The 72,089-nt window shown below is 42.7% G+C and overlaps 1 protein-coding gene across 1 annotated transcript; it reads right to left on the bottom strand.

Annotated features, from left to right (window-relative positions):
- Window positions 1–261: 261 nt before the first annotated feature.
- LOC130367289 (vomeronasal type-2 receptor 26-like) lies at window positions 262–42,293 on the bottom strand. Its single transcript, XM_056569695.1, has 3 exons — window positions 42,210–42,293; window positions 39,183–39,306; window positions 262–1,187 (listed from the first exon to the last, which is right to left on the bottom strand). Exons 1-3 carry the CDS (start codon window positions 42,291–42,293, stop codon window positions 262–264), a joined length of 1,134 nt encoding a protein of 377 aa, XP_056425670.1.
- Window positions 42,294–72,089: the final 29,796 nt, after the last annotated feature.

Genomic DNA, 72,089 nt, shown 5'->3' on the forward strand with positions numbered 1-72,089 from the left:
ATGTAACTGCATTATTACAGTGGTCGGGTATTTATTATGTGCGAAAGTCACACATGGGCAGACTCTTTTCCTACACACTATAAGAATGAGCTCAGTAATTGACCTAACTGCTTTTTAATGTACTTATAAACAGAAATGAACAAAAGAAAATTATGACACATTTTCCTTAAAGCATTGTAAAAACTTTTTGGATGATTTCAGAATTCTTAAGATTTATTTTCTACACTTAACAGAAATTATATTGTTAAAGGTTTATTCTGTCTAAAATCTGCTTGTCGTTTCTTTATTCTTATTCCTCATCATGAGATAGTCTTTGGAATTCATCTCAGGTCTGAACAGTAAAATGAAACATTTAGGAAAAAACATACAAATCAACAATGCCCAACTAGATGCCAGGATGGCGAATACCTCCATGGCGACTGTATATTTACCCTGGGTGCTGAGATAGGCTGGAATAAAAGATATCCAAACACACAGAAAGGCCAACATACTAAACGTTATAAACTGGGCTTCATTAAAACTGTCTGGAAGTTTTCTTGCCAAGAAGGCCACTATAAAACTAATAGTAGCCAGAAGAAATAGATAGCCGAGCATGGCCCAGAAGGCGATGGGTGACCCATTATTACAGTCAGCAATAATAAGTTCTGGTTTATCTTCAGCGTCGTATTGTGGGAATGGAGGAGCCATTGATATCCAAGTGATACACAATAATAATTGTAGAAGGACGCAGATAGAAATGATTGAGTAGGAGACTCTTAGGTTGGTCCATTTTCTTAGCCTGCTCCCAGGTCTTGTGGCCATGAAAGCAAAAACCACCATGACCGTCTTGGCCAATATACATGCAACACAGAGAGTGAATACCAGACCAAAAGACACCTGACGTAGAAGACATTTATCATGATCAGGGTAACCAATAAATCCTAAGGAGCAGAAGAAGCAGGGACTGAGAGATATCAGTAGAAGACAACTTAGGGAGTAATTGCTGGCTTTCACAAGTGGAGTGTTCCTGCGACTGAAGAAAAGCCCCAAGATAAGAGCTGGAAATATCGAAGACATTATACTGATTGCAGCTAAACTGGCTCCTAATATATCCTCATAAGACAGGTACTCTGTGGGTTTAAGGAGACACTTGCATTTTTCAGGATTTGGCCATTGGTCCCATGGACATCTGAAGCAGTTCAAGGAATCTAAAAAAAAAAAAACAAGCAACAAAATAACATATTGGGGTACATTTATAAAGGTATTTAGATCCCTTTTTTTGCATATAAAAGTTGCATAAAAAGTCCCACATGCGCCTAAATACTTATTTTTGCGACTTTTGTGAGTAAGCAAAAAGTTACAGACAGCCTTACCTGATCAAATTGTAGTTTTCCCTTTGCAGTGGTTGGGTATTTATGATGTGCGAAAGTCACACGTAGGCAAAAAAAAAAAGTCACAAATCCCTTACGCAAAGTCACAAGTCTACTCCTGTTCTGACCTGGAGTACAAAACTCCCGTACGTGAGCACATTTAAAAAGTTGCAAAAATTTCTCACAAAAGTCTCAGCTGCCACTTTTTGTTTTGCTTATGTGCTCCAAATTTATTAACCCCCTGCGATAGTATGATAAATATGTATCACATAAGCAAAACCAAAGTACCAAAAACAATGACTTCAGAACTTGCTCACCAAAGCAAACAATGATAAATGCCCCTCATTGTTTGTAGGGTATTATGTTTTTTTTTGTGTTACAATGTATGCCAGTGGTATTTTTTGACATGCTACCAATAGATTCGACCAACATTTGACACTATAAAAATGTTTAGTGGTAAATAGTGCCATTGGCAGTGTTTTACTGGAGTGTTTTATTAGATGCATCTGGATAGCATAGCACAGTTAAAGGGAATCTGTCACCTGCACTAACCTATTGGTACAAGATTGTAGTACAGGTGATACTGATGAAAATGAAACATACTGATCCCTGATCCATACCAGCCTATATTCTTTTTCTTCCTTCATATGCTAAGTAGGAGATTTGTGCATGGAGGCCATTCCCAAGCCCTGGGTGCATGGTGACTCCTGTCTTTAGAGGAAGCACTTCCTCCTATTTGCTGAGTCTCCTATGCTGCAGAATGGAGCTCTACTCTGCAGCAAAACAACTCTCCTCAAATTTCACTTCACTTCATACTTATATATTTCTTAATCCAATTGTGAATAGGAATTATTTAGTGAAATACTGGTCTATCTTTCACTTAAATACCCGCCTAGTTGTGGATGTAACTTATAGTTTTGTCACTGTAAAATGTCTTAATAGACAAATTCTGCAGATCTATTAAGGGATCCAGGATGACATTTGATGAAGTGTTATCATTTTGATTGTGGATGCACTATAGCAAAATTGGAAGGCTGGTAACTTGCTGTATAATTCCATATTGGGTTTATATTACCAAAGTATTGTTAGATTGGTCATGGTCTTCTCATTCAAGGCAGATATCCGGTAGCTATGGTATGCATGGTTAGATATATATATATATATATATATATATATATATATATATGTGTTGCTCTTGTGTTCATATATATCCCCGCCAATTAGATTGCCATTTAGTATTGTTTTTCGTTACTCGGTTGCCATAGTGAGATTATTGACTTTAATATTCTGTAGTCATCTGTATTATAAATGTCAGCCATAAGATAGTGTGCAACATCTTATAGGTTGTTTGCTTAGGCCAAGTAAAGAGTGTTTTGTTGTGTAGACACAGGACAGTGAAGTTAGAAGAAACTTAATTTATTGTATGAAATTAAAAATAAGTAAAGATCAGAAATCTTTTTCAGATGTTACCGACCATTGTTTATGCAGCATTGAAAGGTTGATACTTTTTCATAGAAAATTGCCCATATAGCAGAGTACCTGAAACCAGTTAATTTGTTTTATAGTGAAAAGTGCAAAACTGTATTTAAAGGGGGTAGTCCAGTGGTGAATAACTTATCCCCTATTCTAAGGAAAGGGGATAAATTTGAGATCGCGGGGGGTCCGACCGCTGGGGCCCCCTGTGAACTCTCTATACGGGGGCTAGCCTCTTCGGCCAGATAGCGGGTGTCGACCACCGCACGAAGCGGCGGCCGACGCGTCACCTCAATACATCTCTATGGCAGAGCCGGAGATTGCCGAAGGCAGCGCTCCGGCTCTGCCATACAGTTGAATTGAGGGGGCGTGTCGGCCGCCGCTTCGTGCGGAGGTCAACACGCCCCCTTTCCGCGGGCTTTCGGGGCTCCGCCCCAGCGGTCGGACCCCCAACGATCTGCAACTTATCCCCTATCCTTAGGATAGGGGATAAGTTGTTCACCACTGGATATCTCCTTTAAAGCTTTCTGTTACTTAACCATAAATGCCTTAAATGTCTCTTAAGATAAGGGTGGGGTGAGGAGTCAGACCACAGTTTGCTTCCAGGGGTCACAGAGCTGTGTCATGTAAGCAATCAAATTTTGCAAAGGCTGTATGTCCCAGAATTTTGCCCACCATCCTAGAGATGGGAGGAGGGAATGAGCACATTCCTAAATCCTAGGTACATGTCACTAAGAGGTCAGGGGTCGCAGTGCTGCACTGTGAGTTGATTTCTGAAGTCAATCTGGTTGAAGGGAAGAGTCAATTCCTTAGCAGATTTCTTAAATTCTTAAAGTGAATTAAAAGAAGAAAAGTTTTATAGCTGAGACAGGAGTGTCCAGTGAATTAATCAAATTGCTTAATTGAATTAATAATTATTGCAAGTCAATCATGCTAATAAAAATTCATGATTATTGATTACTGATCACATTTTTCCACAGGATCATATATATGATGTTTGTGTGAGTTTTGTTTATTTCAGACAGCAAAGAAAAGTAGCTGTACTTTATGCCATGAACAACCCAAAGGGATCCATAAGAGCCGGAACTGGAAACAGCACAATTCCAAATTTGAAGATGGAGACATCATAAATTCCCATGTGGTGGTGGTATCGTAAAACTGAAAATGAGCAGTTATACTAACCCATGTTGATTTTGTCTCTCATCTGTGACTAACTTGTTGTAACCGTGTTCCATTAAACATATGTAACTCTGTTTAGAGGTAGTCTCAAAATATTGATTGGATTATTATCCTAAATAGACATAAAACCTAGGGCAGTAATAGTCTAACAGAGGATGAATAGTTAAATCTATTCATGATCACCCTGTAGTTTGTTTTCTTTGGTAGAAACCGAAGTATCCTCAACTTAGCTGATATATGGCATAAGTTAAAAGGCCTAAAATAGGCAGGTATATGTCTGATAATGTCTATGTTGCGTTGTTTGCTCATACTGTCTTTTGTTTTCTTAAGCCTAGGTGATAGCCCAAGATGGGATCACGTGTTGATGGAAGGACAGATGGCGGAATCCTAACATCTTTTTATTCTGAACCAAGAGATCCTGGGAACAGAGCTAACCGAGACGCAAGAGACGTCCTGTCGGAGCCAACCCAGATGTATCCAAGATGTATACAGGAGGGACAAGAGATTCGTCGGCCGCATCCGAAGTACATCACACCAGGTTTAACATGACGTATTGAGGTCGCAGACATGAAGACATGATGCCAAAGCACCGCTTGCTAATTCAAGTTGCCAAGTGCCTGACAAGCAAGGAAGCCATTACTTTAAGATGGAGGGCCAAATAAACAATTTAACTAGAGACACGTTTCAAGAAAGTCTGACAGAACCGATTTCTCTCTTTACAGTGGTCATCAAAATGTTTTTTTCATAACAATATGCGTTCTATGAACTGGCATGTTTATTACTAATACAAGTAAAGTAACATACTTAAAGTGAAGTAAACTAACGATAGATAGCAGCAGCAGATACAGTGATTGGCACTCCCTTCACGGCTAGCAGCTAGGCATGTGTAACCAACTGATGTATGCACGAGAAATGACCTGATATAGCGGTGCACCGTATAGCCTCTATTCAGGCGCTAACACCCCCAAAGAAAAGCTTCACTAGCATAAGTACAAATGCAGCACAAGGAGACGTACAGGGGAGCACTCAAAGAGTCCACTCACGGTTACGGTGCCAGGATCATCTTTATTCAGGTGTAGTTAAAACATCAGCTGAACGCCAGGTTCCCACAGCAGGGTAAGCAGCTTTCACGCCCCGAAGTACCCCTTTAAGTGTTAATGTCATCCCGTCATAAAAATAACCTGTTGATATCTGAGGAAATAGTCACACTCAGATGTGAATTGTATTGATTGGCATTGTCTACAATTCACCAGGTCATAATTTTGATATTTTTGATAATTTTCATAATTTTTTATTTTTCATAATTAACATTTTTTATGACCATAATATATAATTCATAATTGAGTTAATAACGCACGACAACAACTTCCTCTGTCGTATACAGAAACTGAAAAGTACTGGAAGGATTACGATTTTTATAAAGAAGTAATTTACAAATCTGTTTAACTTTCTGGCACCAGTTGATTTAAAAAAAAAAATACTGAAGTACCCCTTTGTTATCATTTTTTTTATTGTTTGCATATTACTAGCATGTCTCTTTCAGAGTACACCTTTAATAGGAGGGCCACATGCAGAATAACAGGCACTTACAATCCTTGACATACTATTAATCAGGTTGATTATGGTTATCTGAGGAATGTTTTGCCACGATAAATGCACAAAAGGGCAAAAATCATCGAGAATGGCTGCTGACCGCTCTCTTTGCAATTGCTGACCAATAATGTTGCAGATATGCTGGATGGGAGACAAGTTCAAAGGTATGGCAATATGCTGCCTGGCATTGTCAAGTTGAAAAATGTCTTGTGAGACATGTGGGGGAAATGGCCTTAGCACTTGTTCCTCAACCAAATAAATATAACCTTAAGCTGTTAGTGCACCTGAAATAAGGACTAGAGTCCAGGTTAATGTATAGTAGGTGTTGATGTATACTATGGTTGGATGAAGGGGAAGGGATGTGTTTCTATATTTCTGCAGAATCATTTATGTTAAATTGTATTTGGAATGTATCTAACCCTTTTTTGAAGCCCTTAACTGTTCCTGTTGTGACCAGTTCCTGAGGTAGACTGTTCCATAAATTTATGGTTCCTCTGGTAAAGAAGGCGTGTCACCCCTTGAAACTAACTCTTTTCTTCTCCAGACGGAGGGAGTGCCCCCTTGTCTTTTCAGGGGATTTAACCTGGAACAGTTTTTTCCCTTATTTTTTGTATGGGCCATTTATCTACTTATATACATTGATCATATCCCCTTAAATGTCTTCTCAAGACTAAACAAATGTAATTCTTTTAATCTTTCTTCATAGCTAAGATGTTCCGGCCCCTTATTAGTTTAGTTGCACGTCTCTGTTCCCTTTCGAGTTCCAGAACATCCCTTTTATGAACTGGTGCCCAAAATTGAACAGCGTATTTCAGGTGAGGCCATACCAATGCTTTATAAAGGGGAAGTATTATGTCCCTATCCCTTGAGTCCATGCGTTTTTTTTATACATGACAATATCCTGCTGGCCTTAGAAGCAGCTGCCTGTTATTGCATGCTATTCTGTAGTCTATGATCTACAAGTCACCCAGATCCTTCTCAACCAGTGACTCTTCCAGTTTAACCCCCCAAGACATACAATGCATGCCAGGTATTAGTACCCAGATGCATAACTTTACATTTATCCCTATTGAACCTCATTTGCAAAGTGGATGCCCAAACACTTAGTCTATCCAGTCATCTTGTAACTTATTCACATCCTCTATAGACTGTAGAGTACTATAAAGCTTGGCATCATCTGCAAATATATAAATAGAGATGAGCGAACTTTTGAAAAATTTGATTTGCCGAATTTTCCGAAAAAGATTGTTTCGATCCAAATTTTTTTGCGGCAAATCTATATTAAAAAAGGCTATTTCTAGTCTACAGAAAGCCTCAATAGGGGTATAGAACACTTTGCTGTGTTCTAAAACTCATATTAAGTGTGCTGGGGTAGTGAAATACTGTTATTCAGAATAACATGCAGATTACCAGCATCGCTTTTAGAATCACTGCCGCACAGCAGCACAATGACAGAGCCTGATGGTGGCATCAGTGTGAGGAGACCATATAGTGACCGAATGACACAGCGTGGAGGTGTTGGCAGTATGAGGATACCATATAGTGGCTGAATGGCACAGCATAGAGGTGTTGGCAGCATGAGGACAGCATATAGTGGCTGAATGACACAGCTTGGATGAGGCTGAAGCATGAGGACACCATATAGTGGCTGAATGACACAGCGTGGAGGTGTTGGCAGTATGAGGAGACCATATAGTGGATGAATGGCACAGCCAGGAGTAGCCAGCAGCATGAGTAGGCACTAGGTCTTCACAATCCCTAAAATTAAAAGATTAATTTAGAAATTTAAACCGAAGATTTTGCATTGCGCGTGCTACCTATGATAAAAATAGAATTTCCCAGACCCAGACCCAGCAGCGGCATCAGTAAACCATATATTGCCTGAATGACACAGACTGGAGTTGGCTGATGCATGAGTACACACCAGGGCTTCACAATCCCCCCCAAAAAAACACAACAATTTGAGCAATTTTTGAAGAAGATTTTGGATAGCGGGTGCTATCTATGAGAAAATTTGAAATTCCTAGGTCCAGGCCCAGGAGCGGCATCAGTAAGCCATATATTGCCTGAATGACACAGCCTGGAGTTGGCTGATGCATGAGTACACAGCAGGGCTTCACAATCCTCCCCCCCCCCCCCCCCCCGCCCAAAAAAAACACAATCTTTGAAAAAGATTTTGGATAGCGGGTGCTACCTATGAGAAAATTTGAAATTCCCAGACCCAGGCCCATCAACGCCATTAGTAAACCATATATTGCCTGAATGACACAGCCTGGAGTTGGCTGATGCACGAGTACACACCAGTGCTTCACAATCGCCTCAAAAAACACAACAATTTTAGAAATTTTTGAAAAAGATTTTGGATAGCGGGTGCTACCTATAAGAAAATTTGAAATTCCCAGACCCAGGCCCAGCAGCGGCATCAGTAAACCATATATTGCCTGAATGACATAGCCTTGTGTTGGCTGATGCATGAATACACACCAGGGTTTCACAATCCCTCCCAAAAAACACAACAATTTTCGAAATTTTAGAAAAAGATTTTGGATAGCGGGTGCTACCTATGAGAACATTTGAAATTCCCAGACTCAGGCCCAGCAGTGGCATCAATAAACCATATATTGCCTGAATGACACAGCCTGGAGTTGGCTGATGCATGAGTACACACCAGGGCTTCACAATCTTGGATAGCGGGTGCTACCTTTGAGAAAATTTGAAATTCCCAGACCAAGGCCCAGCAGCGGCATCAGTAAATCATATATCGCCTGAATGACACCGCCTGGAGTTGGCTGATGCATGAGTACACACCAGGGTTTCACAATCCCCCCCAAAAAACACAACAATTTAAGAAATTTATGAAGAAGATTTTGGGTAGCGGGTGCTACCTATGAGAAAATTTGAAATTCCCAGACCCAGGCCCAGCAGCGCCATCAGTAAACAATATATTGCCTGAATGACACAGCCTAGAGTTGGCTGAGTCATGAGGAGACCATTGAAATGTCAGATTTTTTAATTTGAAATTGAAATCAAACTTTGAGTGTCCCGGACCCCAGTGTGTGGGTACGAGGGACCAAATCCAACAAGCCCCCACAGGGCTCATGTGGCCGTGAGATGTAGGTGCAACATCTCCATTGCCCTGACCGGCCATTGTTTCCAAGACTTTTCGCCAAGACAAACCATGTGAAGAACAGTGTGACACTGTAGTTCCCTGCACACATGGTATGCTGAAGCGCCACTGAGACTTGTCCGTTTAGTGGAGGCTTAGGACACAGTGGAGAATGTGGAGGCGGAGTCACACACTGTCATAGGACCAACGGGCAGACAGAGTGTAGCAGGAAGCAGCATGAGTACACAACAGGGCTTCACGATCCCTAAGAAAATACAACCATTTTTGAAATATTTGAAGAAGATTTTGGATAGCGGGTGCTACCTATGAGAACATTTTAAATTCCCAGACCCAGGCCCAGCAGAGGCATCATATATTGCCTGAATGACACAGCCTGGAGTTGGCGGATGCATGAGGAGACCAATGAAATGTCTGATTTTTTTATTTAAAATTTAAATCAAACTTTGAGTGTCCAGGATGCCAGTGTGTGTGTACGAAGGACCAAATCCAACAAGCCCCCACAGGGCTCATGTGGCCGTGAGATGTAGGCGCAACGTCTCCATTGCCCTGACCGGACCTTTTTTTTTTTGTACCAGGACTCTATAATACAGGACGGTGGACCACAAAAAGACATTCTTCTCTAAAGTAATTTTTTCTGAAATAAAGAAGCAGAGCTTATCCATCTCTGTATTATTTTAGAAAATTTTTATAAAAAAAATCACACACAACAAGCGTTCAATGGTGTAATGGTTGTTATTCTGGAAAATTCAATCATTTATTACTGAGAAAATTATCTGAAAATGTGAAAAAAACACTACCCAAGAGGGTTTAATAACCCCATATATTGCACCATAAATGTTGAAATTTTTATTAAGCATGTAGGTATCTATTTCAAAAATCCTAAAATGAAAGGCCCAAGCCCAGAAACATCATGAAGGCAAGTAGTTCCTGAAAGACACAAGAGCAGTCAGGAGTAGGCATCAGCAGTACCCAAGAGGCTTTCATAACCCCTTACAATTGCGAGATCGAGACATAACAGGTGTGTGATGCCCTCAGATGTCCGGGGCTGCACGCGCGCTACACTGAATGGACCAGCGTGTGTCTATCCATCACCGACAAGTGCGGGTAACCCGCTGAACCCTGTTCGTGATAGGGATCGAGGATTGCAATTATTTGCCATGAAATAAGAATTACAACTAAGTGCGGGTCATAAGCTCGGGTTCATTAAGTCCCTGCCCATTGTACACACCGCCTGTCTCTACTACCGATTGGATGGTTTAGTGAGGTCCTCGGATCGGCCCCGACGGGGTAGGCGATGGCCCTGGCAGAGCGCAGAGAATTTAAAGATCATTGTTGAAATTAGCATTTTGCATGTATTAGCTACTGCTAAACTTCCACAAATTAAAGGCCCAAGGCCTGAGGCATCAGGGAGGCAAGAAGTTCCTGAAAGACACAGGATGAGTCAGGAGCAAGCATTCGCAGTACCCAAGAGGGTTTCATAACCCCTTCACTAAAGTTCAATGTTGAAAATTGCATTAAGCATGTATTTAACTACTGCTAAACATCCAAAAATTAAAGGCCCAAGGCCAGAAGCGTCAGTGAGGCAAGTAGTTCCTGAAAGACACAGGATGAGTCAGGAGCAGTCATTCGCAGTACCAAAGACGGTTTCATAACCCTAATTGATAACCCAAAAGGTTTTCATAACCATTATTGGGAAGTGTTGGTGTAGCAGCATGGTCAATCTACTCTAAGGCATCTGGCATTGGTGGCTAGAAATCCTGGCTGATCCATCCCTGATTCATCTTGACAAAGGTCAGTCTCTCCACATTTTTCGTGGACAGACGAGTTCGCCTTGGGGTGACTATGGCCCCGGCCGCACTAAACACCCGCTTTGATTGCACACTACTGGCTTGGCAGGACAGCTTTTCCAGGGCAAACTCTGCTAGTTGGGGCCATAAATCAAGTTTTGCTGCCCAGAATTCCAGCGGATCTTCAATGTATGTTGGCATGGCCATGTCAAGGTATGCCACCACCTGGTGGTTCAGGTCCTGCTCCATGTCTACCTGCTGCTGATGAGTTGCTTCACTATGCAGGTGAAGAAAGCTACTCATCAGCGACTGTAGACTCAGGCTGCTGATTGAGCTGGTACTGCTCCTGCCACCCCTCCCCTCCCCAGCAGCCACGGCAGTGGAAGGTGACCGCAGAGGGCCCCCCGAGTCAGACCTGCGAGTGGATGGACCATGTCGCCGATAGGCATCAGCCAACTGACTACGTAGGATCTCTCTGTAGTAGGTCAGTTTGTCCTCCCTCTCAGTGGGTGTAAAAATGGCCCCATTCTGGGACGGTAGCGAGGGTCCAATAAGGTGGAGATCCAGAAGTCATCCCGCTGACGAATTTTGACACTTTGGGGGTCACGGAAGCAACTGAGCATGCACCGTGCCATTTGCGCCAGTGACTCGGAGGGACTACCTGCCTCCATCTCCACTGCATATTGCCACGGTGTGTCTGGGTCCTCTGTCTCGCCTTCCTCATAGCCCTCCAGCTCCTCTGGCTGCTCCTTCTCCTCCTCTCCTGTCCGATGACTAGAAACACCGGCCATCTCATCCAACCTAAACTGTGCTCCACTCTGCCCCTCATCCTCCTCCTCCAATTCAGCCCCCACAGGGCTCAAGTAGCCTTGAGATGTAGGCGCAAATTCTCCATTGCCGTGACCAGCCATCGTTTCAATCAATTGTTGTAGGAAATGTAGGAATAGAATTACGTCATTCATGTCGTAATCCAGGCGACTTACAAATAATGTGGTTTCCTCAAAAGGGCCTCAGCAAACGGCAGGTGTCACATATGAGCGGCCACTTGTTCACATTGAAGTTACACAGGGGAGTACTCCTATCTGCTTGGATCATCAAGAAATCGGTGATGGCTTTTCTTTGTTCGTATAGTCTGTCCAACATATGGAGGGTGGAATTCCAACGTGTGGCAACGTCACAAATAAGACTGTGTTGTGGGATACCGTTCTGACGCTGCAGCTCAAGGAAGGTGTGCTTGGCGGTGTGCGAGTGGCTGAAGTGCATGCACAGTTTCCTTGCCATTTTCAGGATGTTTTGCAAATGGGGTGAAGACTTGAGGAAGTGCTTGACAACTAGATTCAACACGTGTGCCATGCAGGGCGCATGTTTTACACTTCCTTGTCGCAGCGCGGACACGATGTTCTTCCTGTTGTCGGTCACCACAGTTCCCATTTCTAGATTTCGTGAAGTAAGCCATACTCGGATTTCTTTACGAATGAATTTTAGCAGTTCCTCCCCTGTGTGACTCTGTTCGCCAAGGCAAACCATGTGAAGTACAGCTTGACACCGCCATGCCCTACACACATGGTACGATGAAAGGCCACCAAGATTTCTACGTGCAGTGGAGGCCGAGGACACGGTGGAGGATGAGGAGGCAGAGTCGCACACTGACACAGGACCAACTGCCTGAGAGTGAGAGCGTGGAGGAGGAAGCGGTGTGACCTGTCCTAGTTGCTGTTGTGGCTGTGCAGGAACCACATTTACCCAGTGTACCGTAAAAGACAAGTATTGTCCCTGCCCGTAGTTACAGCTGTTCACGTTGGCGCTGCCATGCACTTTTGAACACACAGACAGGCTTAGGACTGGCCCACCTTCTCTTGTACAAACTTATGCACGGCTGGTACTGCCTTTTTCGCAAAGAAATGACGGCTTGGGACTCTTCACCTCGGCTCGGCACAAGCCATCAATTCTCTGAAAGGTGCAGAGCCCACCACTTGAAAAGGGAGGGACTACAGCATCAGCAACTTGGACAGGAGCACATTCAACTTCTGCGCCGTTGGATGAGTGGGCGCATACTGTTGTCTCTTGGACATGGCTTTGCTGATGGATTGTTGGTCGAATAGCTGACAAAAAGCGGGAGAAGCAGGAGCATCTGGAGCGACAGAAGGAGGGTTTGACACACAGCTCCCTTTGGCTGAGGTGCTGGAGCCTTGGCTGTATGAAGGAGGGAGCGGATGGCCACTGGGTGATGCAGCAGGCTGGACCACTACATCGGAGCCACGGTTCTCCCAGGCCACTTTATGCTGCCGAAGCATGTGTTGACGCAGGGCCGTTGTGCCGATATTGGGACCCTGGCCACGCTTCACCTGCCGACATATCTTGCATGTGGCTACTAGTGTTGAGCGGCATAGGCCATATTCGAATTTGCGAATATTCGCCAATGTATGGACGAATATTCGTCATATATTCGCGAATATTCGCATATTCGTAATATTCACGTTTTATTTTCGCATATGCGAAACTTCGCGTATGCGAAAATTTGCATATGTGCAAAGTAGCATAAACAAAAATTAACATAAGCAAAAATTCGCATATGCGAAAATTCGCACACCAGTCTCACACAGTAGTATTACAGCCTTCTTTACGCCACACAAGCTGGAAGCAGAGAGGGATGATCACTGTGATGTGTACTGTGGAAAAAAATAAAAATAAACGAATATTCGTAATTACGAATATATTGCGCTATATTCGCGAATATTCGCGAATATGCGATATTCGCGAATAAAATTCGCATTGCAAATATTCGCGAGCAACACTAGTGGCTACGTGAACCTCTTCCGGATGCCTGATGAAAAACTGCCACACCGCCGAGTAGCTGATTTTCCCACATACAGTTCGCATCAATTGACTGCTACTGGCGCTGTCTCCAGGAACCCCTGTTCCACTACCTCCCGGAAAGATAGGTTGCCGTGAAGCAGGTGGTCTCCCCTGGGCACGTTTGGCTCCAGAATTTCCACTCCTGTCACCATGCTAACTGCCAACCGTGCTACTGCCTTGCTGCCTCAACCTGCAACTCTCTTCTCCTGATGATGATGAAGTCCCTTCTGCTCCTGGCTCCCAATTGCGATCGGCTTCATCATCATCAACAGGTGTGTGCACGTCACTGATGTCCTCCTCAGGTTCCCCAACAGTGTCTGCTTCAGGACCCTGAACCCTTGCAACACCGCCTCCCATGTCACTCTCCGCATCACTACTTGGCCGCCTAACGGAGCAAGCGGCACATGTCTCCTCCCCTTCTTGGCTGGGCAGTAGCTGCTGACTGTCCTCTATTGGATCGTCCTCACTGAATAATGGAGCCGAACCCACAGCATAAGATACTTCTCTAGGAGAGGGAAAAGCATAAGACAAAGGCAATGGGAGGACAGGGACTGCTTCCAGGCCATGCCAACTAAGTGTTGTGTCTGAGGAACCACAGACTGTTGACTGGGGGTGTCAGATGTCACTTGTGATGATGTGGATGAGCGTGTTAACTAATCGACGATGGCAGATGGGTTGCTGGTCGAGACACGACCGCTGGCTGATAACGGGAGCTCAGGCCTCTCTCTGCGACTCCTGCTGCCACTCGCCCCTAGTCTGCTACCAACTCTTCCTGAAGTATTAAGGCCTCTGCCACTCCTCTGTGCACGTCCTGGCACATCTCTGCCTGACATACTTAGTGCGTTTATGAGGGTATTACAATACACTACACTACTCTTCAAACAGTATTTGTCTAGAACAGCAGCAGGTGATTACTTATGGCTGTCCTTGAACAGTATGTAGGCCCTTGACAGATTAACAGGTACAAAATGGTACAATACTTGGATGTACGTATGCGGTATGCACTGATGAGGGCAGTAATATGCGCAACTATACGCAGAAAAAGAAAACATTATTTTTTTAAAACACCAGCAGGTGATTACTTTTGCCAGGAGTCAGGACTTTCCCTCCATCTAGACTTGTTACAGATACAGAATAGTAGACTGCTTTGATGTAGGTATGTGTTATGCACGTATGAGGGCAGACAAATGCACTACAGTCCGCTGAAAAATAATTTATTTGTGAACAGCAGCAGGAGCCAACAGTGCAGCACCACAAAAAAAATAAAAAAAATAAAAAAAAAACAGGGATTAAAGGGGAACTCCTGTGAAAACCTTTTTTCTTTTAAATCAACTGGTGCCAGAAAGTTAAACAGATTTGTAAATGACTTCTTTTAAAAAATCTTAATCCTTCCTGTACTTATTAGCGGCTGAATACTACAGAGGAAATTCTTTTCTTTTTGGAATTCTCTCTGATGACATCACGAGCACAGTGCTCTTTGCTGACGTCATTATAATAATAATAATAATAACTCTTTATTTATTGTTGTCCTTAGTGGGATTTGAACCACTGAGGACAACAATGAACCACTAACCACTGAGCCACATTGCTGCCCTTAGCATACATCTGCTATGCACGGTTGCTAAAATGGACAGAGATGTCAGCAGAGAGCACCGTGGTCATGATGTCATCAGTGTTCCAAAAAGAAAGGAATTTCCACTGCAGCATTCAGCAGCTAATAAGTACTGGAAGGATTAAGATTTTTTAATAGAAGTAATTTACAAATATGTTTAACTTTCTGGCACCAGTTGATTTAAAAGAAAAAAGGTTTTCACCGGAGTACCCCTTTAAACCCTAAATTGCACTCTGTCACACAATTATGAGCAGCAGATGATTTGTGGAGCAAAAAAAAACTGAATCGGGCTGAAAAATTAGGAGATAAGATGCTTCAGAAAGTTGAGGCAGCTTGGAGATCTGTATGAGGCAGCTGACTAGGAGGTTTAGCAATCAATGATCCTTCTCAGAGTAACAGCACAGCACTCTGCACTCCTGCCTTTCCCTAATCCTGATGTGACTAGCAGTTGCAGTGTAATGCTGTGGTATGAGCTATTCACACACACACAGTCCCGTCCTCTCCATCTGAGTGCATAGATGAAATGAAGAGAGGCAAGATGGCCGCCGATTATATAGGGGCTGTGACATCACATGGGTCAATGATCTCTGATAGGCTGCATCTCACATGTGATTCAGGGTCAGCCCGCCTACCTTCATTCCCGCCGCTGTTTCCCGCCCTCCCATAATCCCCTGCCCCATGTACTCACATGTGGATCCGCCATTTTCGGTCTCCTTTAGCCTGGAATGCTGTAAAATGGAGTTTAATGAAGCGATTCGCGCGATAGAATCGTGGCGATATTTGCATTCATTGCGAATCGAATATTTCATGAAATTTGTAACTAATTCGGGTTCGTCAGCTTCGATTCGCTCATATCTATTGAGCGCCATTGCCCATATTCGAATTTGCGATATTTCACAAATATGGAGACAAATATTCATCCTATATTCTTGAATTTAGCGTATTCGTTATATTCGCATATGCGATTATTCACATATTCGAAGAAGAAAACAGGGAGAGGGTGGGCAACTTTTCTATTGGTTGCTAGGGATGTTGTTGATAACCTCTGACAAGTGTATTTGCATCATTTTAGTTGGCCCACAAGTGAAAAGAAGGAATATGCGAATATGTGGAAAAAAGTGAATATTTGTAATTTTGAATATATAGCGAATATATTCGCAATATTTACGAATTCGCAATATTCGTGATAAAAATAAAAAATGCAAATATTCGTGCCCAACACTATTGATATTTTGAATGAAGGTTATGTTGTGGGGTTCATAGAGCCTGACTATCAAGGGAATTGCTTTTGATGTATCTTGAAGCAAGTGTGCGCAAGTGGTAACTACTGTCGACTTTGAATTGCCCATATCCACATTAAGCCAGTTCAGTATATTACATGATGTGTTATCAGCACTGGCCCAGCCTGCTTCAGCTCCTCCCTCTCCCTTATATATACAGAACTAAAGAACCCATTCAGTAGCTCTGCCTTCTCTTGATCAATAGTGACTATCTCCCCATTATCATTATTAAGGAGTATGCTCTGTCTTTGTTTTTTTGCATTTATAAATCTAAAAAAATATTTGTGATTTGTTTTGCTTTCTTTGGCCACCTGTATCTCATTTAGAATTATTTGCGTCAACAACAAGACAAATCCAAACTGCTGCAACTGGCCCATAACCTTACGGGCCCAGGGAACAAAACCTGATTTTTCACAGTGCCTGAATTGCTATTTTCTCACATAATGTTTATCCATTCCTTGCCTTCTTGTGTTTAGAAGGATTCTGCCTTAAAAGATTGAGTATCCCCGATATTTTTTATAGTTACATGTTATATTGTGCTGTCCCCTGACTTGGAGGGCCCACTCACATGGATTCCCTCGAACCTTTCCGTTCTGCCCTAGGTTGATATATTCATATGTTTATTCTGTGTTACGCCTCCCTATAATTGACTCAGTTGAGTTTCCGTTAACTCTGATTGTTTTTTAGTGCCACAAGTTGATTACCTCCTTCCCTCCGACCCATACATTGACTTATAGCTGTCTAAAATGAAGTTTGAGTATCTTCCTTCTTATAATGCCCTGACTTCGCTGACTCTAGTTCTAAACTGGTTTTCTTCTCTACCTGTGTCTGCACCACTATTGGTGTGCCTACCACGGTGACCTCAGCTAGAGTACTGATTGAGCTGGTCTTAATCCTGATTTTGGCCCTTATGGCCCGTGTCTTTAGTCCCTGTGACTCCACTCCCTTGTGGAGTCTCTCCCCCCTATCACACTACCCCTCTATCATACTCACCTTTCCTCTTGTTTGCTTTCCTTCTAGGTGGTTCATTGGATCTGCACTGGAGCCTTTCGGGTCAGACTCCTTGGCGTCTCATGTATTGAATGGTAAGACAACTCCATGCAACACAATACACAATGGCGGCTAGCATTAAATTACTTACTCTTAACACCCAGGGATTCAATACCCCAGGAAAACGTAATAAATTATTATACTATTTTCACAAACAGAGGGCCCATATTATATCCCTATAAGAGACTCACTTTAAGATGGGACACGTACCAATGATCTCAACCAAATGCTACTCAACGTGGTTTCATAGTACTGATTCAGACACTCGAGCTAGAGGAGTGTCCCTGGCCTTCCACAAGTCAGTTCCACTTAAAATTATTTCTTCCCTCATTGACCCTAATGCACGATACATATTCATCAATTGAAATAGTGAAATAGCGAATCATCCTCTCACTATAGCCTCCCTTTACGCACCTAATAGAGATCAAGTTCCGTTTCTCCTTAAAGTCGTGAACGACCTCTCTAACTTTGCACCTAGTCCCATACTCTTGAGTGGTGACTTTAATCTCCACTTATGCCCCCACCTAGACTCCTCCATGGGATCTTCGATAATTTCACACAATAAATTGCGTGCACTGAGGCAAAAATTACACTCCATGCAATTGAGTGATGTATGGAGAGTATTCCACCCGAGTGACAGAGATTATACTTTTTTTTCCCACCCCAGACAATCCTATAGCCGGATAGATTATGTTTTTTGTCCTCACTTTATGCTACCGTCCATCTCACACACCTCCATTGGTCTACGAGTTTTGTCGGACCATGCTCCTGTGATGTGCTCGCTGGCGCTTCCCTCTCTCTAAACCCCAGGCGTCTTGGAGATTGAACGAGTCTCTCCTGCAGGACTCGGTCTGCCTACAGGACCTGAGAGACTTCCTTACTGATCATGCTGTGGACAACTCCCCACCCATGATTAAGTGGGAAGCTCTGAAGTGTGTTCTCAGAGGCATACTCATTAAACATGGATCCAGATTGAAGAGGGAGGCATCAGCGAAAATGACACAATTGCAGGAGAGTCTGGGAAAATTGGAGTCCCAACATAAAAATACCCTACAGGACAGTACAATGAGAGAAATTATTAAAACCCAGAGTGAACTCCTAAACCTATTATCTTCCTAACACAAATACTATAAACAGATTACGGGGCGTTTGTTCTATGAGTGGGGCAACAAGTCGGGTAAGCTTCTTGCAGCCGCACTCAAAGAGAAGGGAACTTATCTCTTTATCCCCACGATTAAACCCCCTACAGGTTCACCTTGTGCTTTGACTCCTGACATATTGGAAGTATTCCGACAGTACTACAAGTCCTTGTACAACCTGCCTCCGCAGCCTGCCCCTCCCTCTACGGAGTCACCAACTATTTATTTGCACCAATACATTTCACAGACTGCACTTCCTCGACTTAGCCCAGAGATAGTTCAGGAATTGGAATCTCCATTCACTGCAATAGAATTGGTGGAGGCCATCTCCTCTCTATCAGCTGGTAAAAGTCCTGGACCAGATGGCTACACATCCAAATTTTATAAAGTATTGCATCCTGATTTCTCCTCCTTACTGTTAGACGCATTTAATGACATCTCTAGCACCAAACCCCCGCCTGTGTCCTTTTTACGTGCGTACCTGACGGTGATTCCCAAAGAGGGTAAAGACCCCAATTGTGCCCAAGTTATCGCCCCATATCTTTGATAAACACAGACGCCAAATTATTCGCCAAACTTATTGCAAATAGACTATCGGCACACATGTCATCTCTAATCCACCCGGATCAAGTGGGATTTGTCAGGGGAGAGAGGCTAGAGATAACACCTTAAGAACCTTCGCTGCTGTGCATTATGCTCGTAAGAAGGCTCTCTTCCTCCTCTTCCTTGACGCAGAAAAAGCTTTTGATCGGGTGGATTGGAGCTTCATGTCGGCTGCCTTTTCCCAGACTGGTGTAGGTGATGGTATGCTGTCTCTTATAATGGCCTTGTACTCTCGACCCCAAGCACAAATCAGAATTAACGTCAATCTCTCCAGAATTTTCGAGATTCACAATGGCACGCGTCAGGGTTGCCCTCTATCACCCTACTGTATATCCTATGTATGGAGCACTTACTAATAGATATTAGAAATAACCCCAATATTAAAGGTCTATACATGAAGCGATGCCATCACAAATGTGCAGCTTTTGCTGATGACCTTCTGCTATACATCTCTCAACCTCTCACTTCCCTCCCATCTTTAATGTCCACGATAAAAATATGTTCCCGATTTAGCAACTATAAGCTTAATCCTACTAAATGCGAAGCCCATGATTCTAACTCTTTCCCCTCCTCAGTAAAACACCTTGAACAAACATATCCCTTTAAATGGAAGCACTCCTCCCTTAAATATCTTGGAATCCAAGTACCGGCTAGGTTAATGGACACATATAAACTTAATTTCCCTCCCCCTTTAGCTTCCCTGAGGAAAGACCTTTCTAGGTGGGACAGAAAGGATTTCTCCTGGATAGGTAGAGTGAACATAATGAAAATGAATGCTCTGCCTAGATTGCTATATCTTTTCTCCGGTATACGGCTCCACCTGCCTCATACTTTTTTCAGGGAGTTGATGTCTCTCCAGTCTGATTTTGTCTGGGCTAAAAACCGTCCTAGATTGGCGAGACATGTTCTCATCTGTCGTAAATGCAACGGTGGCCTAGCCCTCCCAAACTATTAATCCTACTACTTGACAGCTGTATTGAATAGAGTACTGGATTGCTGTGACCATAAAATTACTAAACAATGGGTCACTCTGGAAGGCTTAGTGGTGAACAGCAATCTGATGGCGTTCCTATGGCGCCCTCAATCTTCTTCCCACCGACTAAATTAGAAGATCTACCCCCAGTACTCTACTCGATCAATCGTGCACATAAATGGTATATGTCGAAACTTGATCTTTTCTTATCTGACGGTCCCTTAACCCCTCTGTTTGATAACCCAACATTCCCACCAACTCACTCTACCCATCGCTTTTTATCCTTCCAACGAGGGACAGGGCTCACATTCCATACACTAATAGCCCATTCTAACATTAAGCCCTTGACTGACCTCTTTTCAGAGGCCCCCCCATCGCCCTTACACTTATTCCAATATGCCCAACTTCAACACTTTTACCAGTCGATGCATAACAAACTACATCTAAATCGACCCTTAACTAAATTTGAACATATTTGTGTATCTCCGACAGGTCTGTCTCGGGCCATTAGCCTCTTGTATGCTATTCTCTTAGGTGCTTCGACTACTCAACCTCTACCCTTTATAAACAAATGGGAGAAGGAGTTAGGCCACTCAATACTAGAGGAAAGCTGGAACAAGGCCTTACAGAGATGCCACAAAGCTTCGCTCTCCTGTAAAGCCCAGGAAACAAATTATAAGATATTAACGAGGTGGTATAGAGTTCCAGCCCTTTTGACCTCCTTCTATCCTTGTGTCCCAGATACGTGTTGGAGATGCGCTACAGAAAAGGGTACAATGCTTCATATTTGGCTGTCCTGTATCTCCATATCTGATTTCTGGAGGAATGTATTGCACATTATTGAGCACATTACTTCGATTCAACTTCCACTGACCCCGGAGATCACTCTTCTCTCCATCCTTCCCTCTACGTACCTGCATACACCTCCAAACTGATTACACACCTTTTACTAGACGCCAGGTCAGTCATGCCGAGACTGTGGAAAACGACCACAACTCCTTCCATCTCATCTTAGCTACAAGAGGTTATATGCATTCATAGGATGGAGGAACTCACTGCGGACACCCGTCCTCATTTGATTAAATATTCAATGATCTGGGGTCCTTGGATAGAATTTATAAATTCTTCTGCTTTCACTTCCCTACATTTATTGCCCTGACTGGCTGGACCGCTGCGCTCCAGTCAATGATTCATTACTTCACTGGCCAAGTGCTTGTCTTGCTGCCCCAAGCCCATTCATACTGATTGCTACTGCATTACACATGTCGTCTTGTCATGAGATGCTGAGGATCGTCCGTCTCGAGAGGTACCCTCTAATACTTTCTACTTCCCTTTTTCCTGCCACCTGCTTCTTCCATTTTTTCTTTCCCCTCCTTGCCCTCTTCTCCCCTCTTCCCCTGTTCCGTCTTGTCCTTTCCCTTCTTCTATTTAACTTCTTCCCTTTCTCCCCCACCCCGCTTCTCCCCTTATAAGCTTGCTTATGTTGAATGCTGATGTTGCCTTGCCTGTATTGTCTATTTGTTTTATGACGTCTGATGCCACTGAAATGTAATAAGTATTCCTTGGAGACTCTTTGCTGGTAATGGACCTTCTCCTACTAGTTCTGCTGTCGCATAGACTTGTGGCTTACTATGGCAAATCATTGTTATCATTGTTCCTCTAGCATTAACTTTTCTGACTTGATGCTTTGCTTATTGTTTGTTTGTGATAAATTTCAATAAACTTGAATATTAAAAAAAATGTTACAGATTTTATTAAGCTTTTGTAATGTTTAAATGCTATAGCTAATCCTTCAGATTTGTATTTTTAAATGCTTTTTTTTTGTTGTTTATTGCTCTTTTAACATCAGTTGTCAGCGATGTAGGATTTAGCTTTAATCATTTATACTTGTTCCCCTTAGGAATAAATTTAGCTGTTTAGTTATTCAGTGTTAATTTGGAAAAATCCTATTTATTGTCTGTATCAGTATTTGAGAAGACCTCCTCCCAGTCTATGTCCTGAGGTGCAGCTCTTAGCTCAGGGAAATTTGCCTTTTTAAAATTATTTGTTCTTGCTCTTCCAACCTGTCTTTGTTTTCTACACTTTAGGCCAAAATTAACTATATTTTGGTCGCTATTACCAAGGTTTTAACGAACCAGTTACATTCCAAACAAGCTCTGCATTGTAAGAAATGACCAGATCCAACAGAGATCACTTTTTGTTGGGTCCTCCACAAACTGAGCCATAAAATTATCCTGCAATTAATTTAGGAATTGTCTCCCCTTTGTAGTTTTAGCCAAACCACGACCCCAATAAGTACCTTGATAGTTAAAATCCCCAATGATTACCACTGTACCTGCCCGGGCAGCCCTCTCTATTTATGTACGCAACAAACTTGTATCTCCTCAGTGGATTACACCAAACATTTTCAGTGTTTTTCCTCCTTTTGTAATTCTACCTACAGGGATTCCAGAATCATCACACACTATTGCATAATTCACACTGACTTTCATAACGCTTCTAACATACAGATACACTCCACCACATTTCCGTTCACCCTATCCTTGCAAAACAGTGCAAACCCTTGCAAACTGACAGCCCAGTCTTTTGAGGAGTCTAGCCATGTCTCTGTGACCTCAACTATGTCAATGTGTCCTCGAGTATCAAGGTCTAAAGCTCCTCCATTTTACTTGATAGACTTCTGACATTTGTGAACATACAGTGTTGCATTTTGCTCCTCTAGATCTCTAATACTTCCAGGTGGGCAACATGCTCACATCTGCCACAGTGGTATTCATATGACACATTGTGCACTGAAAATTACAATTTTAGGGACACGTCCCCAAGGACTGCCCTAAACTAGAGACTACTTAACTAAATTATTAAAACTTAACTTTTATTACAACCACTAAATTATAAATTGTGCTTTTGGTACCATAGTGAAAAAATGTTAAAAAGTCCGGTCATCCACAGTGTGACTACAACATAGGTCAAAATTGCCCATATGTCTTGTGATCAGTATCACAGTGGAAAGGTCTAGTTAAGCCAGACAGTGTCGCCACCGCTGACTAGAGAAAACCCCCACCCTGTTAGAATCTTGCTATAGTGTCACTAGGATGCCGATTTATAAAAACATTATAGCCCCTCCTGCTGACGTTTCGCCAGTGTACCCTGGCTTTTTCAAAGAAGTGAGGACAGGTATACCATGCATCAGTCGTCCTTTTATATGGTAGGAAATTAACTACTGTGCGCATCATTTCCTGTGCGCTCACACGGTACGGTTCCACATCATAACTTTGCGTCAATATCAACCAATCATATTGAATGTTTACAAACGCCTGCTATTGTTTAGCCAATACAACTTCAGACTTGCCTGTGATGTCATCGGACACCGCTCCACTGGCCCTATCAGCGCCCGCTACGTTATCCTTCACGACTTTCATCGTAACCACCCGCAGCCGATCATGTGCCTGATCAGCTGACGGTCAGTCATACCCGCTATTACGGCCGCTATTGGTCTCGCGCATGCGCATTGTTGATCCCGCAGCGCTTGTTAGTACTGCGCATGTGATAGGACTTAGTCTATACCGCAGCTTGGTTGTATACTGCGCATGTCTAAGGGAACACTCTGATATACTCATAAGTCCTGATAATCAGAATGCAACAAGATAAGTCTAAAGAACAGACTATTGGCACTTTTTGATGACAATTGGACGTCTGTTTATTATATTATAATATAAAGGTGTTAATAAGGTAAGTATTAAAGCTCAATCATTGGTTCTTAAAACTAGTCTATTAAATATAGACATTATATAAAAAATGTGTGATAAGCCCATATGGGTATAAATCGATGCCCATTGAGAATAGTGCAATTAATGCACCCATAAATTTGAATAATATAATAGATCCAATTAATTATGAACCCTATGAGAACTTATATAGTGCATTTTGAGATAATGATTAGTGAATACAAGTACCTAAATCTAAATAATAGTGACCCATTATACAAAGCAAACCAAATCATATGTGTTAATACTCATACTTAATAAACCAATGACTGGCACAGTTCACTTCTAAGACCATATGTTTATAGCTGTACCAATATTAATGTTTTATAGACCGAAACAAAGGGAAAAGTCCCTATAGATCACATTACTCGTATATGTCTTCTTCCAACAAAAGATGTGGATATCTTCATCGTCTAGTTGACAGCTAACACATTCTTACTGGTGTACTAACTTTTTCATTTCAGACTTAGAACAAAAAGTGAAACCGATCACCACCTTGACAATATATAGTCCAAAATCAAGGAGTACCTAAAAAGGGTTATACCCCTACCTATACATATTGCATGGTAAACTCTAAAATCACTATGGAAACTTAGTAATCAATTAGCCATCTAGGAATGCGGAATAAGAGAAACCTTCATTGAGGCCACTCGGACTTAGAGACTTCAGCCGGTAAATCCACCGTGCCTCCTCTCTTAATAGGACCTGATCAATATTCCCCTTCCTTTCGTTTAGGACCATTTTCTTTAGACCCCAAAATTTTATTGCAAATTTTTGTGTAGAATGTATTGATCTCATATGTACTGACAGAGGTGTCTCTGTCTCTGTCCTTATTGTGCTCACGTGCTTACTAATTCTCTTTCGGAATTCCTGTGTAGTTTTACCCACGTAGAGCTTCATACACGGACACTGTGCAATATAAATGATGTTCTTCGTACTACAATTTATGAACTCATTGATCTTGTATGTCTTATGGTCCACTGGATTGTCGAAGCTTTTCTTCTTACACATAAATTTGCAGTTGGTGCAGTGCCCACATGCATAGCTGCGTGTTGGTGAGTTCGGTAACCAAGTTGATGATTCCGATGATTTAGCCATACCTTTCTGATGGCTGTGGACCAAAATATCCTTCAGATTAGGGCCCCTACGGTATGGGATGCTTGGATGGGGACTTAACCTATCTCTTAGATCCATATCTGATAGTAAAATGTGCCAATGAGACTCCAAAATCTTATGGATCTTTTGAGAATAGGCATCATATGTCCCTATGCATCTAATGATGTTGTCATCCTGTCTGTTCCGAGAGTCATTCAACAGTGTGGTTCTATCGGCCATTTTGGCTCTGTTAAAAGCCTTCCTCATATACTGGGAAGGATAGCCACGTTTTTTAAATTTGTCAAACAGCTTATTACTCTCCTGTATAAATTGATTCTCCTCAGAACAGTTCCGTTTGGCCCTTAGATATTGTCCTATGGGGATACTGCGTCTTAAGGACGCAGGATGCCAACTCTCCCATTGTAACAGGCTATTCGTAGCTGTGGGTTTTCTAAATAGCTTAGTCTCAACCAGAGCAGGAATATCTCAACCAAAGCAGGACTATCTCAACCAGAGTAGGACTATCTCAACCAGAGCAGGACTATCTCAACCAAAGCAGGACTATCTCAACCAGAGCAGGACTTTCTCAACCAGAGCAGGACTATCTCAACCAAAGCAGGACTGTCTCAACCAGAGAAGGACTATCTCAACCAGAGCAGGACTATCTCAACCAAAGCAGGACTATCTCAACCAGAGCAGGACTATCTCAACCAAAGCAGGACTATCTCAACCAGAGCAGGACAATCTATGTGGTAGCCCTTGGGGGGTGTATGATTGTGGGGGTGTTGTTTCGGTAAATGAGGGGTTAATGTTAACTCTATAGTTCGTGACGCCAGGCTGAGGGCTAGTATTCTGAGGTAATTCTCCGGCCTATCGCCGCCCTTCCCAGTAGCGATAGGTGCATATATAAAAATGACTGAAGGTCCACAAGGTACTTGAACTTGAACAAACTTTACTCAAAGGCTTGCGGTACATCCAATGCAAAATAACAGTCTCAGGAATACAGTCTCTATATAGTGCAATGACTAACAGTTGTTAGTGACTTTTAGATACAGTCTCTGAATTTAGGGTAATATTTGCAGATCCGTCTGGATTTAGGGGATAGATAAGGTCCGGTGATCATGCAGAGTGCTTAGGGATTGAAACACTCTCAATTTAGAATCGATCAGGCGTTGCCGCAAGGCTCGGGCCTAACTCACTGCGGGAGATAGCTGTATAGATCCTTCCTCGTCAGGAGCGCAGGAGCAAAGAGAAAGAGCAATGGCTGCTGCTCCCTTATATGGGCAGGGGCAGGGCTGCTTTGGATTGGTCCCAGTAACTGTCACTCACCGTTACAAGGAGTGATGGGTAGCGTACGTCACAGGGACCTCCAAAGGTCCTAAAGCCATAACCATAGAGTTTTCCCGACCACGTGACCCGCAGGTCCTGCTACACTGTATACAGGTAATTAACTATTTATAGACATTGATACCATCATATTTACATGCATCCTAAATAAACTATCAGCTCAATAACTATCTAGATGAGAGGTGACCAGGAGTGAACTAAACAATGGGGATCTCTGGCTAAGGGACTCTGGCTAAGGGGACCCACACGCAGATATCGGATAGGATACGGTACTGGGACACCACAAACCCCCTTACTTAACCCCTTAAGGACCAGGCCATTTTACACCTTAGGACCATCTTAGGACCTGACCACTGTCACTTTATACATTAATAACTCTGGAATGCTTTTAGTTATCATTCTGATTCCGAGTTGATTTCTCGTGACATATTCTACTTTAACATAGTGGAAAAATTTTGTGGTAACTTGCATCCTTTCTTGGTGAAAAATCCCAAAATTTGATGAAAAATTTGTAAATTTTGCATTTTTCTGCTTGTAAGGAAAATGGATATTCCTCCCCCCCCCCCCCCAAAAAAAAAATGTTTTATTCACATTTCCAATATGTCTACTTTGTGTTTGAATCATAAAATTGAAGTGTTTTTACTTTTGGAAGACACCAGAGGGCTTCAAAGTTCAGCAGCAATTTTCCAATTTTTCACAAAATTTTCAAACTCACTATTTTTTAGGGACCAGTTCAGGTTTGAAGTGGATTTGAAGGGTCTTCATATTAGAAATACCCCACAAATGACCCCATTATAAAAACTGCACCCCCCAAAGTGTTCAAAATGACATTCAGTCAGCATTTTAATCCTTTAGGTGTTTCACAGGAATAGCAGCAAAGTGAAGGAGAAAATTCACAATCTTCATTTTTTACACTCGCATGTTCTTGTAAACCCAGTTTTTGAATTTTTACAAAGGGTAAAAGGAGAAAATGTATACTTATATTTATAGCCCAATTTCTCTCGAGTAAGCACATACCTCATATGTCTATGTAAAGTGTTCGGCAGGCGCAGTAGAGGGTTCAGAAGCGAAGGAGCGACAAGGGGATTTTGCAGAGTACATTTTTCAGAAATGGTTTTTGTGGGGCATGTTGCATTTAGGAAGCCCCTATGGTGCCAGAACAGCAAAAAACCACATGCCATACCATTTTGGAAACTAGACCACTTGAGGAACATAACAAGGAATAAAGTGAGCTTTAATACCCCACAGGTGTTTCACGACTTTTGCATATGTAAAAAAAAAAAGTTTTCACTAAAATGTGTGTTTCCCCCAAATTTCACATTTGTAAGCCCATCTCTTCTGAGTATGGAGGTACCCCATAAGTTGGCCTGAAGTGCACTACGGGCGAACTACAATGCTCAGAAGAGGAGGAGCGCCATTGAGCTTTTGGAAAGAGAATTCATTTGGAATGGTAGTCAGGGGCCATGTGCATTTACAAAGCCCCCGGTGGTGCCAGAACAGTGCACCCCCCACATGTAACCCTATTTTGGAAACTACACCCCTTTAATAAGTGGTGCAGTGAGCATTTACACCCCACAGATCTTTGGAACAGTGGGCTGTGCAAATGGAAAATTAAATTTTTTATTTTCACGGATCACTGTTCCAAAAATCTGTCAAACACCTGTGAGGAGTTAAGGCTCACTATACCCCTTGTTACATTCCATGAGGGGTGTAGTTTCCAAAATGGGAATGTCACATGTGGGTATTTTTTTTTGCGTTTATGTCAGAACCGCTGTAAAATCAGCCACCCCTGTGCAAATCACCTATTTAGACCTCAAATGTACATAGTGCACTCTCACTCCTGAGCCTTGTTGTGCGTCCGTAGAACATTTTACGCCCACATCTGGGGTATTTCCGTACTCAGGAGAAATTGCGTTACACATTTGGAGGTCTTTTTTTGCTTTTACCGCTTGTGAAAATAAAAAGAATGGGGCAAAACCAGCATGTTAGTGTAAAAAATAAATAAAAAATTATACCAACAGGCTGGTATAGACCCCAACTTTTCCTTTTTATAACGGGGTAAAAGGATAAAAAAAAAAAATAAATTTGTAGTGCAATTTCTCCCGAGTACGGAAATACCCCATATGTGGCCCTAAACTGTTTCCTTGAAATATGACAGGGCCCTGAAGTGAGAGAGCGCCATGCGCATTTGAGGACTTCATAGGGATTGCATAGGGGTGGACATAGGGGGATTTTACGCCAGTGATTCCCAAACAGGGTGCCTCCAGCTATTGCTAAACTCCCAGCATGCCTGGACAGTCAGTGGCTGTCCGGAAATGCTGGGAGTTGTTGTTTTGCAACAGCTGGAGGCACCATTTTGGAAACACTGCCGTACGATACGTTTTTCATTTTTATTGGGGGGGACAGTGGAACAGGGTGTATATGTAGGGTTTTACTCTTTATTATGTGTTAGTGTAGTGTAGTGTTTTTAGGGTACATTCACACTGGCGGGCGTTTACAGTGAGTTTACCGCTAGGAGTTTGTACTGCAGCGACAAAATTGCCGCAGCCCAAACTTGAAGCAGAAAACTAACTGTAAAACTGCCTGTGTGAATGTACCCTGTACCTCCAGCTGTTTCAAAACTACAACTCCCAGCATGTACTGACAGACCGTGCATGCTGGGAGTTGTACTTTTGCAACAGCTGGAGGCACACTGGTTGGAAAACCTTCAGTTACCTAACTCAGTATTTTCCAACCAGTGTGCCTCCAGCTGTTGCATAACTTCAACTCCCAGCATGTACTGATCGCCGAAAGGCATGCGGGGAGATGTAGTTATGCAACAGCTGGAGGTACGCAACTACAACTCCCAGCATGCAGAGATAGCTGTTTGCTGTTTGGGCATGCTGGGATTTGCAGTTTTGCAACATCTGGAGAGCTATAGTTTAGAGACCACTGCAAAGTGGTCTCCAAACTGTGGACCTCCAGCTGTTGCAAAACTACAAATCACAGCATTCCCGGACAGCAAACTGCTGTGTGGGCATGCTATCAGTTGTAGTTTTGCAAGATCTGGAGGTGCACAGTATAGAGATCACTGTGCAGTGGTCTCAAACTGTAGACCTCCTGGGCAGAACGGGGAAACCGAAAGTAAAGCCCCCCGCCCCCGATTTGCTATTGGTGGTCGCGTCTAGACCACCAATAGCAGGGATAGGGGGTGGCACTCCTATCTCTACAGGGGGATCCTGGGTGTCATGGACAACCGCGATCCCCCTTCTATTCCGGGTCACCGGGTCACCATAGACCCGTATGACCCGCAAATCGCAAGTGTTAATTAACTCGCGATTTGCGCCGATCACCGACATGGGGGGGGTCTGATGACCCCCCTCGGCATTTGCACGGCATGCCTGCTGAAGGATTTCAGAAGGAATGCCGTTCCGATCTCTGCCCGGCGGGCGGCCGAGACCGGGGAAACACCAGGATGTCCGGGGATGTCCTTGGTCCTTAAGGCACAGGGTGCCAGGACATCCCCGGACGTCCTTGGTCCTTAACCCCTTAAGGACTCAGGGTTTTTCCGTTTTTGCACTTTCGTTTTTTCCTCCTTACCTTTTAAAAATCATAACCCTTTCAATTTTCCACCAAAAAATCCATATTATGGCTTATTTTTTGCGTCGCAAATTCTACTTTGCAGTGACATTAGTCATTTTACCCAAAAATGCACGGCTAAACGGAAAAAAAAATCATTGTGCGACAAAATCGAAAAAAAAACGCCATTTTGTAACTTTTGGGGGCTTCCGTTTCTACGCAGTGCATATTTCGGTAAAAATTACACCTTATCATTATTCTGTAGGTCCATACGGTTAAAATGATACCCTACTTATATAGGTTTGATTTTGTCGCACTTCTGGAAAAAATCATAACTACATGCAGGAAAATTTATACGTTTAAAAATGTCATCTTCTGACCCCTATAACTTTTTTATTTTTCCACGTATGGGGTGGTATGAGGACTCATTTTTTGCGCCGTGATCTGAAGTTTTTATCGGTATGATTTTTGTTTTGATCGGACTTTTTGATCACTTTTATTCATTTTTTAATGGTGTAAAAAGTGACCAAAATACGCTTTTTTGGACTTTGGAATTTTTTTGCGCGTACGCCATTGACCGTGCGGTTTAATTAATGATATATTTTTATAGTTCGGACATTTATGCACGCGGCGATACCACATATGTTTATTTTTTATTTTTTTTACACTGTTTTATTTTTTTTTATGGGAAAAGGGGGGTGATTCAAACTTTTATTAGGGAAGGGGTTAAATGACCTTTATTAACACTTTTTTTTACATTTTTTTTGCAGTGTTATAGGTCCCATAGGGACCTATAACACTGCACACACTGATCTCCTATGCTGATCACTGGCGTGCATTAACACGCCTGTGATCAGCATTATTGGCGCTTGACTGCTCCTGCCTGGATCTCAGGCACGGAGCAGTCATTCGTCGATCGGACACCGGGGAGGCAGGTAAGGGCCCTCCCGGTGTCCGATCAGCTGTTCGGGACGCCGCGATTTCACCGCGGCGGTCCCGAACAGCCCAACTGAGCAGCCGGGTCACTTTCACTTTAGAAGCGGCGGTCAGCTTTGACCGCCACTTCTAAAGGGTTAATACCGCACATCGCCGCGATCGGCGATGTGTGGTATTAGCCGCGGGTCCCGGCCGTGGATTAGCGCCGGGACCGACGCGATATGATGCGGGATCGCGGCACGATCCCGCTTCATATCGCGGGAGCCGGCGCAGGACGTAAATATACGTCCTGCGTCGTTAAGGGGTTAATAGGTTAAGATAAGTTGACCTCGACGCCTGTCCCCTAAGACAGAGGGACTAGGACTAGGGCAGGATGATTTATAAATTTGCTATACATCCTAAGTAAACAGGGAACACATTTACATTCTCTGATACTCTTACTAGTATCTGGACTAGACAATAGAAATCTTTCTAGACATGGGTGCTATCTAGACATGAATGCTATCTAAACATTAACAAAGCTATCTATCCTTCAGTTTCTAGCTTCTTAGACATTTTCATTAAGCTTACTATACATTCTAAGCTTACTAGACAATTAGGCAGCTATCTGACATGTAGTTTCTAGCTCCTGAGATATTTTAGTAGCTCCCTACACATTCTTGGAGGCTAAACTGAACATTAATATAACTCTCTATACATGAGACTATCTAGACATTAGTTCAGCTCTATATATCTTTAGCGTCAAGCTGACTAGACAATTTTATTATCTCACACATTTTATTTCTTTGCCAACAATAAGTTACCTGTAAGTAAACATAAGGTTATACTGGCTAGCCGGAAGCTAGGCCACAGTAAGGGTGGCTGCTTGGGTCTATCGGCTACACGCTACTTACCACTAGAGCACTTTCAAAACAACCTAACTAGGTTATTCTTAGAATTACGTGTTTAATTCTGTATTAGCAAGAGCACCTACTGGCCAGGCAGAGCATCTCACACACGCAATGAAAGAGAAGAAGAAGTGTACCTAACAGTGGCAGGAATTGGGTATCAATATGCTACAATTCCTAAGTGTTTTCTTAAGTGAGATATTTACTTTGGTGTATGTACTAGAGAAACTTGAGGTAGTACAATTAAGTTAGTAATCTAGGGTATTGAAAAGTGATTGGCAGAGCATTGAAGTGGGTTATCAAAGGTACTATGTGTGCAGGTACTAAATGTGAGTCCTCGTACCTTATGGGTAGTTTGCCCTGTGTAGTCCTTTGAGACCGCCACAACACCACCTCCGAGTTATCAGGAGTTCCTTCACTTAAGGATTCTTCAAGAACTTCAGTCCCCGAGGGACCAGCTGGAGGGCTGGAAACAGAAGCCACATCTTCGGTTGAACTGAGGGGGTTCACTTAAAACAGGTGGAGTAGTGGCATCCATATCCGAAGCAGTCACTGGAGCAGGACTGATGTTGGGTGTAGCAACCAATGGTGGTTGACAGGGAGCAACAGCTACTGGCAACTGACTGGGTGGTGCAACCAGTGGAGGCTGGCTGGATGGAGCTGGGAACGGTATGCCCCAATACATGGTAGGCTGCTGAGATGGGAACAAAGGAACATCCATAGTGGGATGAATTCCCTCTCTGGGCACATATTCTCTCATTGGCCTTGGTAGAGGTGGAGTAGAAGTAGCAGGAGAATCAGGAGGAGATGGGCAAAGTATATCTTCTTTCAGGCACACTTTTATCCTGTTCCGGTGAACCACCTGTGACTTGAACCTGTCTTTTTGTATCTCGTACATGTCCGTTTTAGGATAAGGAACCGCAATAATGGTGTATGGCTCCGTTTCCCACAAGGAGTCCAATTTATGGGTTCTAGGAAATTTTCTGAGCCACACTTTATCTCCAAGCTGCAAGGGCTGAGCTGAAGCATGTCGATTATGATCTTTCTGCTGGCGTTCATGAACTTCACCCATTTGCTTCTCAACGATGTCCTTGGCTTCCTCAATTCTTCGTTGATCCTTTGACACCCAACCTTGGGAAGCCTGAGGAGAATTGTTGAAAGGTGCCTGTAGCCCGAAAGTTCGATCCTTTGGCAATTGGCCGTGTCGGCCCGTCATCAGGAAAAAGGGCGTATACCCCGTAGAGCAGTGGACAGTGTTGTTGTAAATATCCAGGAATTCAGGCAACAGCTGAGGCCACTCTTCGTGCTTTGAGACAGAGGCAGCTCTGAGCATCTGGATGAACACTTTATTGATCCTCTCGCAGAGCCCATTCCCTTGGGGATGGTAGGCCGTTGTTCGGAGCTTCTTGCAATCATGCAACCGGCAAACTTCCTGGAACAACTGGGCTTCAAAGGCGGTTCCCCGATCCGTGAGGACCGATTCGGGACACCCCAGAGGTTGGATCCAATGTCGATAAAAGAGCTGAGCAGCAGTCTTGGCGGTAAGATCCTTGACAGGGACCACGACCAGCCACTTAGAATAATGATCCACCATAGTTAGAGCATGACAATAGCCAGATCGAGTGGGGGCCAGCTTCACATGGTCCAGGGCAACAATTTGATTTGGCCTTTCTGTACAGATGGGATGCAAAGGAGCTCTTGCGTCCCTCCAGGGGTTCTTTATCACGTTGCACACAGAGCACTCGGCACACCATTTCTCGATGTCTCCCCGCATCCCAATCCAGTAAAATCTCCTTCTGACGGTGATCTCTGTCTTATGGACCCCGAAGTTTCCGGATTGATCATGATAGGCATTCAGGACCATGGCTGCATCTCTTCTGGGAACCACAATCTGGTGTATGCGGTCTCCGGAAACTGGGTCCAGGGAATTTTGGTAAACCAGCCCCTTGTGCAGGAACAGGCGATTCCTCTGCCGCCACAACCGCTTCAATTCGAAGTCCCCGTGGGCCTTGCGCACCCAAGTGGGCACTTTCTTGTGGAGGCAATAGTCTAGGAAGTCCCCTATAACCCGACTTTCGTCCTGAAGTGTCTTCCAGGTGGACAGATCTTCAGGGACCTTGGGAGATTCAGGTCCATCACCCGCCTGGGCAGTTAGAGCATTCTGACTCACGAACCTTCGGTAGAAGGGAGGCATTTCCACATCTTCCCATACATCTTCAGCAGGGGGTGCCTCGCCTGGGGCCATGCGAGAAAGTACATCCGCATTAACATTGGCTTTTCCGCTGCGATACTTAATGTTGAAATCATAGTTGGCCAACCGAGAGGCCCAACGCTGTTCAAGAGCTCCCAACTTAGCAGTGTTCAAATGGGCCAAGGGATTGTTATCAGTGTAGACCGTGAAGGGAGTAGCAGCAATATAGTCTTTAAACTTCTCAGTAATGGCCCAGACCAGGGCCAGGAGCTCCAGCTTGAAGGAGCTATAGTTGGCATCATTCTTCTCAGCACCTCGAAGATGCCAGCTGGCATAGGCAATCACCCTTTCTTTGCCATCTTGTACTTGAGATAAGATCGCCCCCAGACCTTCAAAGCTAGCGTCTCTGTATAAACGGAACGGTAGGCTGTAGTCAGGATACGCCAAGATGGGGGGTTCCGTGAGGAGGTACTTCAGGGCTCGAAAGGCATCTTCTTGTTCTTCGGCCCACTGTATGGGAAGCCTCCCATTATAATTATCCCGGGCAGTCCCTCTCAGTAATTCGGTCAAAGGTCCAACAATTTGAGCAAAATGGGGGATGAAGCGCCAGTAATATCCAGCAAACCCCAGGAAACTTCGGACGTCCCGCACCGTCCAGGGTGTAGGCCACTCCTTCACAGCACTCACTTTGTATGGATCGGGCTGGACTCCTTGAGCACTGACGACATGTCCCAGATAGTGCACTTGTAGCTTTAGCAAGTGACATTTGGAAGGTTTAACCTTGAGTCCATGTTGGATAAGGACTTGGAAAACTTCTTTCAGGTGATCCAGGTGTTCCTGATACGTCCGAGAATAGACGATGACGTCATCTAATTACAACAGAACACTCTGGAAGTTAAGATGCCCCAAGCATCGCTCCATTAGGCGTTAGAAAGTAGCTGGTGCATTGCACAGTCCAAAGGGCATACTTTTGAACTCAAAGAGACCCATAGGGGTCACAAATGCAGTCTTCTCTCTATCCTCTTCTGCCATTGACACCTGCCAGTAGCCGCTCGTCAGATCCAGTGTGGAAAAGTAGGCGGCCGACCCCAACCCAGTCAAGGATTCTTCGATGCAAGGGAGAGGATAAGCATCCTTATGAGTTATGATGTTCAACTTCCGGTAATCCACGCAAAAGCGGATAGTTCCATCTTTTTTCTTCACCAGGACCAAAGGTGCAGCCCAAGGACTCTGGCTTTCCTGGATGACATCGGCCTCTTTCATCTCCACGAGCATCTTTATGGTCTGATAAATCCCAGGAGCTACAGGGCGATGTCTCTCTTTAATGGGTGGATTGTCTCCAGTGAGAATCCTATGTTTGATCATGGTGGTCCTGCCAAAGTCTGTGAAGAACTTGCTGAAAGTTTCTTGATATTTCTTAGCCACCTGGATGACTCCTTCCACCTGTTCCTTGAGGGTATCTTCACCTCCTATCTGTAGTTGACTCCACCAAGGTTCCGCAGGATTCTGGTCAGATCCTCGTTGAACCACTTGTGACTTTGAGACCACATCTCTGACGTCTAAATGGTGTAGAGTAGCCACTGGGGTATACTTGGGTAATTGGACCGCAACTTGAGAAAGGTAAATAAGTCTCACTGGAACCTTCCCATTACGTACGGTTACCAAGCTTCTAGCGGCTCACACCAAGGAACAATCTTCCAGTAAAAGGGGTTCCAAGAGCGCTTGGTAATCTTGATTTCTCACCCCGGGTCGGGCACGGCACCAAATAACTGTCTCCGTCTGTGGTTGTAGACTAACGGCTCGGATATCTTGAATCCTTACTCAACAGATTTCTGCTTGATGATTCACGAATTTCTGTTCTGCTTGGAGGATTTTGAGGTGATGTTGGGCAGCTCGCCAGCCTGGGGGTGACAGGTGAGGGAGAGATGCATGCAGTGCACAGACAAAGTCATCAAAACAGTGCCTCATAATATTCATGCCTAAGATGAAATCAGCTGCCCCCTCATCCCTAACATTGGTGACAATCACACCCTGCCTTCCTAACAAATGTTTTCCCACCTGCACCGTGGGCTCCCAGTAACCATGCTTGGGTACTGGTTTCCCATTCCCTGCAATTACTCTAAACTCCGCTTCCTGTGGGTCACACAGCCTTTCCGGGCCCCAGTACTTATAGAAAACCCCCTGTGTAATAGTGGACACCTGAGACCCTGTATCTATCAGAGCTTGTAACCGGATACCTTCAATCATCACCTGTACATAAGGACAAGAAGCTACATACATAGACAGTCCCTTCTTGTCACTGGTTGATTCTGGACCTTCAGCCTTTACTCCTGGGGTGCGGTCCTCGACCCCAGGGGACACCCGTTTAAAGCCCTCATTCGCTTCCGGGTCCATTCTTGTACAGAAGCAACTAGTGTCCCGCTACCCGAATCTCCGGGGCCCGCGCCCAGCAGCCTATACCTTCTCAATCTGCCCAGACAGCACCTTCTTCTTAGCTGTTGCAGACTAGATTGACTTACCAGCCATTTAAACAGGACATTGAACAGCTTAGTGGCTAACTGTTCAATGTCCTGTTTAATGTCTTGTAAGTCAGCTGTCCAAGGGCTAGAAGAAGGTGTTGGCGGGGCAGATTGAGAAGGTATAGGCTGCTGGGGCGCGGGCCCCGGAGATTCGGTAGCGGGGACACTAGTTTCTTCTGTCTGAGGTCCCGACTCGATTACTTTAACCACGAGTCTCTTAAAAGCTGGGAAAGCCATGTCTGGATTTTGCACGGCCAGTATCCTAAGTTGGGCCTTGTCCCATTTGTTCAGTGCCCCTTCTATAAAACAGTCCATCAGTACTCGATTGCCCTGATCGGGCGCGATGCCGTACAAATTCTGTATCGCCTCTAATGCGCTCTGCAAAGCCACTGCATATGCTCAGAGAGTCTCACCTGGCTTCTGGTGCTGTTCATAGAGTCGGAGGCGTACCTCCGAGGGAGAATGAGATTCAAACCCTTGAGAAAAATCTGTCCCACTGTAGCTTTATCAGCCGCTGGCCAGGTGCGAAGTTCTTCCAAGGCGGGACCCTGAAGCTGTCCCAGAAGCAGCTGTACCTGTTGATGAGGGGGGAGTGCATAAAATCCAAAGAGGCTGTAGAATTTTTCTTTAAAGTCTCTTAATGTAAAAGGGTCACCATTGTAGGTGGGAAGCACAGGATTCCCCAAGAAGACAGGTGCAGCAACAGGGACTCTCAACACAAAGGGAGAGACTGAAGGTGGACTTTCTGGGTCCTGATCCGCCTGTGCTGGAGTCCAGAATCACAGGCAGAGCACGTCCTTGTGAGGTCGAAAGTGTTGGTGAAGGCGGCAATACCCTTCTGGCTTGGGGTGAAGCATCGCCCCCTTGCTGTTCAGATGGGTACTGTGGGGCTGCAGGTTCTGACATCTCTGCATTTGGTATGCTGGCCCTTTAAATAGATCTTGAATTCCTAGGTCCCAAAGAAATACGCAGTTGTTCTCTAATCTGGAACTTGAGAGCGTAGATTTCAAATTTGAGAGCGGTGACCTGAAACTCAACGGTCTTTAATTGAAATCTGAGTGCGTTGATCGGCAGCTGAAGCGACTCTATGTAGGACTTCAATTCAGCAATCAGATATCTCAGAGTCCCGTACTATTCCGGCTCCTCACAGCTTCCAGCCCGTTGTCACACTCTGCGTCTTTTTCCGCGCTGAACTGTTTATCTTTGTTGGTTTCTGGCACTAGACTCCAACAATATGGCCGCCGCGGCACCGAGAGCTTCGATGCGCAGGGATGTCCCGCGCTAACTTGTAGCTCCGCTGCACTGTTCGCCTCGCCCCTTACTTTACATGCGCACTTCCTCCACACAGCACCGTGTGCGCAACCCCTTACTAGTGTTTAGCGGCATAGGCCATATCCGAATTTGCGATATTTCTCGAATATATGGACGAATATTCGTCATATATTCGCTAAATTCGCATATTCGTAATATTCGCGCTTTATTTTCGCATATGCAAAAATTCGCATGCCAGTCTCACACAGTAGTATTAGAGCCTTCTTTACACCACACAAGCTGGAAGCAGAGAGGGGTGATCAGTGTGATGTGTACTGTGAAAAAAAAAAACGAATATTTGAAATTACGAATATACAGTGCTATATTCGCGTATATTCAGGAATTCGTGAATATGCGATATTCGCAAATAAAATTTGCATTGCGCATATTCGCGAGCAACACTACACCTTACTCCGGAGTATAAGTCACAGTACGTAAATAAAGTTAGTTTTCTGGGGGGAGTACACTTTCAATAATGGCGACTTTAGTAGGCACACACCCGTATCCTGTTCGTGCAACGCCAAAAAGGTTTTGTGGTAGCCCTTGGGGGGTGTATGGTAGTGGGAGTGTTGTTTCGGTAAATGAGGGGTTAATGTTAACCCTATAGTTCGTGATGCCAGGCTGAGGGCTAGTATGCTGAGGTAATTCTCCAGCCTATCGCCGCCCTTCCCAGTAACGATAGGTGCATACATAAAAATGACTGAAGGTCACAAGGTACTTGAACTTGAACTTTACTGAAAGGCTTGCAGTACATCCAATGCAAAATAACAGTCTCAGGAATACAGTCTCTATATAGTGCAATGACTGACAGTTGTTGCGGACCTTGACTTTTAGATACAGTCTCTGAATTTAGGGTAATATTTGCAGATCCGTCCGGATTTAGGGGATAGATAAGGTCCGGTGATCATGCAGAGTGCTTAGGGATTGATACACTCTCAATTTAGAACCGATCAGCCGTTGCCGCAAGGCTCGGGCCCAACTCACTGCGGGAGATAGCTGTATAGATCCTTCCTCGTCAGGAGCGCAGGAGCAAAGAGGAAGAGCAATGCTCCCTTATATGGGCAGGGGCAGGGCCGCTTTGGATTGGTCCCAGTAACTGTCACTCACCGTTACAAGGAGTGATGGGTAGAATACGTCACAGGGACCTCCAAAGGTCCTAAAGCAGAAACCATAGAGTTTTCCTGACCACGTGACCCGCAGAACCTGCTACACTGTATACAGGTAATTAACTATTTATAGACATTGATAAAACTATTAGCTCAATAACTATCTAGATGAGAGGTGACCAGGGGTGAACTAGACAATGGGGACCCCAACGTCCTAGGGACTCGGGCTAAGGGGACCCACACACAGGTACTGGATAGGATACGGTACCGGGACACCACATCTATAACATTGATGGCTTATCCTAGGAAAAGGCTATGTATTAAACGGAGCATTTTTCCCCTAGGGAAACCCCTTTCTAAATTTTGAAAATGAGTAAGGAAGTTTAGGTTAAGGGATATATTATCTTTTAGAGGCCGGATGTATATTTTGTAGTTGAATATTACCTGTCTGGTTTGAGATTTCCCCCTGTAGACATGGAACACAGGCATAACAACATGTCGGTTTCCCTTGCAGGGCGACCTTTCTGAATCCCATGATGCACCTGTCACTACAGTCTGAGGAAGGGACCTGGGAACAGTAAACATTTCATGATTTATCACTGAAGAGTTCAAGTCAGTTTGATAAGATTCCATATAAGTGATATCATATAATGTGCACATAGCATAAATGACCATGAGAGGGTATCAGAGAGGGCTGTGTCCATTAAAATATCATTACATTATTTTATATTGAATAACAGGTGTGGGGAGTATCATGGTCACAGATAATTGTATCTCACTTCCTTTTCTTCATCACTGTAGGATGTCTACCACTCCACACTCCTCACCCTCTCCTCTCTCCATCCTTGACTCCTTTCTTCCTTCACTCAACTACTCTACATATTCCTCCCTAACTCTTCTCTAACTCTACATGTTCCTCCCTTCTTCGCTCTATCTCTTGAACTTTCTCTCTTCCTCCTTCCTTCCTTCAATCACTTCCTGCCTAATTTCCTCTCTCTCTCCCTCCATTATTTCCTTCTCCCTCCTTCTCTTACTTTCCTCCCTCCTTCTCTTACACCTTCATTCCTTATCTGTTTAATTCCTTTTCTTACTGCCTTACTCGTTTCTGCCTTTATCATCTCTTTCTTCACTCTCTTCTTCCTCTTTCCTTTCTCATTTTTTCTTCTTTACCTCCCCTTTACTGTTTTCTGCCATCACTTCCTACTCTACTAATAACTTTTTATTAATATTTTTTTTCAGATTAACCCCTTAAGGACGCAGCGTTTTTCCATTTTCGCATTTTCATTTTTTCTCCATCACCTTCTAAAAATCATAACGCTTTCAGTTTTGCACCTAAAAATCCATATGATGGCTTATTTTTTGCACCACCAATTCTACTTTTCAGTGACATTAGTCATTTTACCAAAAAATCCACGGTGAAACGGAAAAAAAAATCATTGTGCTACAAAATTGAAGAAAAATTTCCATTTTGTAACTTTTGGGGGCTACTGTTTCTACGCAGAGGATTTTTTTTGTAAAAATGACACCTTATCTTTATTCTGTAGGTCCATACGGTTAAAATGAAACCCTACTTATATAGGTTGGATATTGTCGTACTACGGAAAAAAAATCATAACTACATGCAGGAAAATTTATATGTTAAAAATTCTCATCTTCTAACCCCTATAACTTTTTTATTTTTCGGCGTATGGGCCAGTATGAGGACTAATTTTTTGCGCCGTGTTTTGAAGTTTTTATTGGTACCATTTTTGTATTGATCGGACCTTTTGATCGTTTTTTATTCCTTTTTTCATGATATAAAAAGTGACCAAAAATACACTTTTTTTGCGCGCACGCCATTGACCGTGCGATTTAATTAAGTATATATGTTTATAGTTCGGACATTTTCGCACGCGGTGATACCACATACGTTTATTTTTATTTTTATTTACACAGCTTTTTTTTATGGGAAAGGGGGGTGATTCAAACTTTTAATAGGGAATGACCTTTGTTAACTTTTTTTTTTCACTTTTTTTGCAGTGTTATAGCTCCCATAGGGAGCTATAGCACTGCACACACTGATCTCCTATGCTGATCCCTGCAAAGCCATAGCTTTGCAGGGATCAGTCAGATAGGGGCTCGATTGCTCAAGCCTATAGCTCAGGCTTGGAGCAATCAATCCCCGATCGGACACCGCGGAGAGAGGTAAGTAGACCTCCTCCTGTGTCCCAGCTGATCAGAACATCGCGATTTTATTGCGATGTCCCGATCAGCCTGACTGAGCTGCCGCGAACCGTTTACTTTAGTTTTCAGACGCGGCGGTCAACTTTGATCGCCGCTTCTGAAGGGTTAACAGTGCGCGGCACAATGATCGGTGCCGCACGCTGTTAGCCCAGGGTCCGGCTATCGTTAGCAGCCGGGACCGACCCGGTGTGATGTGGAGTCATGGCGTGACCCTGTTTTTCACACCGGGACCGGGCTTAGGGTGTACAGGTATGCCCTAAGTCCTTAAGAAGTTAAATGGTTTTTAGTTTTCAAAATGTAGTGCCACAAAATATTAATGGTAACAACAAGCATGTGATTAAGTAAAAACATAAAAGGAGAGACATACACAGAGTACATAACCATAGTCAGAGCAATCCGAACAGTGATATAGCACTCAGTAAAGCAGATAATTCTCTGATAATTAGGTGCAAAAACTCCACATAACTGGGTAGAAAATGGGGGGGAGGAATGGTATGGGCAGATGGGACAAGAGCACATCTGTGGGGGGAAGGGGGATAAGGGGGAGAGGGAGGGGAGAGGATGAAGGTCCTCAAGAGAAGAGAAAAGGAAAACTAAGCAAAAGGAGAGAAGAAATAAGAGGGACATAACCAAAGCAAGAACCAGTAAGAGAGAGAGAGACTATCACCCTACCTCCCGGGATGATCCCAGCTCCAAGCTCCACCAAGTCCACACGAATAGGAAGAGACAGCTCAACTCAACACGGGGGGGGGGGGGGGACTATCAGGGGCAAGTGGGGGTGTGGCTGACATCATGGGGATGTAGATCTCTAAAGTCCGGTGAAGAGAGAAAACTCAACCACGGGGCTTAGACATTCATGTATCGATCAACCGTGCGGCGGGAGTCCACCAATAGCTCCTCCATTCTATGTAAGTGAGTCACTTCTTGAAGCCAAAAAAAAAAGGTACGGAGGGACTGTAGATGTCCAAAGAGAGGGAGTGACAGTCCATGCTGCCAGGAGTAGAAAATGCAAAAGGTTGCATACCGCCCTTGGGACAGCACGATAATACAGACAACAAAGGAACCGGATTGAGAGTCAGATGAACCCCAGTCAGGAGGCATATAACATCTATCACTTGAGACCAAAAAGAAGACAGAGAGGGGCATTCCAACCAGATGTGAGTGATAGTCCCACCCGGCACTCCACACCTCCAACAAACATCCGGGACAGAGGGGTAGAAGCACCACAGTAGTGCAGGCACCCCGTACCATCTGGTAAGGAGTTTGTAATTTGTCTCCTAGACTTTGCAGGAGATTGAAGTCTTGTGACACATAGTTACTGCTGTTGACCATTCGTCATCTGACAACTGACAACTGACAACCTATAGTGGTTTCCCAACTGCGTCTGAAGGGGAGCTGCGAATCCCTGAGGGAGTCTAAGATAATGTTAAATAGGACACTCGCTGAGTGGGAGACAGGGGAGGAAGAGACACAAACGCGCTCGAAAGGTGACAGTGGGCGGTGTAATTGTAAAGTCAGTTTAGAGGCTGCATAGAAATGATGCAACTGCACGTACTGGAAAGTAACAGCCAGAGATGAAGCAGCACTTTCCAGGATCATGTCTAGCGACTTCAATGTAGGCCCATCTAGGAAGTCTCTAAACATTGCACCCGACTGTCTACGTTTACCTAGGAAAGAGGGGGTGGAGATGGCTGGGGGAAAGCCGCTTTTCTGAACACCGGGATGATAGGGCGGTTCTGGGCAGAAATATTGGATCATTTTAGGTATGAAATCCTCGCCATGGCTATGGATGCTATCACAGGGGGTAGAGAGGACCCAGACACTTTGGAAAGATTCACATTCAGGATCCAAAGGAGGGCTCTAGGATCTTGTCGAGCATCTGAGGACTCCAGAGCAATCCACAACTTTCGATCCCGACTATGAAAACAATTCAAAACATGAGTTATTACAGCTGATAAATAGTAAGACTGACTATCTGGGAGAGCCAAACCTCCATCCATCTTTTAATGGGAGAGGATTGCACGTGCTATCCAAGGGTATCTGTTAACCCAGACAAAGCCATATAGGAGCTTCGCCATCTGTTTAAAAAAAAGAGATGGGGCAAAGGGGTGGGAACACAGGAAAGCAAGTACAAGAGTCGGGGGAGGACATTCATCTTCAGAATGTTTATCCTCCCTAGCCATGAAACATCCTTATGTTCCCATCTGGCTAGGTCTGATTTAGGAGACTGGAGAAGGGGAGGAAAATTAGGTTTATAGGTGTCAGAGAGATTAGAAGGAACATGGACGCCCATGTACTGGAGCGACTGAGAGCGCCAAGTGTATGGGTATGTGCCCCGAAGCTGTTGTACCAGATGGGGACTAAGGGAGATATTGATAGCCTCACTTTTCGTCTGGTTGATTTTAAAGTTACTATGCGAGGAGTTGCGTGTGAGAGAAGTCAAGGGGGAGTAGAGAAAACCAATCATTTTTTTGCCTTTCCTCTATAACCTCCTTTCTTATTCCCTCCTTATTCCACATATATTTCTCTAGAGGTTTAACTTGAAAATCCTGGACCCCAGTACAATATATAAGAGGGCCTCCACCTACAATTTATAAAAATAACTTTTTTGGGGGGCAAAAGGGACTTTGGGACCTTGCCTTTTCCCTCCATCGCTCTCTATCCATATCTCATTCACTGCCTTCTTGTCCTTCTTTCCCATTAGTCCTTCATCCCATTCCAGTCAGAAATAGGGGGTTGGCTAGGCTGAGGGACAGTGGAGAATATGCCCCCCAGGCCGATGCTCCAGTATATACTAAGGCTGTGGCTGCCAGTGGTATAATGATCATTCCCTCCTGGGAATCTGGGACATATGTCCTAGTATACAGATAGTATTATGCATGGAAAATATATTACCTATGTACAGGAGGACAGGTGCTGTGTTGTTGCCCACCAGGTTGAAATTTGCCAGCAAGCACCTGTCCCGCAGGGCCTCCTCTCCCACACTTCCTGGATTATTGAAATCTTTTCTCCCTCCCTTATCCTTTTGCAGATCACTCTTTACTACCCATACATAACTTTAATATGAGTTGTTATATCATTTGCTTCTCAATATTGGTCTAAGAGCAGTAGAAGACACTGGGGAGCTCATACTTTTCCTTTTGCCAGTAATAGTGTTGTCTGTTCTTGAATGGGATTTATTTTGAGAAACGCTATATCATTCCCATCAAGGTCTCTTAAATGTTGATATTTTTAGTATTTTTACCTACCTGTTTACTCCCCAGCTTCCACGCAATCAGACTAGTGTCCAGGGTAAGAGTCCGAGAAGAAGGGCCTTTACTGTTATAGCTGCCTATCTTAACCTGGGTCAGGGTCCCATCCTCCTTCAGCTGCCAGTTGATGACGGCGTAGTCTCCAGGAGGATCCCCATTGTCATCAAAATATTTCTCGTTCTCCACATTAATGTTAAGCCGGACCCTCCGTATATAGTAAGTGAGCTGCAGTGGGAAAAAAATTTGATTAAAAAATATCATTGACGTTATTCTGATTAGTAAGTCGACATTACAGCTATGACAATAATTGGATTTACAGACCAGAAGTTTATCAGAGAATGTGAGCATTCAGAGAACTTTCTCACCTTAAAGAAGTACTCCACTTTAAACTTATCCCCTATCTACAGGTGGATTGCAGATATACGGATGCATGTAGCTTAGGTGACATGACTTCCATCAGATTAGTTTCTATGTAGAAACTGTTAGGGTACATTTACACAGCGGAATAGCTGAATTCAGCAAGTGGAGATTCCGTCTGGAAGGCTGTTGCCGAAAACACACTGTAGGACTGCGCAGCACTGCACCGTTGCCATTGATGGCTATGCAGTGCTTGTGGACTTCCGCAAAAAGAATGAACATGTTCTTTCTTTGCGCGGAACAATTTCCGCAGTGTGAACGGGTCTCGCGGAAGACCCATTCACACTGGTGGAAAAGTTCACTGCGCGGAATTCAACTTACGGAATTCCGTGGGAATTCTACAGTTTGAACATACCCTTAGAAGGTCTGAGGGAGGAGTCTCCTAAGTCCAACACCCTTGTCCAAGAGGGCTGGAATCAGTCTAGTCTAGCTCAGTCTCAGTCTGCTACGCCAGGAGAGAAGAAGGTGTATTCGGCCCAGTTCAGTATTCTAGTAGCCCCCTAAAGTCTGCTCTGAAGCAAATAACCTTGGCTCTTGCCAATGTATCTACTGTCTGTTGCTAAATTTCACCTGAGTCGGTTCTGGGTCGGTTGCAGTTATCAAGGCACAGCATTGGGTTTCAGGTGGTTTTACCCACAACTGTATCCGGTCCACGCTAAGAGGGAATTTGTCTCAAATATCCTGTACTGTTCCAAGATAGAGAATCATTTAGACAAAAGAGTGAATAGCTGAGCTGCGTCACCAATGGAATTTTTTTAATGACATCACTTATTTTATAACAAAATCGGCAGTGAAACAAAAAAAACTTATTTGTGGGGTAAAATAAAAAAAAAATTCCATTTTATTACTTTTGGGGGCTTCTGTTTCTACACAGTGCACTTTTCGGTAAAACATGACACCTTCTCGTTATTCTATAGGTCCATATGTTTACAAGAATACACAGTTTATGTAGGTTTTATTTTATTTTACTACTTTAAAAAAATATAACTATGTGCACCAAAATTAGTATGTTTAAAATTGTCATCTTTTGAACCCTATAACTTTATTATTTTTCCTACTGGTGCATACGGGGCTATATGAAAGCAAATTTTTTGTGCTGTGGTCTGTAGTTTTTGTTTTGATGGGACTTTTTGTATTCCTTTTTTATTAATGTTTTTATGGTATATGAAGTGACCAAACATGGACAATTTTGGACTTTTTTTTTTTTAACATGTACACCATCGATAGTGCGGTTTAGCTACCTTTATATTTTGATAGTTCGGACATTTACGCATGCGGTGGCACCACACATTATTATTTTTCATTTTTTATCTTATTATTTTATTTTTCTTAAAATTCACTTATATTAGGAAGGGATACATTTCCTTTTATTAACTTTGTTCAACAATTTTTTTTTTAGCCCCCCCCCCCCAATTTTTTTTTTAATCCTCACCATAATTTCCTATTTTGGATGACATTTTGGTGGCTTCAGAACCAATTGACAGGTTTCCATAGAGTTATGGTCTCAACATACGATGGACATAGAAGTATGAAAAGGAATCGCACCCACCACAATCGAGCTCCAGACCAAAGAAACTTTAATCCATGATGGAAAATAAAGCAGCAAACATAGGAAAAAAGGCAATTTCCAAACAAGCGGGGGGAGGGGGGGGGCAGGTAGGGGGGGGGGGGGAAAGCAGCCACTCTCAGGACGCAGGGGCACATGGGGGAGTGGCAACTAGTTTCGCGTCAGCCGATGCTTCTTCAGCTGGCGCAAAACTAGTTGCCACTCCCCCGGGTGCCCCTGCGTCCTGAGAGCGGCTGCTCCCCCCCCCCCCCCCCCCGCTTGTTTGGAAATTGCCTTTTTTACTATGTTTGCTGCCTTATTTTCCATCATGGATTAAAGTTTCTTTGGTTTGGAGCTCGATTGTGGTGAGTGCGATTCCTTTTCATACTTCTATGTTCATTGAAGTTTATCTTGTTACTTTATTGCACATGCTGTGCAGAAGCCGCACCTCCACACACCATTCCCCTTGATAGCAGCATGTGTCCTAGACTTCCTTCTCTGCCATTACCTACTCAGCAGTGCCTGGTGAATTTTCTTTCCTTACCTACATATCTCAACATACAATGGTTTCAAAATACAATGGTTGTCCTGGAACAGATTAATATTGTAACTTGAGGAACCACTGTATATTGTCCCCACTGTAAGGGCCTTACAGTGAGGACAATTCAGAGAGAGGGGCATGCTCATAAATAACAGCCATTAAAGTATTTGTTCAGCATAGATAACCATTTTAATTCAGACGTGCATAATACCAAACCCTGTTTTACCCCTCCACCATCATAAAACCCCAGAATCAGTCCCCACCATAATACAGAGCCCCAAATCAGCCCCCTTTATAATACAGACCCCAGAATCACTGCCCTGTATAATACAGACCCCAGAATCCCCTCCATGTATAATACAGACCCCAGAATTACCACCCTGCATAATACAGACCCTAGTATCACCACCCTGCATAATACAGACCCCAGAATCACCACCCTGCATAATACAGACCCTAGAATCACTACCCTGCATAATACAGTCCCCAGAATCACCACCCACCATAATACAGACCCTAGAATCACCACCCACCATAATACAGACCCCAGAATCACCACCCTGCATAATACAGACCCCAGAATCACCAACCACCATAATACAGACCCTAGAATCACCACCCACCATAATACAGACCCCAGAATCACCACCCTGCATAACACAGACCCCAGAATCACCACCCATCATAATACAGACCCCAGAATCCCCACCCTGCATAATACAGACCCCAGAATCACCAGCCACCATAATACAGACCCCAGAATCCCCACTCTGTATAATACAGACCCCAGAATCACCGCCCTGTATAATACAGACCCCAGAATCACCACCCTGCATAATACAGACCCCAGAATCACCACCCTGTATAATACAGACCACAGAATCCCCTCCATGTATAATACAGACCCCAGAATCACTATCCACCATAATACAGACCCTAGAATCACTACCCTGTATAATAAAGACCCCAGAATCACCGCCCTGCATAATACAGACCCCAGAATCAATACCCTGTATAATACAGACACCAGAATCACTGCCCTGTATAATATAGACCCCAGAATCCCCTCCATGTATAATACAGACCCCAGAATCACCACCCTGCATAATACAGACCCTAGAATCACCATCCACCATAATACAGACCCCAGAATCAATACCCTGTATAATACAGACCCCAGAATCACCACCCACCATAATACAGGCCCCAGAATCACCACCCTGTATAATACAGACCCCAGAATCCCCACCCTGTATAATACAGACCCCAGAATCACCACTCTATATAATACAGACCACAGAATCACCGCCCTGTATAATACAGACCCCAGAATCACCACCCTGCATAATACAGACCCCAGAATCCCCACCCTGCATAATACAGACCCCCAGAATAGCCACCCACAATAATACAGACCCCAGAATCACCACCCTGTATAATACAGACCCCAGAATCACCACCCTGCATAATATGTAAATGACACACTGTTATCGGGATCTGTAGATGACATACTGTTATAGGGGGATCTGTGAATGACACAACTCACTATTATGGGGATTCCTTAGATGACACACTTATGGGGATCTTTGAATGAACACTGTTATGGGGGATCTGTGAATGAACACTGTTATGGAGGATCTGTGAATGAACACTGTTATGGGGATCTGTGAATGAACACTGTTATGGGGATCTGTGAATGAACACTGTTATGGGGGTCTGTGAATGAACACTATTATGGGGATCTGTGAATGAACACTGTTATGGGGATCTGTGAATGAACACTGTTATGGGGGATCTGTGAATGAACACTGTTATGGGGATCTGTGAATGAACACTGTTATGGGGATCTGTGAATGAACACTGTTATGGGGGTCTGTTAATGAACACTATTATGGGGATCTGTGAATGAACACTGTTATGGGGATCTGTGAATGAACACTGTTATGGGGGATCTGTGAATGAACACTGTTATGGGGATCTGTGAATGAACACTGTTATGGGGATCTGTGAATGAACACTGTTATGCAGGTAACACAGTTATGGGGATCTATAGACTGACAGAGACCAGAGCCTGTCTCTGGAGCAGGAGAGCTGCTCTCAGAGCGAGGAGCTGAGCTGAGTGTATTACAAAGAAACATATGGGAGACTTACTGATTTGTAGCAGTGACCTCTGACCTGCCCTTCTCCAGACACTGTCAGCCAGTACAGAGCAACCCCCCGCCCACTCCCTCTATGCTGCTGGCAGAGAACGGCATGGCAGGTGAATAAGGTTGACAGGGAAGAAAAAGAGAGAGAACTTTCTCTCTTTCTAAACATGTCCCCGGCGCTGCACTGCTATGGTTAACCAGGCAGGAAGAGGGAAGGGGGAGGTACATCAATCGACGTCCGTGGCTGAAACTTTTAGCAGCTGCGGCTGTTTAAAAGTGACAGTCTCCTGGGATTGTCCCCAGGTCGGCACTCGCTCGTGTGCCACTCAAATACACCTCGCATGCCATGAGTGGCACATGTGCCAGGGGTTGCCAACCCCTGCTCTAGAGAGAGTTCAGAGAAGAGCTACTAAACTAGTACATGGATTGCAGGATAAAACTTACCAAGAAAGATTAAAGGACCTTAACATGTATAGAAGAAAGAAGAGACAGAGGGGATATGATGGAAACTTTTAAATACTTAAAGGGAATTAACACGGCAAAGGAGGAAAGCATATTCAAAAGAATTAAAAAAAGAGGACATATTTTTAAATTATAGGGGCAAAGGTTTCTGCAGTAATATCAGGAAGTATTACTTTACTGAGAGAGTAGTAGATGCATGGAATAGCCTTCCTGCAGAAGTGGTCGCTGCAAATACAGTGAAGGAGTTTAAGCATGCATGGGATAAGCATAAGGCTATCCTTCATATAAGATAGGGCCAGGGACTGTTCATAGGATTCAGATTATTGTGCAGACTAGATGGGCCAAATGGTTCTTATATTCCGACACATTCTTTGTTTCTATATGTTTCTAGATCTAAATCTAATTTCCATCATCAATCAGAGCAGTGCCTCCCACCTTTGCAATGACAATAGTACATTAAACCCTAACGTCCTGGTACTTAAGTACTCAGGGTGTACCTGTACACCCTGGTCCGGTTTATATGGTTCAAATCGTTCTCACCAGCAGAGAACGGGTTAAACCTAGTGAGTTCCGGTTGCTACGGGCAGCCAGGCACTACGGCTAATGCCGGGCACAGCTGATCGGGCTGATGCCTGGCATTGACCCTTTAGATGCCACGATTAAAGTTTATTGCGGAGTCTAAAATGAAAGTGAAAGAATCCCATCAGCTCAGCGGAGCTGATCGGGACTATCGCGACAAAATCACGATGTCCCAATCAGCTTACCGGACAATGAGAGGGTCCTCAACTGCCTCTCCGTCGTCCTAACTGAGATCTACTGTTCCATGCCTGCTCAGAAGGCAGGAGCAGCACAACGCCGGTAACACTGATCAATGCTATGCTATGGCAAAGTAAAAATAATCATATGTGGTATCGAAGCATAAATGTCCGAACTATTAAAATATAATATATATCGTATGGTCGAATGCGTATACGTCAAAAAATACCAAAGTCCAAAATTGTGCATTTTTGGTCACTTCATATCCCATAAAAATATGGATAAAAAGCTATCAAAAAGTCCCAACAAAAAAAAAATAGTACCAATAAAAATTACAGACAACGGCACAAAAAAATGAGCCCTCATATAGCCCTGTTTGCGGAAAAAGTTATAGGGCTCAGATATTGAAAAACATACTAATTTTGGTGCATGTAATTATCATTTTCTTTTAAAGTAGTAAAATAAATAAAACCTACATATATTGGGTATCCCTGTAAGCATATGGACCTATAGAATAAAGGTAAGGTGGAATTTTTACCAAAAAGTGCACTGCATATAAACGGAAGTCCTAAAAAGTATCAAAATGGCTTTTTTTCATTTCTCCCCACAAATATATATTTTTTCTTTCGCCGCAGATTATGTTATGAAATAAGTAATGTCATTTCAAAGTACAATTGGTGACGCAAAAAACAATTCCTAATATGGATCTGTAGGTGCAAAATTGAACATATGATTTTAGAAGGTAAGGAGAAAAATTTTTTATAGTGCAAAGTCCTTAAGGTGAAAATGGGTTAACCCCCCCGCGAACGGCTTATTTTGATGGCTTTGGATGGCATATGATGGCTTATTTTTTGCGCCACCAATTCTAATGACGTCAGTAATTTTGCCCAAAAATCTACGGTGAAACGGAAAAAAAAAAAATTGTGAGACAAAATTGGAAAAAAAACCCCGCTGTTTTGTAACTTTTGGGGGCTTCCGTTTCTACGCAGTGCATTTTTCGGTAAAAATTACACCTTATCTTTATTCTGTAGGTCCATACGATTAAAATGATCCCCTACTTATATAGGTTTGATTTTGTCGTACTTCTGGAAAAAATCATAACTACATGCAGGAAAATTTATACATTTAAAATTGTCATCTTCTGACCCCTATAACTTTTTTATTTTTGCGCATATGGGGCGGTATGAGTGCAAATTTTTTGTGCCGTGATCTGAAGTTTTTAACGATACCATTTTGCATTGATAGGACTTATTGATCGCTTTTTATTCATTTTTTCATGATATAAAAAGTGACCAAAAATGCACTACTTTGGACTTTGGAATTTTTTTGCGCGTATGCCATTGACAGTGCGGTTTAATTAACGATATATTTTTTATAATTCGGACATTCCGCACGCGGTGATACCATATATGTTTATTTTTATTTTTATTTACACTGTGTTTTTTTTTATGGGAAAAGGGGGGTGATTCAAACTTTTAATAGGGAAGGGGATAAATGATCTTTATTCACTTTTTTTTTTCACTTTTTTTGTGCAGTATTATAGCTCCCATAGGGACCTACAACACTGCACATACTGATCTATTACATTGATCACTGGTTTCTCGTAGGAAACCAGTGATCAATGATTCTGCCGCTTGACTGCTCATGCCTGGATCTCAGGCACTGAGCAGTCATTCGGCGATCAGACAGCGAGGAGGCAGGTAGGGGCCCTCCCGCTGTCCTGTAAGCTGTTCGCAATGCCACGATTTTGCCGCGGCTATCCTGAACAGCCCACTGAGCTAACCGGCATACTTTCACTTTCACTTTAGACGTGGCGTTCAACTTTGAACGCCGCGTCTAAAGGGTTAATAGCACGCGGCACCACGATCAATGCCGCGCGCTATTAGCCACGGGTCCCGGCCATTGTTAGAGGCTGGGCCTGACCCGCTATGACGCGGGGCCCCGCCGTGGCCCCGCGTTATAGATCGGGAGCGGACACATGATGTTCCAGTACGTCATGTGTCCTTAAGGAGTTAAACTTCCATAAAAGTCTATGGGAAATCTATGTTACTTTATAACTTCTGTATGTCTAGAGATATTTCGATAATAAATGGTCACATGTTACTTATATGTCCACTAAAAATATAGGATAGGTAATTGAACCTTTACCTACCCCCATTTGTGAGGGTCAGAGTATTTGTTTAACCCCTTAAGGACCGGGGGTTTTTCCGTTTTTGCATTTTCGTTTTTTGCTCCTTGCCTTTAAAAAATCATAACTCTTTCAATTGTGCACCTAAAAATCCATATGATGGCTTATTTTTTGCACCACCAATTCTACTTTGTAAAAACGTCAGTCATTTTGCCTAAAAATCTACGGTGAAACGGAAAAAAAAATCATTGTGCGACAAAATTGGAAAAAAAACTTTTGGGGGCTTCCGTTTCTAGGTAGTACATTTTTCGGTAAAAATGAAACCTTATCTTTATTCTGTAGGTCCATACAATTAAAATGATACCCTACTTATATAGGTTTGATTTTGTCGGACTTCTGGAAAAAATCATAACTACACGCAGGAAAATTAATACGTTTAAAATTGTCATCTTCTGACCCCTATAACTTTTTTTTTTCTGTGTATGGGGCGGTATGAGGGCTCATTTTTTGCGCCGTGATATGAAGTTTTTAACGGTACCATTTTTGCTTTGATAGGACTTATTGATCGCTTTTTATTCATTTTAAATGATATAAAAAGTGACCAAAAATGCACTATTTTGGACTTTGGAATTTTTTTGCGCGCACGCCATTGACCGAGCGGTTTCATTAATGATATATTTTTATAATTCGGACATTTCCGCAAGCAGTGATACCATATATGTTTATTTTTATTTTTATTTACACTGTGTTTTTTTATGGGAAAAGGGAGGTGATTCAAACTTTTAATAGGGGAGGAGTTACATGATCTTTATTCACTTTTTTTTCCACTTTTTTTTGCAGTGTTATAGGTCCCATAGGGACCTATAACACTGCACACACTGATCTTCATCATTGATCACTGGTTTCTCATAGGAAACCAGTGATCGACGATTCTGCCGCATGACTGCTCATGCCTGGATCTCAGGCACTGAGCAGTCGTTCGGCGATCGGACAGCAAGGAGGCAGGTAGGGGCCCTCCCGCTGTCCTGTCAGCTGTTCGCGATGCCGCGATTTTGCCTCGGCTATCCCGAACAGCCCACTGAGTTAACCGGCAACTTTCGCTTTTAGCCGCAATCGGCGCTGCACGCTATTAGAGGCGGGTCCCGGCTTCACTATGACGCCGGGCCCGCCGTGATATGATGCAGGGTTACCGTGTAACCCCGCGTTATATCAGGAGAGCAGGACCAAGGACGTACCGGTACGTCCTTGGTCCTTAAGGGGCTAAAGTCTAATGCAAGACTATGGGAAATGTATGTTCCCACATAACTTCCGTACGGCTGGAGATATTTCGATAATACTTGGAACACATATTACTTATATGTCAAATAAAAATATATAGCTAAATTAACCCTAACCTACCCCTTTACGTGAAGGATACGGTTTTTGTTTCAAGTCCCATCCAGATATATGGAACTTCTGGTACCTTGCTCCACAAGCTCCGCTCTGCATCTCCAGGTGAGTGTGTCAATCTGGCTTGCAAGCCACCCCCTTCTCTGCATGCCATGCCCCCTCTTTAAGCCACAAACCCTTTCTATTTTCTACACATTTTGTGCATCGGTTTGGCTTGCAAATCACGCCCAATCCCACAAAGCCACATCTCCTTCTATTTTTGGCTTACAATATTTTCATCACAACTTAGCTCCATTTGAGGATGGGATATGAGGATGAGATGTGAAGACAGGAACCTGGGATGGGATATACGGACAGCATAAGAGGATGAGTTGTGAGGACAGGAACTGGGGATGAGATATGAGGTCGGGATAAAAGGTCGGGATATAAGGACTGGATATCAGGTCATGATATATGGAAGTAATATAAGAACAGGATATGAGGACGGGATATGAGGACAAAATATGAGGATGGGATAAGAGGTTGAGATATGAGGACAAAATAGGAGGATGGGATATGAGGCTGGGATATGAGGAGAACATATGGGGACAAGATATAAGGATGGGATAAAAGATTGGGATATGGGGTCGGGATATGAGATCAGGATATGAGAGCAGGATATGAGGTCGGGATATGACATCAGGATATGAGAACAAAATATGAGGCCAGGATATGAAGTTGGCATATGAGGACAGAATATGAGGTTAACATATGAGGATGGGATATGGAGTCAGGATATGAGAATGGATATGAGAATAGAAGCTTTCTCCTTTGTTGCTTCTCCTTCCCACAAGGATTAGGTATGAAAAACTGGGCAATGCCGGGTACTCAGCTAGTAACCTATAAAATATGTGACAACTACAGTATATAATATGTAGGTACATTCCACTAACATCATATACTTCATAAAATGAATGTTCTACCTAAACTGGACCTAACATATATGTGTTATTACCTGCCATGGTTTAAAGTTCCAAATGTTCGCACATGTCCCATTAAAAAATGGCCCTTCGCCTGTTTTGCAGCTTCTCAGATCTTCTAAAGCTTTGGCTATAACTTGGACAGTAGCAAACATAGCATAAGTCAGTTGCAAGCTAGACATATACTTGGAATTGTTCCTGATATCTTCTAGACGTTCTGATCCCGTACATATCTTTACTGGGTTCTCTAAGGAAACAGTTTGATTCTCAGGTAGAAATTTGCAGCTGAACACTGTCTCCCAATACATCTTGGTCCATTTTGATGCTTCAGATGTAGGTGGATACATGTTGACCAGAAATTGACTTAATCCTGGGACAACATAATCATTGAAGGCCAAATTTAGACTGCCGTATAAAATAGTAGAATAAGCACTTACGGACAATAACAAAGACCTGGCCCAACCCACATTCCCAATGAAAATCTTCCCTGTGACATTCTGCTTCACCATCTCATTCAAAATAGGAATCAGGTCAGCTCCAATAGCAAAAACAACTATAACGGTAGCTGTGGACTCTTTTATAGTCTTTACTAAATATGGGGCATTGTTATCTTGTTGGCCAAGGCGGATATATTCCATGAAGGCCACACACGCTCCACCCTTTACTATTTCTTCCCTTATTGGCTGAATTCCCTGAAGGCCGTAATCAGTGTCAGTAGCTACAAATCCAATCCATGTCCATCCAAAGCTGAGAATAAGCTCAGCCAGCCCTTTAGACTGGAATTTGTCACTCGGAAAAGTCCTGAAGAAGGATGGAAACATGTTCCTGTTACTTAAGAGGGAAACACTGGAAAATGGGCTGACCTGAAAATGAAAGAAAAATGCATTTGTATTATAATGAGATAGGAATGTGAACAATGTACACCTATTTTGCTAGAAAGATTTCCAGCAAAGGGTATCAGGGTATCTCACTATTGGGATTCCTATGGAGTGACCTTTGGCAACACTGATGGGTCTTTAGATTGCAGAACTAGGCTTTACCTTTAGCAGTCACCTTTCCGATTCCTTACATAAATCTTAGTATTCAGATCCTCGAAGACTTTGGGTAGGGCAAATACAAGTGACCAGTCAGAAATCTCTCAAGAAATACACACAAGTACATGTATCAATGTAGGGAACAAAAATAAAAATTAAAGCCTAAGTTTAGTCATTTTTGAGGATTACTCAGGTAATGTGCGAACAACAAGCAAGAGCCAAGAACCACATATAACAAGACAACACAGCTCAACCAAAATAATCTGATAAGAGCCAGAACAGAAAGCACAATATGCAAAAACTCAGGATGTAAGCAGAGAAGGTTTACAATATCAGATGCTACAGGGGTTAGACAAAATAACTAGAAAATCCCTATTTTTACTAAATCAAGTTTAATTCTTCCTGACAAAACTCCCATTACCAGTAATGCCACTTTTTTTTTTTATCAGTTACATGGCTTATGTGGCACTTGAGAAACTTTATTACTTATTCTGTTCTGTCAATTTGTATATTTCTTTAGAGGCGTGAGACTGTATGTCAGACCTGAAAGAATTCCATAGGGATTGTCATTGGGTGCCTGATAGGAGCATCTGTGACCAGAGTTGTTCAATTTTTGAGAGTGCCGAGGTCAATTCTTCTTTTTATCACAACTCAGTATGTAAAGACTGACAAAATCTATGCAATAGAAGTAGTTGTAGTGAAAAGTAAAAGCTTGATGCAAAAGGACCAATGTCACTGAATGTAGTTTATTACTAAGAAGTTGTGCAGGGAACTACAAGTCAAGTAAATAAGGCAGGGTATGGGAGTTTCCCTGACAAAAGTCGAATTTTGAAGCGCTGAGGTGATGTACAGAATTCTGTGGCTCCTTCAGTTTTTTAATTGAAGGGGTCCCTCATTAACCCTTTACATAATGTGTTCAATGCCAATCATGGCAACTAAAGTATAAAAAATAAAATAAGTGTTGTTGGGTTGAAGGGTCTAATTAGGACCTTATCAGTGTGGATTGTTGGTCACAATCAGTTAAGGTATTTAACAAGATAAATAAATAAACATACTTTAGTATCATTGCATACAGAATTGTCATAATTTTATAAACATAATGTTTATGATCCCGCATGGTGAGCAGCACAAATGTAAAAAATACCCAATGTCTTTGCGGATGCCAGTGTGTTCTAATTGAGTATAGATGGCCGATATTCAATTACAACACATTGGTGTTGGAATAAAGTTTGAAGACAGAGTTTTTTTCTCCATCATAGATATATTAATTGGCTATGATCTCCCCATACCCGGAAGATAACACCGGCAGTGTTAGCCGGGCTTCCGGAGGTGCGGAGGATGGCGTACTTCACCACGAGGTTAGATGTTTTGCTGATACCATGTGTTTTATTGTTTTTATATTTTGCACCTGTGCACTGACGCTATGTACACTATTATTTTACACCATTTATAATACACATGCGATCGGCTCTGCTGATCATACGGTTTGAATATAATATTCACAGGAACACACATGATGTACATTGATTATGAATAGATTTATCACTATATATTATTTGTATTTTGTTTACATATATGATGTCACCAATTATGTTAATGTCTGATGATGTCACTGATTGAGGGGAGTGTGTATTTAAACCCCTGTGTATCACTTGTATTCACTTGAAAATGGCGGTGAGAGACCGCTGAAACGTTGTCTCTATATCCCTGGAATAAAATAACACTTTATTGATTCACTACTTTGGTGTGCTGCCGTCATACTTTAACTATATATATATATATATATATATATATATATATATATATATATATATGTATTTGTAACATTGCATCTTATTAAATAGGTTGATATCTATGTACTGATAGATACAGTGCACCTCAGATGCATTTTGGGGAACATTCATTTATTTATATTATGTATCACATATTTTTTTTTATGTAGGAATGATTACAAAATATAAGTTTCTTTTACACATAGTCACATGCACTGGCCCTGATTTATTAATGTGTTTCCGACAGGTTTTACAGGGCTAGGCACCCAAATTTCTGGCGCTGGGTCCATGCAACAGTTTCTGCAACAGTTTTTCCTGATTAAAAAATGTGAATTCTAGAAACACTCGGAGAGGTTTTTTTTTATCCCCAGTGGGCGTAGCTAACAAGAAAAGGGGCGTGTTCCAGACAAAAGTTGAAAACTACTCCGAGTAAACTGAAAAACCCACCCGCTATGAGCTGTCTGAAAATTAACCAAATATGTGTAAAGTGAGTAAATAATGGAAAAAAAGGATTTATTATCCATTTTATTATGTTTTACATGTGACCCTGTATTAGATTGTGTTCCAATTTTTTTCTATTACAGTAATTATTGATTTTTAATTTTTTTTTTGTTTTCTACAAACCAAACTTTCCAAAAAATATTTGAATTAATCATTCAAAATCTTTGAAATCTTTCAGAAAATAAGTTGTCTAATGATGAAACCTTAAGTTATCATACAGTTTACCAGGCTAATTTGTGTTAGTTCCATGTTTTTTATTTAATAGAATCAAGCAACAGATTTATTCACGTGCGACAGAAAGAACCCGATCCGTGCAACAGATTAGTAAATCGCATTGAAAAAAAATCATACGATTGAAGCATAAAAAATACACATTAAGCAGCTGGGATTTAGTAAATGAGGGTCACTGTGTTTTTATGAGTAAGTTTGTTTTGTGTATAAATTTGCATGTTTTGTATATTTTTAGTCACTATATATTTTTATATGCTTTCACACATTTATTTTTTACACATGTATTTATTGGGTATCAATGTAACATGCACTTGTTAGCACAATATATATCCACTTTTTGCATACATGAGATTTATACTTATTTCTATTTATGTTATATCCTATTGCACTTTAACATCACTTTTTTGGTGATGTTAAAGTGCAATAGGATATATTTGGTTTATGAGACACATATTATATATGTTTTATCTTTTTTTATGTCATAAGAGCACATACTGCTTATTATAATTGATATATTCTCCAGTTCTGCATGGTAATGGCATTTGCCAGCACCTAATATGGCCCAGTGATACTGCGGTTATTTGCGCATGCGCTTTTGTGCGCGTCTGTGCTTCTAATTCTTGATCACAGTATATATTTTGGGGAGTGTAACTGCATTTGATTGAGGACATATTTCATTAAACCCTTGTAGTGCACTTTAATTTTCATACTAATTCTCTAGTATGGGCACATATAACTTTATTTCTTTTGTTTACAAATAACTCTGCCGGTCTTTTATCATGTGTACAATTATGTAATTCTCATTATAAACTTACTATATGTTATACTGGATGTTCCCCCATCAATGTTTTTAATGTGTCTTTTCTGTGCATGTTTTTAAATGGGAGGGCAGGATTTTCCAATCATATTGTTAATTTATTCACAATAATGATTATTATTTTGACTATACACGTATATTTGTGGATTATTTATGTATATGGATGGGCAAGATTTTTCTAGGTTTATCATTTGTCGTGTGGCATCTTGCCAGGTATTTTTTTTCTGCGGTTCTAGCATCTATACAGTTGTGGTCCTATATTTTGTATAGGTTGTGTTATTAGTAGTAGCCAGCACACAGTGGGTGGTGGCTGACAGATATGACTAGCGTACAGCATGAGATGGGGGAGTTATGTCAATAGCTTACAGCAGGAGATGGCGGACTGGTTGTAGCAGGAAGTTGGTGGTTTTTTAATTAAATAAAAAAAAATTCAATAAAGTTTTTTTAATATTGAAATAAAAATAAAAATTCAACTATATGGTTTCTGGACTGGCAAAGCTGACATGCATGGGTTGTGTATGCGTAGACCTGGCTGAAACTACCAGCAGAACATGTCATAGGGGCTTATTGGAGGAAGTAATAGTCTGCGTAAAGCAGCAGGTTAACACATCTTTTAAATTAATTCAAATTTAGGCAGCCAGGTGACCCAGGCCTAGCTGGCTGGAGGGAGGTTACAATAGAAAACTTCAGCATGTCACAGTGGTTTACTGAAGGAAGTTGTAGCACCTGCGTACAGCAGGTTGAGAAACCATTAAAATCTATTTAAATTTGTTCAGCCAGGTGACACAGGCTTGGCTGGCCAGAGATAGGGAGGTTGCAATAGCAACCTTCAGCATGTCACAGTGGTTTATTAGAGAAAGTGTGGTAGCTTACATACAGCAGCAGGTTGAGAAACCATTACAATTAATTCAAATTTGGCAAGCTAGGTGACCCAGGCCTGGCTGGAGGGAGGGAGGTTACAATAGCAACCTTCAGCAATGTCACAGTGATTTACTGGGGGAGTGGTAGTAGCCTTCGTACAGCAGCAGGTTGAGAAAACTGGCCTGCCTGGAAGTAGCAGGTTTGCAAAAAAAATCCATTTTAATTTGGCCAGCAGCCCTGGCTGGCCACAGGGAGATTGCAAAAGCTAACACAATAAATTAGAACTTTGCCACATCCAGCCAGGCCCAAGACTGGCTGGGGAATCACACTGAGACCACAGCAATGGAGAAAAACTTTTCTACGGACATGCATTGCCCCTGGCCGTAGCTACTACTCTATGGATCAACCGTGGCATGCACTGTTCTGCACACAGACAAGTTCATGGAGTTGCACACACTCTCCGCCACATGATTTTGCAAAGTGGGGATGGCTTTCTTTGCAAAATAATGGCGATGCACCACTTTGGCTTGGCACACCCCATATGTTGCCTGAAGGCCATGGAGTCCACAAGATGGCATGGGAGGGCCTGCGCCACCTACAACTTGGCCAGGTAGGAATTGAAACACACTGCAACAGGGTGACTTGGAGAATAATGTTGTCTGGAGGACATGGATTTTGACGCTATTGGGGAGGAGTAGGGCACAACACAGATGAGACAAATCTCGAAAATGTGCTGTCTATGGAAGAGGCCTGGCTGTTAGATCTGGAGGACCTGGAGGATCCACAGTAGCAGGATCAGCATTTTCCATTATAGCATTTGACATTATGGGGGCATCTTGACTGTCCCACACAGCCCTGTGATGATGCTCCATATGCCTACATAGAGACGTAGTTCCTACACTACACTGGCCCCAACTTACTTTCACGACATATTGCCACATTCTCTGCATCAGGTAAGGTGAAAAAGAAGTTCCACACATGAGAATATCTGACTAGGACTGCACCACCTGACTGTGCCCTTCCGTTTCTTTTGACGGAACCTGAACAGGTAGCAGTGACAAGGTCACCCGAGCTCATCAGACAGCTACATTTCACAGGTTTTTCCCCCTACCTCGGCTAAGCTCTTCTTTGCTGCCACTGCCACTACCCTCCTGCTCTAAACACGTCAGATCATGCCCAGGTGGTTCCCACGTCCTGTCCAACACCACATCATCGTCAACATCAAGCCCCTCATCGTCTACGCCACTCCTCTCTGCATGGACTTCTTGGGCTCCTAGCTCGATCTCAGCATAGCGACTTTGACAGCATACAGTATCCCCTCCAGGCCTACCACCACCAGTCCCACTTGTGCTGGGCTCGTCCACTGATTCTACCTCCAACTTGTCAAAGCACTCCAAAGCTTAACTGCCCACACAAAACTCCTTCTTGCGCCAAAGCCATAGATGAGGAAGCGCAGCGTCTAGGATAGACTTTTCCACTTCCCCATGTTAGTGTAGACATGAAGGAATCCACTGACCGGTGGCTCACCATCATATTATCAAAATCTTTCTCCTTAAAAGTCATATGACAGAAATATTCCAGTAAAGCAAGGTCATCCTGTAAAACCACATATCCTCTCTCAGGCAGTGAGAACTTGGTATAGCTGACGCGGCTACCACATGGCACCTGGCTGCTGTTGCCGCTTCCTGCACTACTGCCACGAACTGCCACTGCCACGAACATTCTTACTGGCAGAGAACATGATGGGGGGTCTTCTACCCTCTATCCTGTCCACCAACTTGTTTTCCAAACCTGTTTTTTTGGGTTACTTTTATCCTTTTTGGGTGATTTTTCACCAACCTACTTGTCAAATCTAAGTTTCAATGCTTTGAACGCTTTCTGCGTGGCAGAGATGACAGCATAATGAATACTGAAGGTGTTTGCAAAACAATATTAAATGCACAAAAACCGTATAACACTACAGGCTAGATACGTGTAACTTCAATACTCTTTTTGTATGCCAGAGATGACAGCACAATGAGTACTGAAATTGTTTGTGGAACAATATTAAATGCACCAGAACCATATAACACTACAGGCCAGATACTTGCAACTTAAAGGTTGGCAGAGGAGACAGCACAATGAGTACTGACGTTTTTTGCAGGACAATATTAAATGCACCAGAACTGTATAACACTGCAGGTTAGATACATGTAACTTTAACACGTTTTTTTGGGTGGCAGGGATGAGAGCTCAATGCATAATGAAGGTGTGTTCAGAAATCTATTATATTCATTACTGTGTTGACAGACCCTATAGGTATATAGGTGCCACTTGAATACTGTTTGTGGGTGGGTGGCACAGATCAATACACTTCACTGGAGCTGGTTCAGGAACTCTATTTAATACAGGTATATGCAGGTATGAGCCTTGAAAAAAGCTGCAGATTTGTGGTAGCAAAAGCTGAGACTTTCCTGATTAAGATGTCCCCTCCTTATATGCTGTTTTAGTGTATATGAGCCCTTATAGGATTCTTCTTGTATGGGGATTGAATCCTGTTCACACACACACACACACACACACACACAGTCTCTCTTTCTAATCTTTCTCTATCTCTTTAAATTGCTAACTGTCCCTATTTCTCCTATATTTGTAATCTACATCTCAGTCTCTATCTTTCTAACCACTAACTGTCCATATGTCTGGCTCTTGCCTCTCTCTGTCCCCTCTCTGCAGTAGTTCCAGCACTCCGAACACTGTGGGTGACATCAGTGCCTTTTTATCTGGGTCCCTGGCTGTGTCTTATTGGCCTTTGTGCTTGATTGACACAGTAAGCAGCAAATTAAATTATACACCTGGGTTATCATGTGATTTGCTGCTTTCCCTACATCATCTCCCCACTCCCTGCCCAACCTGCTTCTTCTGTCTGCCAAAAAAAACCATGCTTTATGTTTTTTGGCGCTATTTATCGGCTCGCACTAGCCGAACACATAATAGCTCAAGTGTTTGCCGAGCCGGAAAAATCCTAAAGTTCGAGTCAAATTTAGGTTCACTCATCTTTAGTCTAAAAAGACTGGTGAGTGCCACTGCAATATTTTCTTCGGATTTGCTTCACAAAGTACAAATTGGTCACACAAAAACAATCTCCTATGGGTTATGTCTCTTAAAGGAGTACTCTCTGCTGACACCTTTGTCCATGTCAGGAATTGTCCAGGGCAGGATAGTTTTTCTATGGGGATTTTCTCCTGCTCTGTAGAGTTCCTGACATGGGCAGAGGTGTCAGCAGAGAGCACTGTGGTCAGGAAGAAAAGAAATTCATGTGGAGCATACAGGAACTGATAAGTACTGGAAGGATTAAGATTTTTACATAGAAGTCATTTACAATTCAGTTTAACGTTCTGGCACCAGTTGATTAAAATAAAATATTTTCCACCAGAGTACCCCTTTAAACGGCCAGAAGGAAAAAGCAAAAATGGCAAAAAAAGAAATGCAACATTTCCTGGGTCCTAATGGGTTAAAACTTCTTACCTGTGGGTATCTGAAGGCACCCAAAACATGAGCCAAGATGATTGAATTGACTGAATTTGAAGAACCAATAACAGCAGAGAACAGAGATCTAGAATTACACTGGTTGTCGGTAGTGGTACTACTAGAGTCAGTCAGGAACTGTAAAGCTCCTTGTAATTCAAAGTGAGGCATATTGCACGTGTTATACATCTGAAATCCTAAAGTCATGTTTGACAGAATATTGGGATCCTTTTTGATTTCCTCAAATGTAAACAGGAATGTCTGGAACCAGAGGTAAAATTCCAGGTTGAATCTTCAAACAAAAAAAAAAGATTTTTAAAGATTTCTTTTTAAATCTCCAACTACGGTACTGATTTCGCATTATGATAGTTAACTTTATAACATGTCATCATTATGTCTTGTTTTTCTGTGTCTTAATAATTTCAATTTATAGTCATTCTTCTTCCTTCAGCGGCCTTCTTGATCCTTGGATACAGTGTAATGGTCTTTATGTTGTTGCTGTTACATTGGATGATATTTTGTGTATAAAGCCAAGTTATCAGTGTCATGTCAAGAATTTTGTCATAACAATGACAGACATTGGCCAATCAGGTGATGGGCGGGATTATATAGTCAAGGGGTGCTTACTGGGCAGACACGCTCCTCAATGTAAAACATTCACACCCCCTGAATATATTATCCCGCCCCTCACCTGATAGTCACACCCATCTGACTTATTCCCTAATTTTTCAAACTATAAACTCACATATACCAAACAATAATGCTATTTCATGCCACCACTGTTAAAAATGGAAGGCTATTCCTCATGACATACATTTATTATTTTTACTACTGTTATTATTATTATTTCATCTTACTTGTCATTACTTTTCCTTTGTTATTGTTTTCTTTTGGAAAATGTTGAAAACCAATAAATAAACAGTTATAAAAAAAAAAGAACTATCTTACATAACAACTAACATATCATGGTGTAAAACATACTTACAATTTGCAGGTAGTCTTAAGTGGCTGGACGCTGAATGTATTTTTTTGGGTAATCTTTTCAGAGCTCATAGTATGTAATAATCCTATCATGATATCTCCGGGTTGTCTTATCCCTTCCAGATCTGACATAGATGGCAATCTACACATTGGACTCATGGAGTAGGTAAATGGCAAGCTGTTTAACAAAAGGATCTTTATTAATGCTTCACACATAGGAAACCTATGCCTTATGACTTACTGTACATTATACCTACATAACGTAAAGTATCCATTAAATTTAGCGAAGTTTCCAAACCTAATTTAACTTGTAGGCAAAAGCAGAATTTATGAACAAGGAATTTTTTGAATTGAAAAATAAAATTCTTGAGTTTAGGAAAAGCTGTACAATACTTTTATATTTTAAGATCATTAAGGATAGAAAGAAGGGCTCACTATCAATGCACTAGTAGATAGTTCCTAAGCCCCTTCACCTTTATCTGTATTTTTTAACATTTATAGACATAGGTGTCTGATATACTGTAGAGGGACAATTTTGAAGTAGTCCCTTAAGTCCCATGATACCATATATTATGTCTTCATTATAGGTAAAATATCCATTAGATTAAGAAAAGTTTCAAAAGACCTGCAGGCCAGAACAAAATGAAGTCAAAACAACTCCATATGAATATTTGGAAATTTATATTTGAAAATTAAATGTTCCTTTAATTTATTTCATTTAACCAATATTAACATTTCAGTTTTTTTTTATTTTGTTTACTTTAACTAATGTTATACAAGATAAAGATTTTTAAAGATAAATTATATAGTGTAATTCATTACATTAATACAAAAAATTTCATAGAAATTAACATTTTTTTTACTTTTTTTTATTCAAACTATTCAATAATGTATTTTTAAATTTCCCACAGATATTATTAATATTATTATAATAATTATTATTATTCATTTTTGAAGCTATTTATGTAATTATTTATTAGTTAATTTTCTTGCATACTTACATGAAAGTTTATGAAAAAAAAATTGCAATAAAAAAATGGATGCATTCAATTATCAAGCAAATGAAGCATTCTTATCAAGTTTTCAGAATAAAAAAAGAAGTTGTTATAGGTAATTTAATTGTTGTATTTGTTGTAATTAACATTCACAATAATCATAGTCAAATTTAGTCAAAATATCTGATGAATGTTATATATGATAAAAATTTTAAAGGGAAATTATTTGTAAGTTATCATTTTTTTTATTAATTACATTTTTCAATTAAGACACAATTATTACATAGTAAGGTTGAAAAAATACATATGTCCTTCAAGTTATTTTTATTGTTAATTTATATTTTGTTGTTATGGAAACTATTATCTATTTACTTTTTATTTATTTATTTATTAAGTTTTAATAACTTTGTATCTATCTACTTAATTTTGAGATGATTTGCAGATAATATCTAATCTGTTATAGACATTGGAGTCTTATTTACTGCAGAGGGATGCAGAGTCCCATGATACCATACAGTATGTCTGCAGAAGTTAAAGTATCCATTATATGATGAGACATTTAAATATACTTGTAGACCAGAATAGAATTCAGTTAAAAGAACTTCACATAAATATAAGGAAATTAACATTTGAAAATTAAAATAATAAAACAAAATGTATCCAGGAATGCATTTTTACACTTAAGACATGATTATTATTGTTGTTAATATAGTTTTTTATTAAAACTAATATGGAGCCTATTAATGTATCTATCTACTTATTAATTTTTTTAAATACTTTTTTATACTACAATTTAGGAAAAAAATTGAGATAAGTAAAAAAAAAAGTGTTTGCAGAATTGCAGAATTTCTATCTAATTTTCACTATGAAAAAGAAGTAGAAACAGGTCCTTTAATTGTTGTATTTATTGTATTCAATATTAACAATTAAAACTATTGATAGAAAAGATCAATTAAATGTTGGACAAAATAAAGATTTCAAAGCTACAATAAAAAGATCAATTCAATTAAATAATGAATTTTAATATTTTGAGATAATTTGCAAAAGTGGTTATAGCAGAAATATATCCATGATTCTATTGAATAAGTGATGGACTCACAGAGAATATGCTTTATACTCACAGTTTCCCCAGTCTGATCTTTTATCCGTGTTGATAATCTTTTATAGAAATCAGTATTTTATATACTGTGGAGGGATATTTTCAGAGTAATCCCAGTAGGGCATTGTATGTGATTGTTATGTTAGAGTTATGTTATGAGTGATTGTTATGTTAGAGATCTGGGTTTCTCAACAGGTTACATGACCCCTGGGAAAATAATGATGTGATAAGTAAACAGATGTGAACTCTCTGCTGTATATATTTTTTTGAACTCCTTTAACCCCTTAAGGACTCAGCCCTTTTTCACCTTAAAGGGGTACTCAGTTGGAAAACTTTTTTATTTAAATCAACTGGTGCCAGAAAGTTAAACAGATTTGTATATTACTTATATTAAAAAATCTTAATCCTTCCAGTACTTATTAGCTGCTTAATACTACAAAGGAAATTCATTTTTTTTTTGGAACACAGAGCTCTCTGCTTACATCACGAGCACAGTGCTCTCTGCTGACATCTCTGTCCATTTAAGAACTGTCCAGAATAGAAGAAAATCCCCAAACATATGCTGCTCTGGACAGTTCCTAAAATGGACAGAGATGTCAGCAGAGAGCACTGTGCTCGTGATGTCAGCAGAGAGCTCTGTGTTCCAAAAAGAAAATAATTTCCTCTGTAGTATTCAGCAGCTAATAAGTACTTGAAGGATTAACCCCTTAAGGACGAAGGTTTTTTCCGTTTTTGCATTTTCATTTTTTCCTCATCACCTTCTAAAAATCATAACACTTAAAATTTTGCACATAAAATTCCATTTGATGGCTTATTTTTTGCGCCACCAATTCTACTTTGCAGTGACATTAGTCATTTTACCAAAAATCTACTGCGAAATGGAAAAAAAATTAATTGTGCGAAAAAATTTCATCTTGTAAATTTTGGGGGCTTCCATTTCTACGCAGTGCATTTTTCGGTAAAAATAACACCTTATCTTTATTCAGTAGGTCCATACAGTTAAAATGATACCCTACTTATATAGTTTAGATATTGTCGAACTTCGGAAAAAAATCATAACTACATGCAGGAAAATTTATATGTTAAAAATTCTCATATTCTAACCCCTATAACTTTTTTTATTTTTCCGCATATGGGCTGAAATGAGAACTCATGTTTTGCGCCTTGTTCTGAAGTTTTTATCGGTACCATTTTTGTATTGATTGGACTTCCTCAGGGAATGTAGCAAGGGGACCAGTGAGCCTTAACACCCCACAGGTGTTTGACAACTTTTCATTAAAGTTGGATGTGTAATTTATTTATTTTTTCACTAAAATGCTTTTTTTTCTCAAAATTTTACATTTTTACAAGGAGTAATAGCAGAAAATGTCCCTCCAAATTTGTAACCCCATCTCTTCTGAGTATGGAAATACCCCATGTGTGGACGTCAAGTGCACTGCGGGCGTACTACAATGCTCAGAAAAGAAGGAGTAACATTTGGCTTTTGGAAAGCAAATTTTGCTTAAATGGTTTTTGGGGGTATGTCACATTTAAGAAGCCCCTATGGGGCCAGAACAGAAAAAAATAAATAAATAAATAAAATAAAAAACACATGGCATACTTTTTTGGAAACTACACCCGTCAAGAAAAGTAACAAGGGGTACAGTGAGCCTTAACCCCCCACAGGTGTTTGACGACCTTTCGTTAAAGTTGGATGTGTAAATACATTTTTATATATTTTTTCACTAAAATGCTGGTTTTTCCTCAAATTTTACATTTTTACAAGGGGTAATAGGAGAAAATGCCCCCCCCCCCCCATAATGTGTGACTCATTTCTCATGAGAGAAGGAGCACCATTGAGCTTTTGTAGAGAGAATTTGGTTGGAATAGAAGTCGGGGGCCTTGTGCATTTACAAAGTTCACCGTGGGGCCAGAACAGTGGATCCCCCCTCCACATGTGACCCCATTTTGGAAACTACGCCCCTCACAGAATTTAATAAAGGGTGCAGTGAGCATTTACACCCCACTGGCGCTTGACAGATCTTTGGAACAGTGGGCTGTGCAAATGAAAATGAAAATTTTTCATTTTCACGGACCACTGTTCCAAAAATCTGTCAGACCTGTGGGACGTAAATTCTCACTGTACCCCTTATTATATTCGGTGAGGGGTGTAGTTTCCAAAATGGGGTCACATGTGGGGGGGTCCATTGTTCTGGCATTATGGGGGAATTGTAAACACACGTGGCCTTCAATTCCGGACTGTTACGCCTAGCGCTCCGGGTCCCCGCTCCTCCCCGGAGCGCTTACGGCGTCTCTCTCTCCGCAGCGCCCCGGTCGGTCCCGCTGACCGGGAGCGCTGCACTGTCATGGCCGTCGGGGATGCGATTCGCACAGCCGGACGCGCCCGCTCGCGAATCGCATCCCAGGTCACTTACCTGTCCCGGTCCCCTGCTGTCATGTGCTGGCGCGCGCGGCTCCGCTCTCTAGGGCGCGCGCGCGCCAGCTCCCTGAGACTTAATGGGCCAGTGCACCAATGATTGGTGCCTGGCCCAATTAGCTTAATTGGCTTCCACCTGCTCCCAGACTATATCTGTTCTCTGTCCCTGCACTTCCCTGCCGGATCTTGTTGCCTTAGAGCCTAGTGAAAGCGTTACTGTGTTTATCCATACCGTGTACTTGACCTCCTGCTTGCCTTATTGACTACGATTCTTGCTGCCTGCCCCGACCTTCTGCTACGTCCGACCTTGCTTTGTCTACTCCCTTGTACCGCGCCTATCTTCAGCAGTCAGAGAGGTTGAGCTGTTGCTAGTGGATACGACCTGGTCACTACCGCCGCAGCAAGACCATCCCGCTTTGCGGCGGGCTCTGGTGAACACCAGTAGTGACTTAGAACCGGTCCACTAGCACGGTCCACGCCAATCCCTCTCTGGCACAGAGGATCCACCTCCTACCAGCCGGGATCGTGACAGTAGATCCTGCCATGGATCCCGCTGAGGTTCCCCTGCCAGCTATCTCTGATCTCACCACGGTGGTCGCCCAGCAATCCCGACAGATCGCCCATCTAACCCACCAGCTCTCGGAAGTGTCCACCATGGTGCAACAACTTCAGTCGCAACTTCTGCCTCTGCTACAGCAGCAACCATCTCCTCCGCCAGCTCCTGCACCCCTTCCGCAGCGAGTGGCCACTCCTAGCCTCCGCTTATCCCTGCCGGACAAATTTGATGGGGACTCTAAGTTTTGCCGTGGCTTTCTTTCGCAATGTTCCCTGCACTTGGAGATGATGTCGGACCAGTTTCCTACTGAAAGGTCTAAGGTGGCTTTCGTAGTCAGCCTTCTGTCTGGAAAAGCCCTGTCATGGGCCACACCACTCTGGGACCGCGATGACCCCGTCACTGCCTCTGTACACTCCTTCTTCTCGGAAATTCGAAGTGTCTTTGAGGAACCTGCCCGAGCCTCTTCTGCTGAGACTGCCCTGCTGAACCTGGTCCAGGGTAATTCTTCCGTTGGCGAGTACGCCATACAATTCCGTACTCTTGCTTCTGAACTATCCTGGAATAATGAGGCCCTCTGCGCGACCTTTAAAAAAGGCCTATCCAGCAACATTAAAGATGTTCTGGCCGCACGAGAAATTCCTGTTAACCTGCATGAACTCATTCATCTAGCCACTCGCATTGACATGCATTTTTCTGAGAGACATCAAGAGCTCCGCCAGGAAAAAGACTTAGATCTCTGGGCACCTCTCCCACAGTCTCCGTTGCAATCTACGCCTAGGCCTCCCGCCGAGGAGGCCATGCAAGTGGATCGGTCTCGCCTGACCCAGGAGGAGAGGAATCGCCGTAGGGAAGAAAATCTTTGTCTGTACTGTGCCAGTACCGAACATTTCTTGGTGGATTGCCCTATCCGTCCTCCACGTCTGGGAAACGCACGCTCGCACCCAGCTCTCGTGGGTGTGGCTTCTCTTGATTCTAAGTCGGCTTCTCCACATCTCACGGTGCCCGTGCGGATTTCCCCTTCAGCCAACTCCTCCCTTTCAGCCGTGGCCTGCCTGGACTCTGGTGCCTCTGGGAATTTTATTCGTGAGTCCTTGGTGAATAAATTCCGCATCCCGGTGACCCGTCTCGTCAAGCCACTCTACATTTCCGCGGTCAACGGAGTCAGGTTGGATTGCACCGTGCGTTACCGCACGGAGCCCCTCCTAATGTGCATCGGACCTCATCACGAAAAAATTTAGTTTTTGGTCCTCTCCAATTGCACTTCCGAAATTCTCCTTGGACTACCCTGGCTTCAACACCATTCCCCAACCCTGGATTGGTCCACAGGGGAGATCAAGAGCTGGGGTTCCTCTTGTTTCAAGGACTGCCTTAAACCGGTTCCCAGTACTCCCTGCCGTGACCCTGTGGTTCCCCCTGTAACCGGTCTGCCGTCCTGCCATAAGAAGTGCCTCTCCCCCCCTCCCAGTCCAGTCAGGCAAGCCTCGGTGCCTCCCCATGGCCCCCGTCCTGGTGTCACACTGCCCCGTGCCAGGCCTCGCCCTCTGCCCTCCCTCCCCATTCCCACTCCTGCTGTACTGCCTGCCGTTGAGGAAACCCTCCATTCTTTCCCGGTGTCCTCATCCCAGGGGAGGCAGTTACCGGACAAAGAGAAGGGGAGACCTAAGGGGGGGGGTACTGTTACGCCTAGCGCTCCGGGTCCCCGCTCCTCCCCGGAGCGCTTACGGCGTCTCTCTCTCCGCAGCGCCCCGGTCGGTCCCGCTGACCGGGAGCGCTGCACTGTCATGGCCGTCGGGGATGCGATTCGCACAGCGGGACGCGCCCGCTCGCGAATCGCATCCCAGGTCACTTACCTGTCCCGGTCCCCTGCTGTCATGTGCTGGCGCGCGCGGCTCCGCTCTCTAGGGCGCGCGTGCGCCAGCTCCCTGAGACTTAAAGGGCCAGTGCACCAATGATTGGTGCCTGGCCCAATTAGCTTAATTGGCTTCCACCTGCTCCCAGACTATATCTGTTCTCTGTCCCTGCACTTCCCTGCCGGAAGGAAAATGTGTCAAACACCTGTGGGGTGTTAAGGCTCACTATACCCCTTGTTACGTTCCATGAGGGGTGTTGTTTCCAAAATGGGGTCACATATGGCTATTATTTTTTTTGCGTTTATTTCAAAACCGCTGTAAAATCAGCCAACCATGTGAAAATCACCAATTTAGGCCTAAAATTTACATAGTGCGCTCTCACTCCTGAGCATTGTGTGCCCGCAGACCATTTTACGCCCACATATGGGGTATTTCTGTACTCCAGAGAAATCGTGCTAGAAATTTTGGGGGTCTTTATTTTACACTAACAGGCTGATATAGACCCCAACTTTTCCCTTTTATAAGGGGTAAAAGGAGAAAAAGTCCCCCCAAAATTTGTAACGCAATTGTTATTGAGTACATATTTTGCCCTAAACTGTTTCTTTGAAATACGACAGGGCTCCGAAGTGAGAGAGCACCATGCGCATTTGAGGACACACTAGGGAAAATGTGGGAGGTAGACACACTAGGGAAAATGTGGGAGGTAGACAAAAATGCTGGAAGGTCTCTTGGACTGCTTAGGGTGGCAGTCGTAGGTCCATGTCTGGCAATAGGCGAAAAAGGGATATCCCCATCTGTAAAGAATGTGAGCATTCTGCAGAGTCTGTAGTAGGGGCTTCAGGAAGGCCCTGAGGCGCAGAGTGCACAAGGAGATGTCAGGATAGAGGTGAACTCCTGAGCCATTTTAAGTCA

Source organism: Hyla sarda, chromosome 4 (genome assembly GCF_029499605.1).
Source record: "Hyla sarda isolate aHylSar1 chromosome 4, aHylSar1.hap1, whole genome shotgun sequence".
In the NCBI taxonomy this organism is placed as follows: domain Eukaryota; kingdom Metazoa; phylum Chordata; class Amphibia; order Anura; family Hylidae; genus Hyla; species Hyla sarda.

What these genes read in the sequence shown, in the direction of transcription:
- LOC130367289 (XM_056569695.1), bottom strand. Translation starts at nt 42,293, where the DNA reads ATGGTCAACAGCAGTAACTATGTGTCACAAGACTTCAATCTCCTGCAA. An exon ending in TACAAACTCCTTACCAGATG is followed by an intron (nt 39,307 to 42,209) that starts GTACGGGGTGCC and finishes TACTGTTCCCAG; the next exon opens with GTCCCTTCCTCAGACTGTAG. An exon ending in GGAAATCTCAAACCAGACAG is followed by an intron (nt 1,188 to 39,182) that starts GTAATATTCAAC and finishes TTTTTTTTTTAG; the next exon opens with ATTCCTTGAACTGCTTCAGA.